The sequence below is a fragment of the Diabrotica undecimpunctata genome, chromosome 7, assembly GCF_040954645.1.
Source record: "Diabrotica undecimpunctata isolate CICGRU chromosome 7, icDiaUnde3, whole genome shotgun sequence".
Classification (NCBI taxonomy): Eukaryota; Metazoa; Arthropoda; class Insecta; order Coleoptera; family Chrysomelidae; genus Diabrotica; species Diabrotica undecimpunctata.
In genome coordinates, this window is record NC_092809.1 from 26,065,856 (window position 1) to 26,121,076 (window position 55,221).

At 32.3% G+C, this 55,221-nt stretch overlaps 3 protein-coding genes across 3 annotated transcripts; 2 read left to right on the top strand and 1 right to left on the bottom strand.

The window, feature by feature from the left end:
• Window positions 1-4,455: 4,455 nt before the first annotated feature.
• On the bottom strand, window positions 4,456-31,404 carry LOC140445099 (vacuolar protein sorting-associated protein 26B-like). Its single transcript, XM_072536917.1, has 8 exons — window positions 31,191-31,404; window positions 30,950-31,093; window positions 28,207-28,420; window positions 26,678-26,861; window positions 23,499-23,674; window positions 12,131-12,295; window positions 7,271-7,579; window positions 4,456-4,677 (listed from the first exon to the last, which is right to left on the bottom strand). The coding sequence occupies exons 1-7, from the start codon at window positions 31,191-31,193 to the stop codon at window positions 7,278-7,280; spliced, it is 1,188 nt and encodes a 395-aa protein (XP_072393018.1). The 5' UTR covers window positions 31,194-31,404; the 3' UTR covers window positions 4,456-4,677; window positions 7,271-7,277.
• Window positions 31,405-35,137: 3,733 nt separating this feature from the next.
• On the top strand, window positions 35,138-49,564 carry LOC140445100 (transmembrane protein 64). The gene is made up of 4 exons (XM_072536918.1): window positions 35,138-35,696; window positions 35,752-35,875; window positions 45,673-45,834; window positions 49,336-49,564. The coding sequence occupies exons 1-4, from the start codon at window positions 35,302-35,304 to the stop codon at window positions 49,453-49,455; spliced, it is 801 nt and encodes a 266-aa protein (XP_072393019.1). The 5' UTR covers window positions 35,138-35,301; the 3' UTR covers window positions 49,456-49,564.
• A 329-nt stretch (window positions 49,565-49,893) lies between these two features.
• On the top strand, window positions 49,894-52,474 carry LOC140446213 (uncharacterized). Its single transcript, XM_072538753.1, has 2 exons — window positions 49,894-50,064; window positions 50,196-52,474. The coding sequence occupies exon 2, from the start codon at window positions 50,199-50,201 to the stop codon at window positions 52,068-52,070; it is 1,872 nt and encodes a 623-aa protein (XP_072394854.1). The 5' UTR covers window positions 49,894-50,064; window positions 50,196-50,198; the 3' UTR covers window positions 52,071-52,474.
• Window positions 52,475-55,221: the final 2,747 nt, after the last annotated feature.

Consider the following 55,221-nt stretch of genomic DNA (forward strand, 5'->3'; position numbering starts at 1 on the left):
AATGAGTTGTCTTCTTCTTGATGTGCCTATCAGTGACGAATGTTGGCGATCATCATGGCAATCTTCACCTTATCTCCCACAGCGCGGAAAAGCTGCATATATGTTGTGTTGAACCAGGTTCTGAGGTTCTTCTTCCTAGACCCCGTTTTCCAAATATGGCTTGTAGAAGGGCATATCTGGATTCATTTCGCATAATGTGTCCAAAGTACTGTAACTTTCGAGATTTGATGGTGGTCAGTACCTCTCGGTTCTTCTTCATTCTTCTGAGGACCTCCTCATTGGTGACTCGGTCAGTCCACGGGATTTTAAGTATTTTCCTATATAGCCACATCTCAAATGCTTCCAATTTTCTGCATATATCTTCGTTCAAGGTCCACGATTCAACACCATAAAAAAGAACAGAGAAGACGTAGCATCGCAGCATTCTTACTTTTATACCAAGAGAGAGGTTTTGGCTCTTAAAGAAGGTCGCCATCCGTTTGAAGGTGGATCTAGCTTTTGAGGTGGAAATGAGTAGCAATGATAAATAAAAGATACTAAATTATTTGACATTACATAAACAAAATGGAATATTTTAAAAATGAAAAACTGTAACCCATTTTACTCATTGTATCTATGTAGTTTTCCAGTACTTAGTTTTCATAATTCGATATTACTTATATGTAATAGTAAAAAGTTTTTTTCATCATTTTCAAAGAAAACCTTTCGTTTTTACATCCGCAAAGTATGTTCGTTTGTGCGTTGTCGCCTATGCAATACTTAAGGACGATCTATCGATGGATTCATATATTGTTTTGTCTCATGAATCAAAATCTGAAAACGGCATTTTGATATCTCGAACCATCTTCGACATAACCGGCATCAAAATCAAAAATAGTGACGTCACAATCCTTCTAAATATATATTCGTTTCTGCTGACACAAATAAATGTTAAATCGAAATGTCGACTAAATAAATTTTATTTATTAATGTTAATGTAATGTTAAATGTATAAGTCTATCTACCCAATAATATATGTAGTAAGTATTTTCCCTAACATTTACACAAGATCTCTTTTATATCATTAATTATAATATTACTTATTTCAAAATATTGGTCTTAAAGTGTAAAATGTATAAAAACAACTTTCTATTTTTTGCCTTTTGATTAATACCACAATAAACTAATGATGTGTGAATGACAGTTTTCAAAAACTAATATTTAAGTATACTTCTTTGGAAGATAAATCATTGATTACTATTATTTTAACAGTAACCCTAAAAATTATAAATTAATTCATTTTAAATTCAGATGTTATATACTGCTAGAAACTTAATACAACCCTGTACGATTATATAAACATCAGGTTTCACGTGTTCTGTGCATCACTAATGTTTGTATTTTGAGAACGATTTCCAAAGTGGAAATTGAAACGTCAATAAACGTACTTTAATCTTTAATTGTGGCTTATTCCCATTTAAATAGAAATTACTTTAAAATGTCACAAGAAAATAGCTTCAGAACAATATGTATTTGGATATTAGCTGCACTTTTTTGTTATTTTCTTTGTTTAGCGGAATACATAAATCTTTCTATTTCATTTCATTTTCTTCATACGTCTCGAACGATCATCGAATCCAGAAATACTGTTTTTTTATATACAATTACAAATGTTAACAACGAAGTAACCACTTTCAGTGTAATTGATGTTTATTAAACGTTGTTTAACACATTGATCGCCACATCGGACATATATGGCCGACACCAATAGTGCGTATTAGGCCACGTCGCTCATATATGTCCGACACCACGATTTTTCTTGTATATCATATAGCGCCGCGTCGCTCATATTTGAGTGACACTATACATATTTTAGCATTAGGCATTACATGTGTGGCCTCCTACAAAGCAACTGTGGTTGGATTTCAGCTGAAATAAATTAATAAACAGAATTTACAGTAAAAACAAAAAATTTATTTTTTCATCCAAAATAAAATACAAAATAGTCAATTGGGTTTATAATTGACTCCAAAACATTCCAAACACATAAATGGTTGAGAGGTACAATCCGTGCAGTAAGTGTACTCTTTTTGCTTTGTTCTGGGCAACATATCGTCCTTCTTCTTTCATCTTGGCCTAACAAAAGACACATATTAGTCGAACTCTTTTGTTATTTTCATCCTTTTTTGTTTGTAAGAAATGCGTGTTTTTTATGTTAAGAGTCTTTGTTGGTTATATTTAAAAGATCTTGTACCAGTTGTTCCCTAAATAATCGTATTTTTGTGAGGTGGTTTATTTGAGTTTTATAGGCTGTAGGACTTTTAACAACCTTATAAATTAGAAATGCATTTACAATTGAAATTCCAATCAGGTATTCAAAGGCAAGCTTTCGATACCACTTAACGCCCTTGCGTAGTGTAGAAGCATAAGTCGATAATTGGTCGGACACATCAATTCCTGGTTTTCCCTTGTTTTACGATACCTCTATCTCCGGCTTTTTTTTTGTTTGTTTTTTACGACTCTTACTTTGCATACTGGTACTTGGATGAATGTTTCTCTCTTCTATATAATATAATAGTCTCCCGTTTTATACCGCTGTCGCGGCTTTGGGAGTATAGCAGGGTAGTCTGCTATATCTAGGGCCTACGGTATACAAGGAAGGTAACATGGCCAGTGCTACGCTTCAACCGTCTATTATTACCCCTGGTTTTACCCAAGGTACTCATTTTTATTCAGGCTGAGTCGACCTGGGGCCTATAGACATTTTTAAAATGTCTAGATGTTCTTGCCGGCGGTAGGATTCGAACTCCGGACCACCGGCTTGCGAGGCAAGCATCCTACCGCTTGCGCTACGCAGGCCCCTTCTCTCTTCTATTTGAGTTATATTTGGTGAGTGTTTTGTTCATAAAATTTTAACATCACGAGTGTCGTTCTATTTCATTACCACTATCCCATTTTCGTCTTCTCGTGCTATTGATTCACCTCTTTTTAATTTTGCAGACATAACATTTTGGGGTAAGTGTTTTCTCTTGCTTCTAACTGTTCCCACAGTGTGTGTACTTCTATCAAGAAGTGACAATGCTAAGTTATAACTGGTGTAGAAGTTGTCGATATATAATGTGCGGCCTTGATATAATAGATTTTCTTAAAGCTGAAGGCAAACTGCCTTACCCAATCCAACATTTTTGTCATAGTCATCAGATTTCCCAGCATAAATCTTAGTATTCCAAGTGTAATCATTGGTAGAACATAGTTTGAACACCTTTACATCATACCTATGAGCTTTGTTTGGTATATATTGACGGAATATTAGTCTACCACGCCAAGGAACTAATGTTTCGTCTATTACAAAGTCTTCTCCTGAAAATACATTGTTTGAAATTTTCTATACAAAATATCTACAAGAGGCTGTATTTTATTTAGATGATTTTGGGAACTACTATTCTCCGAAAAATGAATAAAACGAAGCAGCAACTCAAACCTGTTAGGAGACATTACTTTTGAAGCAACACTGTTTTGATAAATTTGTTTGGTTGACCAGTAAGATGCAATACTACCATATTTCACTAACCCCATCCAAATTAGAAGACCAAAAAATTGTCTTATTTCTTGATTATTTGTCGAAACCCATTGCTTCAAGCGACTCGATCGTGATATACGTGCTGTTTTCATTTGTGCTTCAGCATATTTATTTGTCTGATCGACTATAAAATTTATAACCTCATGGTCAATAAACAAACAAAATGTCTCGTAAGCCGGTATAATAAAGGAAAATCTTTGTGACGACCCTCGTACAAATTCCAATTGGGTGTATCTGGAACAGTGTTCAATTCTGGTTCTGTTACTTCTTGCGAATTGTCATTAGCGTCATCTTCACTTTCTTGATTTTCTTCAGCTTCAAGATCTTGCAGTATTGATTCCATGCTTTCTACAGATTCTTCTAAATCTAATTCATGATCGGATTCCCAATTTGGGTCGTTCAAAGAATCGTCTGAGTCGTAGTCTAAACATCTCACATCACTTTCTTCTAGTAATGCTCTTAATTCGTCTATTGACAATCCTTTACGCTTAGACATGATTTTTCTTTACGTACGATGTATTCACGACCGAATTCAACCTTGTACCGACATATAACTGCATCGTCGCGCATATACGGCTGACGTGGCCCTGAGCGATGAATCAATGCTCACAAGGCCACGTCGGACATATTTGAGCGACATATTTTTTAAGTAACATCAAGGGCTGTTTCAATCAATTTAGGGTTCTCTGAATGCGAAATCGCTAAAAGTAATGTCATAAAAACAAATACACGAAAATATACGCGTGGTCCCCAGAATTTTTTTTTAAATAGCTCTGGCAATCAATGTGTTAACTACTTTTTTACCTTCAAAGTTTTCAAACTATTATGTTATGCAGCCATGTTATTCCCATTTTAAGTTTATACACCAACAATGTAAATAACAATAAAACTCTATGTTCAGTAACTTTTTTTAATCAGCTAGATGAGAAATATACAATAAAATTAAAATATGTAAATTAATAATTTGCTTCATATACAGAGACAGTTCAATATAACTGTAATATTATAACAATTACTTTATTTACAGGATACGTGCACATTCTTCTCAACACTCTCGCCCTTGAACATAACCACTTCATTAACTCCAACAATACTACATCACATTTCATCCAGTCATACTGAAAAATAAAATTAATTAAATTTAAAATGGTTTATAGACTCACTAATAATAATTTATATATATATATATATATATATATATATATATATATATATATATATAAATATATATATATATATATATATATATATATATATATAATATATATATATATTTATATCATAGTTTACCAATGGGTTTTAAAAAAACTTGTTGCTTTTGCTGTTTCGATAAGGGTTTGGGATAAAAAGAGCCCCTTACCCTATTTCCTAAAAACCATTACAGTTTTTGTTTCCGTGGTTTTAATGTCAATTGTAAATTGTTTGTGTAGTGTTGTTACTGTCAGTGTATTGCAACGAACATAAGTTCTGTTGTGGAGGCAAGAATTGTGGCGGCGTATGAAAATGGCCACGGTCAGCGCGAAACGTTCGTGTAACTGTTGAGTGTGCAAAAAGAATGGCGGCGGTACGAAGAGACCGGTCTGCTTACCCGAAGACCTGGTTCTCGTCAAGGCTGAATTACAAAAGCTAGATATGACCGCTATGTCGTTTCTAGTGTTTGAGAAACCGAACGGTCACGACAGTTTCCCTTCGAAATCATCTGCAAGAAGTGAGAAATGTAAACCTAAGTCAATTGATAGGTAGGAGACGACTTCATGCTGCTGGTTTATCTTCTCGAACTGTAACTCGACCACAGCTTTCCCGTGAACAACGAATTGACAGGTTGAATTTTGCGCGAGAACACTTGGCTTGGAGAATACGGGATTGGAGTCATGTATTGTTTTCCAATGAATCGAGATTCTGTCTTACGGGCTCAGATAAACGTGTAAGAGTGTTGCCGAGCGATGGATCAATTATGGCATGGAAAGGCACATATCGTTTGACGCTCGCACAGAGTTGGTCTTTATCGAGAATGGGACATTGACTACGCATATGTACCTGACGTAGGTTCTATTAGACAATGCTTTACCGCTTATAGTTATTCTTGGACACGACGCAACAATTATGCATGTTATTGCACGGCTCCACACTGCTCTCATAGTTACTGAGTATCTTGACGAGGTTCAAATCACGCGATTTGTTTGACCTGCTCGCAGTCCAGATATCAATCCCATAAAACACGTTTAGGATGATATAAAGAGACATTTATGCAGTCATTTGCCGGTCCCCAGAAATTCAAGAGACCTTCGCGAGATATTGGTGCAGGAATGGAATAATCTTCCGTAGAATGTGATTCAAAGCATGCCTCGTCGCTTGCAAGCTGGTATCACTGCCAGAGTGTGGCAGTGATACCAGCCTGTATTTTTTTGTTAACTATGTCTTGGGATTATTAATTTTTATCGCTTCGAGTATGTATGAGTGTTTAAAAGACTCTTTTAGTAACAAATTTGTGTGGGGTTGGAATATACATTTTCTTTTAAACCACTTTATTCAAGTATTAATTATACATAATCTCTCTCAAAATTTTATTGGTTTTTAGTTAAAAGCGTTCTAAAGCATATTTTTTTTTTTCTCATGTTTTTAGTTCTCAGTTGCCAGTTATTATTTGTATCAATATGCATTCAGGCGTGCATATTTGTAGTTTAGTTCCGATTGAAATAGTAAGAGATTCTTATTTTTTTCGTTTATTTATAGAGTCCGACTGGCAATTCAATTGTTGCCGTTAGTATTCACACACAAACTTCTTCTGTCATGTCGCGGCCAACCGCCCTTATCATTATTTTGCTGAAGAGGCAAAGATATTGTATTTCTACATCTAGAGGGCCACCTGTTTTTTACCAAGTCTATGGCCCTATCTTTAAATGTCAACAAACTATTGTAAGTGAAATATTTTATAATGATAATGTTTTTTTTTGCTGTTAGGGACAGTAACTTATCATTTTTTGTTAAATTTTCTTTTAGTTTTTATTTGAGTATGTTACTAACATGTAACATTATAAAGTTAATTTTAGAACAATACAGAACAATGGTCAATGATATTCGTTCAGATTGTAGTCAAATATTCATTTGATTATGATTTTTTTGTTGAAATATTAAAGCTTTGATATAAGTAATTTCCGTTTTTTGATATAAGTTATTTATTATTTAAATTATATAAGTGACTTCAATCTGTTTTAAAGTATAAGATTATTGATGACAATATGTGCCATTATCAGTTTTTTATTAATATGCAAAATAATTATAAAGGCTTCCTTCAAAAAACTGTTTTTAAAAATGTTATCTTCTTTCGGCAATCTCTGCTAAGAAGATTGACTATCATCATGGCAAGTCTGATCCTGGAGGCTTTTGCAACAGTAACAGTTGAATAGAACTGCAAGCGAACTATTCCCAGAGGTTTCTCATCCAAGACATTTTTGGTTATACAATTTTCAAAATTTGTATAATGAACTTTTTTGAAAACGATTTCCGCGATGGAAATCGAAACGTCAAACATTTGTTGTGATTTTAATTACAATCAATAATTGTGGGTTAATCCCATATTTAAATTAGACATGGCACATGAAAGTAGTTTCAGAACCTTGATATTTATAACGTTTATATCTATAAATTATTATATATTTATAATTTTTTAATTAAAAATTTCTTGTAATAAACCGTGAATTTTCTACCTACATTTATATCACTCTAAATTATCATTTCCACTATCATTCTGGCCATCCCCAGCTTCCCGGGTCATATTTTGTATGAGATTTTCGGGGCTTTCTGTTGGTGATGAAACTCGTTGGTCAAAGGGATCTGACGAATCATTGAGCTTGTCATTGGATTGTGAACTAGGCGCCCGTAAAAAGTCCTCCTTTACCGTCTTTTTGTCGCTTTCGTCAGTCTGTTGCTGCTGTTGATACTGTTGAGCAGTGTTCTGAAGATTCTGGGTACCTGCCATTATGGCTGGACTCTGTAGGTTTGGCTTCCGCAATTTGTCACCTAAAAATAATACAGTTTAATGTACACCATGCTGAGGGATCGTTACGATGGTACTATAGTTATGAATAGATCCTTCTTGTAGAGTAACAAAAAATTACAACCAGATACGAACTGCATGCATGGGGGTTATATTTTAAATTACAGTTGATATACAGGATAAATTCTAATCAAGACCGCGAATGATTTCTATATTCAAAAAACAATTAATTTCTGTGTAAATAAAAGGAAGGAAAAGGGCTACTTCACTTGGTTGAAATACGGATTTTGAAAAGGATTCCAATTTTGGAGGCACCATAAATTTTCCGACATTATGTTTCTCTTTCTTTTATTTGTACGGTTACTTTTGTTATTGTTCTTCAGATTATCCTGTTGTGCAACCTTTTTGCCACATGTACACTGGGCCAGTTAGAAATCGTTTACTTCCTGGTATCTCGTCTGTAGTGCATTTTGAAATTAGATTCAAGAAGCCTAGGCTTTCGCGGCCGGTGTTTGATAATGGTATATTGTTTTCGGAGTTTATGGGAAGTGATCTAGAAATATTTCTGTATAAACAAGAATACATTTCTTAAACCTTAAGTTATATATAAAGTATATCGAAAACCAGTGCACACTGACCGTTACTTAAACAAGTGAAATTTGTACACCTAAACAAAAGAGTAATAAAAATCGTAACGGATCATGCAACCCATACATGCTAACCTGAATCTTTGAGGGACAAATAAAAACATATAGGAAAAGCGTTGTTCCAAAGGACTTCAAACGATCAATAAGAGCGAAAAAAGTTAACCGAATAACGAAAATCAAAAAGTAAATGTTTTTACCGTATATTAAAAATTTGAAGAATAGGATTGGCAAAGTATTAGCAAAACCTGACGAAGCTTTGTGTACATTGTAAATGTAAAAAGTAATGTATCGAACACAAGAGGAACTGTCGACTTGATCACTGCGAGAAATGAGCCTTGTATTTACAAATTCAAGTGACAGATGTTCATAATATTTAAATTTGTAGAAACACTACACAGGCGTCTCGCTGAACAAGATCTGCATCCTTACAAACGTAAATCATCGTAGAAGTAGATTAAAATTTGCCACACTTTAAGAGCACCTTGACTGAAATGTTCACGACTGGGAGCACGTGTTGTTCACTGATGAACCGAGGTATTGCTTATATAGCTCAGATAGACGTGTGAGAGTTATTCGACGGCCAAAAGAACGATACGCACAGTGCAACATACGACCTATTACTTTATTCAATGGAGGATCTGTAATGGTTTGGGGAGGAATATAGCTTACAGCGCGAACGGGCCTTGTTGCTTTACGAAGAGGTTCCTTAACAAGTGAAAGATATATTAGACATTTTGTCTAACCATGTAGTTCCATTTGCTCCTTACATAGAAAATAATTTTCTTTTATTGTATGATAACGCTCGACCACGTGTTGCACGTGGAGTCCGTGAGTATTTGGACGAGGCTGGAATACAAACCATGAACTGGCCATCCTGTATCCCTGATCTAAATACCATAGAGAATTTGTGGGATTTTTATTAAAATTAATAAAAATTAATAAAAATAGAAAATTTAAGAGATGACTCCATAAAATCATTATATCAAAAAAAGGTCCATAAAATCATTATATCAAAAAAGGCTAGAACAGAAAATACAAATGGAGAATATCGAAAATGAAAGCAATGTAGAGACTAGCTGGAGAAAACTTAAGAAAAATATTCTGGATGTTGCCCGAGAAACCCTTGGAACGAAAATAATAAACAAAAAGTGGTCAACGAAAACACCATGGTTTACATTAGAGGTTAAACAAAAATGTCACCAAAAAAAGAAAGCTTTCCTAAAATATAAGTCAGAAAAAACTAATGAATCATATGAAGAATATAAAAGAATAAGAACTGAAACTCATCAATTGGTAAGAAAAACAAAAACAGGGAATACTGGGAAAGATTCACAAAAGGACTAGAGATGGATTTATATGGACAACAGAAACAAGTATGGCGCTTCATAAGACAACAAAGCGAAATGAAAGAACTAGTTGAAATAGAACACATACAAGAGGATACATGGGTGGCCATCCTGACAGAAATGTTTAAAAAACAAAACGAAGAACCTTTACCAGAAACGCCAAATATAATAACTGAGAAAAAGACCGAAATCTCCCAAAACGATGTAAAAGAAGGAATAAACAAATAAAAAACAGAAAGTCACCAGGAGAAGATCAAATACCAAATGAACTCTTAAAATATGGAGATGATCACCTTGTACCAGAACTGCAACTTCTTATTAATAAAATAATCACCACGAACAGAATAACAGATGAATGGAGGAGAGCGATCATGGTGATGTTCTTCAAAAAAGGAGACAAGAAAGACCCCAATAATTATCGAGCAGTAAATCTATTAAATACAACACTCAAATTGACAACAAGAATAATAGCGACAAAAATAAACGAACGAATATCTCTGCAAGAGGAACAGCAAGGATTTCGAACAGGAAGATCATGCACGGATGCAGTTTTTGTAATAAGACAAATAAAAGAAAAGTCGCTGGAATACAACAAACCAGCATATATGTGTCTGATAGATTTGAAGAAAGCGTTTGATAGAGTAAGAATTCGGGACGCGATACATTTATTATATGAAAAGGGAATATCACTGGATTTAGTAAAAACCATTGAGAATATATATAAAGATAAGATATAGAGGAAATAAACGCGTGGACCAAAAGAAGAAAAATGGAATGGAATCAACACATCGAAAGAATGACAGAAAATAGAATAGTACGAATAGCAAGAGACAAATCGCCAAATGGAAGATCATTGGGACGACCGAGGAAAAGATGGTCAGACAACGTCAATTGAGGCTAAAAACCGAAGTAAAACTTGCATTAAGCCTATTTATAAAGTAGGAAGAAGAAGAATTCGTGGGATATTATCGATCGCCAACTCAGGAGCCGACAACCACCACCTGTCTCTCTTGACGACATAGAAGTTATGGTGAGAGAACTTTGGGATGCAATTGATTAAGACCAAATACGCCGCTTGATTTTAAGTATGCCTCGTCACTGTGAAGAAGTAATTAGATGTAGAGGTAGAAATACTAGTTATTAAGTGTTGTTAAAAATCATTAAAATCCAATCATCTGTTCAGAAGAAAAATAGCTTCAAACTTATGATACATTTAAGGTGCTGCGTCAATTTTGGGTAGTAGTATATTATTTATACTTCATTAATTCTTGTACATAAATATACCAAGATGGTATCCTGTGACTTCTTGAAATGTTTGATTATTTCGTTCATTACTATATTAAAAATGGTAGATTTAGAGTTCGGTTTATTGTAATTCATGTTTTGATATTGCTTTTTAAATGAACCTGCACCTAAAGATAGGTTCATTAAATTTGATTCCACTTTCCTCTGCGACATTCTTCTAAGATATTTTCTACTTAAGCTATCTTAGTAGATATTGTGTCGGCCGGTAATGCAGATCCAATGTTTATCCACAATGGCATCCGACCGGATGTGCCTGTCTCTCCCAATGAACCCACAATTGCTTATCTTGTTAAAATTTTAGTTTATTCTATAGCGATGACTTTTTCCTCTATACCTGAAAATTTAATTATTGATTTAATAGACAACCAGAGCGTTTGGTCATTGTTTATTGTAATTCATGTTTTGATATTGCTTTTTAAATAAACCTGCACCTAAAGATGGGTTCATTGAATTTGATTCCACTTTCCTCTTCGACATTCTTCTAAGATATTTTCTACTTAAGCTATCTTAGTAGATATTGTGTCGGCCGGTAATGCAAATCCAATGCTTATCGACAATGGCATCCGACCGGATGTGCCTGCCTCTCCCAATGAACCCACGATTGCTTATCTTGTTAAAATTTTAGTTTGTTCTATAGCGATGACTTTTCCTCTATACCTGAGAATTTAATTATTGATTTAATAGACAACCAGAGCGTTTGGGTTGTCATTAGATTTGTTGTTGCCCTTCTAATCTTTGTCATTTTTGTCTGAGATGTACTTTTAATATTGATTAGATTTTTTTGTTTGTTTTCTATTGCTTTCAGTTTTAATCTGATCTATTTCTATATTTCTTGAAAATATAAAACATTAAATTATCGTTGTTAGTTGTAGTTTTTCCATGCCCTTTTCTGTCCTCTCTTTAAATCAAACTGCATTGTTACTGTGAACTTTTTCCTGTATTTGAAAAGTAAATCAACAGATTTTAAATCAAAATTAAAGTGCTTATAAAATAAAAATTCAATTTTAACTCCTTCATTGAAATAGTGATGAGGTGAAAACACTAAAAAATATTATAACTGGTTAGACAGTAAAAAAATAAGAGATAAACAGAAATTTGAAATTTAAAGTAATAGAACTGTTCTACTGTGAAATTTTATGTAAGCAGGTGTAGATAAAAATTGGACGTGATTATTAAAATTAATATTGAATAAGTATTAAAATTAAAAAAAAGTAAAATTTAATGCTGTAGATAGAAGTTCAAATTTTGTTTTAAAATAATAATATAAATAACAAACCCTTCCGCCATAATGTAATTTCTTGTTGCTTGAAATATCTTCTATCTTCAGTATCCATTAATACTAAATTTAAAAAGTACCTGACAGAAAACTTTTTATTTATATCCCTCATCGTCGGAGTTAAATCATAACCTGCCAGAAATACACGTATTGGAATACTTTCACCTAGAAAAGAAAAATAATTTAAGGTTTAGCAAATATTAGTGTTTAAGAAATTAGCGGTTACTTCGTGGTACTACTTAGCGGAACTGAGTTTCTATAAGAAAATAATCTCTGGAAATTAAAAACAGTGCTGTGTTTAATGATATATTATTAAATATCAGTAAGTTTCCTCGTCTAGTGCCCGACAAGAAAAAGGAAAGAACAAAGTCTTTTTTTTTTGACATTTTGGTGGAAGGATCTTAAATGCAAATAAAAATTTTAAATTGCAACGCTACCCCTTTTCCACTAGATTCCATCTCCCAATAACACGCTAATAAACAAAAAATTCGGTAGTTTTTCGTTGTATAGTTTGAAAAACGACTCATTGTCGAAAATCGGTTTTGACACATTCATTATGTCGAGTAAATATTTAACTTTGATTTAGAATAATGTTATTTATGCTCTCCAACTGGTTATTATTACATTACGACGTATATATAAAAAATCATTGCTACGATTTTTAACTATGAAACTATTCCTTGTTCGATAATGTCGATAAAGATTATCCAAGTTTTGAAATCGTCGTGCTGAAAAGATGAGAAATCCTTAGAAATTTGTTACCCCCTTTACATCTTTTTGTCTTATGCGGCAGTGAGCAGGGAATCGAGCAGGGGAATTGGCAGCTTGAGTATGTAAATACGTCGCTCGCGCTGCCATTACTCATGCCACTGCCGCTGCCGTACGCTCCCTTCGTTGGCGGATTTTTTAACGGAAGTCAAAGGACTTGCAGTGCAAGCGACAGTGGCTGTTTACATGCTGCTTGTCGGTGCACGGACTAATTTGTTTATTGTTTGGTCAATTTTTCGTTAACTATGGTTGAGTGGAGCAATGACCAAGTGCTGAAGTTTTTAGAGGTATATGCTAGCGAGAGATTGTTGTGGGATTCTTCACATAAAGACCACAAAAAAGCACAATGTACCCGATGCGGTTTGTCCTTTAAATTTAAATTTTGTCCTTTAAAACGATATTAATTGCTTTACAAACTTCCTGCACAATCAGCAAAATTGCTGGTGATGATACTTTCTTACTTTAGTCTGTTTTTTATCATGGGCTCAATATTCGGAAGCAAAAATTCAAAATCTATGCATGGCATTCTGCAAAAGTTAAAATTTTTTCCAGATTCTTCACAAGGCAGTTCATTGAAAAAGTTTGTCATATTTCCTCTGTAAAAAAATCTTTGAAGCCATTTTCAGATTATTATCCAAGTAAAGGAAGAATATGCGTAGATACGAAGATATATGCGTAGGAACAAGATCCATAGACCAGGTAATGGCCTATAAATACCTAGGTCATGAGATTCGCATAGGAAAAGATAACCAAACCGTTGAGCTTCTCCGTCGTATAAGACTGACTTGGGCAGCCTTCGGCAAGCTGAACCATATTTTCAAATCGTCTGATATACCAATATGCCTTAAAAGAAAAACGTTTAATCAGTGTGTTTTGCCAGTGTTAACTTACGGTGCGGAAACGTTGTCCATGACAAGGAGAACAGTTCAAAAGATCCGTGTGTGTCAAAGGGCGATGGAGCGTGCTATGTTAGGCGTTTCACTACGAGACAAGATCCCAAATCGCCAGCTACGACAAAGAACAGGAGTGGCTGATGCAGTAGAGAGAGTAGCAACACTGAAATGGAACTGGGCAGGTCACGTGGCTCGAATGACAGATAATAGATGGACAAATCGGATACTGGAATGGAGACCAAGAGATGATGCCTACCGAAGCAGAGGTCGTCCACCAACACGTTGGACTGACGATCTAAAACGTTGTCATAGGAATTGGATGCAAGAGGCACAAGATCGAAATAGATAGAAAATTATCAGGGAGATCTATGTCCAGCAGTGGATAAGCGAAGATTGAATGATGATGATCCAAATAAAAGACTTTTCCGACATTGTTTTTTCTACCTCATTTGTTTTTAAAACTTTAAGATAATTTTGTAAACTTAAAACACAAAGAGCTGTCGCCGCAGTCGTCATTTCTATGCCCTCCATTGTTGATGGTAGACTGTTGCAGCACTGTCGTAGCTGTATGTAAACAGTCCCTTGCCTTAAATGCTGCTGTGGAATTATTTCATGACTGTATTTTACAAAACAGTCATAAAAAAAATATATGTAGTATCTGACATACCCCATAATATTTTCACGTATTACGATGCGAAAGTTTTAGTTTTTTATATATTTGTTCATCAGAATTATCTGAGCTCTCCGAATGCCATGGATCATCGATAGAATCATCATCGTCTTCAAATTCAAATTCACTTAAATTTTCAGCTATTATTTCGAGTTCCCTTGCTGAAAGCACTTTATTTTTTCTGTTAGACATAACTATTGAGATAGGTGCACGATAACTACTCTTCAGACTGCAATAAGTAACTGGTGTCAATTCAATTCAAACAAGACAAAACATACACTTGTCGAGGTCATTGATATTATTGTTGCCAAATTATTTCCCCAAATTTCGAACTAAAGTTAAAATGAAGTCGTCATAGCCAAGTCTACTGGAACATCCATATAAATGCACAGTTAACGCGCTTGGCTGATGAACACAGATTTTCAAACATTGGATATTAGTGTGTATCAGATATATACGAACGGGTTCATGTGAAGTTTTTTTGTGTATCTGATTTAATACATATACATAGGGTTTAAAGTGTTCAAGACATTATTATTTAAGTAAATAAGTGTAATCTAGTTATTAGGAAAAAACATAAAAGACAAATATAAGGTTATGTAAAATTAAAATAAAAACTAATGATAATAATAGAAGAAAAGGACAGATATAAATAAAAATACAAACAAAAACATTTAAAGTCAACAGATTGGGATAGTGGTGTTATGTATGGTTCTCATGTACGCATATACTTGGCAACGTTGCACTTGGTAAACGAAACCACAAGTGACAGCTGTGACATGACAACCAGACATTGACAACACACTTGGGTTAGGGACTACATGTGAACATTAATAATGCTAATTTATATATCCTTATAAAGCTTAATAAAACCTATCGTAAGTAGCTTTATGTTATATTATGTCCCACAGTCCTAAAGAGGCATACATTACAAGTGGGAGCATGCCTTAAACATGAAGACCTAGTCCGAAAATTTATGTTTGAAAAATTTGTAGGGCAAAGACAATGCAGAAGACAAAAAAACGCTTCCTTGACGACGTGAAAGCTGATCTACAGGTATTGGGAATAAGAAAGTGAAGAACACTGGCCCTGAATAGGGAACATTGGAAGGATCTTTTAAGGGAAGCAGAGGCTCATCTAGGGCTGTAGAGCTATAAAGAAAATGAACTTTTTATTTAAACGCAACTCGCAGTATAATCAAATACTAGGTTTATATAAACTTAAAAAGTAAAAAAAAAAATTACGTAACCCTAATAACAGAACTGATTGCAGCAGATCTTGTTTATATACCATAAAATCTAAAAAAAATCGATTATATATTTAGCTCAGCCTATTGCAATATAAATAATTACTAACAATTTCCCTTAAACCGCCCACCAATATGATTGGAAAGAATCTGACAACGTTACAACAAAATGTTAGATTACTTAATATTTATAACAAACCGGGGGCAATTTGAAGAATAATCACACTATAACCCAACATAAGATGGTTAAATAGTAGACTTTCGCATGAGACAAGCTCATGCGAAATATTACGTGGTCGTTTGACACAACATGAATCACATATAAATAAATATTTTATATCGCCCCCTTAGTGCAACAAGTAGATAACTCGAAATTCATAGTATTAAGATAATCCACTTTAAAGATTGAAAACGCAAAAAAATTACACTTGGTAAATAATCAAAAATGTTTATTATTCATATAGATATGTTGCATATCGAACTATAATTTTTTAATTTTGGAGACAATTAAGTTCTATGCCTTTACAGAATTTGATTAAAAACCTAAAATATTTAGTTGTTGCTGAAAATCTAGGCATAAAAAAAGGTATCCATTTTTAATCGTAAGCAATTAAACGCAAATCACCTACTAAATTCAAGTTTATCGGAATAAAAAATGAACAAAAGTAGTTTAAATAAAGTTAACACAACTCAAATGTCAATATCACTAATGTCACTCTCGGAAACGTCCATAGTATAAGGCCTTTGACGTTGGTCTCCTTGAAACGATAGACTTTCAAAAAATGTTTGATCCAGTGCTTTAATAATAAATAAATAGAAAAACCAGATTTAAAGCGAAAAAACATTGGTATTTGAAATAATTTTCAAGTACTAAAGAAGAACTTTTAATCCCTATCGATTATAAAGCCCTCCTCTAATTCCTACTGATTTGAAGTGCTACTGTTAGTCTCTGAAATCATCGACTAAAGGGATACTTTGTCCCCAAAGTACATAAATATAATTACATAACCTCACTTTATAAATTAAATTTGATTTTAGTTGTATCTAAAAATAATGTGCCGTACCTTCAACATTTTCGGATTGGTTATGAAGCATTTCCAAAATCTTCATTCCCCTTGACGTCATTTTTGCATCAATACTATTTAAAAACCCTCGTTGAAAGAATTTAGCAGCACAAAAATACACGTGTTGTTTCAAGTACACAACTAGATAACTAATAGCAATTAAGAAGGTGACAGCGAGTAACTCAGTAATGTTAGTGCTACAACTAGATATCTAAAGATGTCTAGTAATAGAAAGTACATTTTGGAAGTTATCTATTTTTGGCCACTCTTTAAATGTTTTGACTGCTCGTATAATATATATCTAGTTGTTGCATTAAAAAGAGCATGAAAAATAGGTCAGATTTAACTGGATAACTGAAAAGGCATAAATTTCGAGTTATCTACTTATTGCACTAAGGGGGCGATATGTAATAACAATTTTAGAATCTATGCCGCCAATTCTCATCAGTACTCAAAGCATGGGGGTTCAAATTAAGGGTTGCGCCTTAGATTTCTTATCACTGTTCCAGCTGAAATTACGGCGTTGCAAATATGCAAAAAGATTAATCTATACATCGATCCGAAACTTTGTGTATGAATGCCCTACTGTGTCAAATTGCCGAGAATGGGAAAGTTTTCCAAAAATAAAAAAATTTCTTTGCTCCTGGTATCAATACTTTTGTACGGCATTATGTCGCAGAACATTATTTTTGTATTACCTACCTAACTTATAATAAATGCTCTACAAATATGTTTGACAAAAGTCCTCTCCCTCCCAATGAGTGGTAAGGTTATCTTACCTGTGACTCACTTGTACCGATAAAAATTGACGGCATGCATAGTTTCTAAAGTTGTTGTTATTACATATTGTAGTATTGTTTTATGTGTTTTAATTCCGTATCAAAATGATAAGTAATTTTTAGAATTATATTTAGAAAATGTTTAACATAATATTAATCTTTCTAGTTTGAAATTTTAGAATTTATACTACCGCATAAATATGACAGATCTAGAAATACATACCGCTATTTTTAAATAAACATGTTGATATACGATTATATTGATTTTTAATTCTGCTTAGAATTATAGAAATATTTTGTATAAGCTACCAATCTATATTTTTATAATTTCAATTCAGGGTTTCATTAACAATTATTGTTGACTATTATAGTTTGTAAATATCCCAACTCATCAGTAATATTCTTTGACAGAATATTCTTTGTGTGTAGAGGTTTTCAAGTGTGCGTTTGTAAATGGACAAGGTATAAATCTTCAAAATCTGGTCTCTGCCAAAAATTTAGCAATTTTACCATTTTTTGTATAAATCACTTAAAGGAGCATCTCAATCAGATTGCAATGAGTAAACAGGTCTACGGGCTATTTTTGTTAAAGCTAAATTGTCCAACATCTAATTAGATTAAGATTTTATTCAACATTGCAGTAAATTCTAATAACTAAATTACCCCACTTTTAACGCATACAAAAAAGATAAGTATTTCAAAACGATATAGAAAGTTTTATTGGATGGTACCTTACATCCAATCTGTCTGTAATTTTACGCAAAACCTAATATTTAATATATGTACAAAATGTTCCATTAAAAAATAGCAAACCGCAAAGCGAGAAGTAAACATTTAAACGTCTGTATCAAACACAAAGTATAAATTTTTAGATTTCAAATACAATTAATACAAAGTTTATGTGAAATGCCCTGTATTTATCTGAGAGTGTAGAACTAAATGCATTTTAAATAATTGACAATTATGAGGCCATACTCAGTAACAAGCAATCTGTTCATTTAGTTCAATTTAAAACAATTTAATCAACATAATATGACGAGAATGTATTAGTGTCAGTCATCAATATTAATTTAAAATTTATCCAGTTAAAATGTTTAGATTTCTATGTAAATGAATAGGAGTGGTACAAACTGATAATAATGGTTAACGACTGCATTGAGATATTCACAGATCCTAAATATTTTATTCCATCACCTTCCATGGACTACAATTCTTTCATACACTATGGTTTAATATATGATATTAAATGAATGAGTGCATATAATCTCAAAAAATACAAGGTTGATAATAAAGACGTATATATACACTAGTGGCCAAAATTCTGGAAACTTTTCAAAAATTTTAGTTTTGTTATCAACATTCCTCTTTTCACAAGACTTATGTTATTTATAAGTTTATCTATAATTTTATTACATCGTTTTATGCTTCTACTTAATATTTAACATCTATTTTAAGAGGAAAAATCCTCTAAAAATTTAAAAATAAATAAAACAACAGCCGTTAGCTATTAGTAGATATATTTAAAAAAAATGGTACAATGATTATTATCAACAAAATTAGAATTTGGTAGGATAACCTTTGTTTTTTAGGACGGACTCAATTCTGCGAGGCATGGAGTTGACGAGACGAGCCAAATCTTCTGGTGTAATAACTCTAAACCAGTTTTGAATAATGGCTTCTATCAGTTCTCTCTTGTTGCTTGGGTTTCGGCGTGATACTAAGACTTTCAGCCTTGACCATAAATTTTCTATTGAATTTAGATCGGGACTATTTCTAGGCCAAGGCAGAACAGTAACATCATGGTTTAATACCGTTATATCACAATACGTATCACGTAATATAACAATACCGTTAATATCTTTTGCGGATCTGCGACGATCTTCAAAAGAAAGTCGGCATATTCTACGCACATCGTAGTGACTAAGTTTGGGTTTTCTGCCAGATCTTTTTGCTGATTTTGTCGTTCCACGTTTGTAAACTTTCATTACACCTGATTTTGTGGCGCCACCACCCAATTTGTTTGCTATTTCTTGATAAGTTTAACCTTCTTCTCGAAGGATAATTGCTTTGGCTCTCTTTCCTGGCGACCATTCAACACGTTTTGGGTTTCTGGTTACCATTTTTGTTGAATCGGCGCTGATGAATTCCTCTCCGACAATTAAACAACATCACCTTAGTAACAACTACCTGATGTCACTAATAAACACTGGAAGCCGCACGAAACTGTACTAAAGGCCACCTAACCGCTTCCAGTTGAGTTGTTGACTGACTAGCAAAACCCTGACGCAACACAGTATTGCCAATGTTGCCATTCACAATTCTCGGATTTTCGGCGTTTTGCTTGAATCTGGTTCCATATTTTATTAAATAATGATGTTAATAAAAAAAAGAGTAAGAAATACATAAAATATTATGCAGGAATATAAAACAATAAGATAAAAATGTAATTGTAATGGTAAACTGTATAAATCATGATCATGAGACGAGTCTTGCTAAAAAAACGATAATTTTTGTAAAGTTTCCAGAATTTTGGCCACTAGAGTATATATACAGTATACTCCCTCTATAACGAACACGGTTATTACGAGGTTTCGCTTATAACGAGATACATTAGATGTCCCGTGAAATTTCTATTGAACTATAACCGTCTATAGCGAGGCAAATTTGGGTATAACGAGAGAAAATAAGATCCAAAAACTTGTTTTTTACGTTTTTAGTCTGGTCGTGGCTATAAATAAATACCTTTTCAAACAGCCCCTCAATAAACTTAACTGCAGACTGCAATAAACTTCTTTACAATGAATAAATACAACTGTTTCACATCTTAAGAAAATATATGATAGAATGATACTGGACCATTTAAAGCAGTTAAAAATGACAGAGTTCTTAAAATTGCAGAAGCAATAGTTTATGTTATCCTTGAAAATACGATTTATACATTATGTAGTTGGAAAAAAATATAAGTACAGATTTTTTGTTTTAACGTATATCATTGATAATAAAAGTAAACAACTCTTTAATGTTTTAATATATTTCATTGACAATAAAAGTAAATAACTTTTTTTCAAAAACGCCATTCAAACAATATTTATTAGCATCTTATATTGCTCCGAATGGCTTCACTATAGGAAGTTAATGGTTTGAAAACTACAGATTCATATGTGTGCACAGTATTATGATTGTCTGATATAACGAGATCGGCTTATAACGAGGTAATTAGTCTGTCATTTCAGTTCTCGTTATAGAGGGAGTCTACTGTATATATGTATATATATATATATATATATATATATATATATATATATATATATATATATATATATATATCCGAGCACTATCCACATCAATGCTCAACATGTTGTCTACAATATGTTGACGATACATTCCGGGAAATACCCTAATGGGAAAATCATTAAAGAAAGGATGAAGGAACAGCTGCGGCCTTCACAAGAACAGTGTGGTTTCCGTGGAGCACGCTCATGTACTGTCAATATATTTTCAGATAGAAAAAACAATAGCGTTTAACGCTGAATTGCACAATGTATTCGAGGACCTCCGAAAGGCCAGGATTGTGTCCTAGTCAACAACCTGTTGAAAACAATGGAAACTCGCGGAAACAACTTTACGAATGACTTTACAGTGAATGTAAAATAAAAGTCGGAAAAAACTATTCAGAACCGTTTGAAGTCGCTTAAAGTCGATAAAGGACTTTGACAAGGATACTGCCTGTCACCAACCTTATTTAGACTATATAGATGAAACACGAAAAACTGGAACAAGAAATATGGACAGATGGAAGTAAAAATTGACGACAACTATATCCATAGCCATTTGTTTCCGATGCCATAGCCTTTATATAAGAAAAGACGAAGTACATGCTATTGGAAACACCGAGGGCCAGACGGAATAACCAACGAGCTTCTAAAACACGGAGGAGAAAGTATAACCCTAGAGATGACAAAACTTATACAAAAACTAATATTCCACTGCAACATACCAGACGCATGGAGAAACAGCATAATGATACCAATATTCAAGAAAGGAGATAAAAAAGAGCCCAACAATTATAGATGTAGAAATCTACTGAACACCGCACTTAAGCTTACCACAAAAGTCCTAACCAACAAAATCTATAAACTAACAACTTTATCAGATGAACAACAAGGATTCAGATCCGGAAGATCCTGCGTAGACGCCGTATTTGTACTAAGACAAATCCAATAAACCAGCATATCTATGTTTTATAGACCTGACAATGGCTTTCGATCGCATCCAAGTCGAAGACGTCTTATACCTATTGTATAAAAGAAACATACAAACCATCGAAAACATCTACTTCCATAATCGAATACAGGCAAAGATAAATGAAAAACTAACACAGTGTATACCAGTACAAAGCGGAGTCAGACAGGGTGACCCATTAAGCTCACTTCTCTTTAATATAATAATGGACGAAATAATAAAAGCAGTACGTAAAGGTCATGGTTACAGAATGGGGAACAAAGAAATCCAAATATTATGTTATGCAAACGACGCCGCATTAATATCCAGACAGAGAGAAGAAATACAACATGGTATTATCAGCAGAAAAAACCAAATGTATGACAACATCTAAAAACCCACTACGATGTAAAATCGAAATTGATGGGAAAATAATAAAGCAGGAAGCAAGGTTTAGATATCTGGGAATATATATAACTAGTTACGGCGATGTTGAAAAAGAAGTACGACAACAAAGCTTAAAAGCAAGTAAAGCGGCGGGATCTCTTAATGACACTATGAGATCTCATTAGACCTATATTAACATACACGGCGAAGACAAGACCTGACACATCTAAAACATGACGACTACTAGAAACAACAAAGATTAAAATATTCTGACGAATATCAGGGAAAAGTCTGTTGGATAAGGAGAGAAGCGAAAACATAAGAAGACATAAATGGATGGGTGACAAAACGAAAACAGAAGTGGAACGAACACATTAGTAGAATGGCACAAGCTAGGATAGTATGAATAGCACGAGATAAGTCACCAAATGGACGAAGAAGTATTAGCAGACCAAGAAAAAGATGGTGCGAAAAACAATTTTCAGGAGGCTAATATTGAAGAAGAAACAGGCTTTAATGCTTACATACAAGAAGGAAGAAGAAGAAGAAGGAACACCGCAGAAGACCTGGAGTTGAATAACAACTCAATAAAACAAACAAAAGAATATAAATACTTTAACGGGAGTAACTTTAACAAATACTTTAGCAAATACAGAATCAGATGAAACGGATATAATAAATAAAATAAAGAAATACAATAATATGACAATTATACTCGATTATATGGAGCGACGATATTACAAGCAAAACTAAACACCAAATCTTTAAAACAGTAGTGGAAACTTGCCCACTTATGGCTAAAAGACGTGTGTGATAAATATAATGGAAAATAGAATAAATGCAATGGAAATGATGTTTTGGCGAAGAAGCTGCAGATTAACACTAATGGACAGTGCAAAAAAAACGAATTAGGGAACTAATGAATGTGAAGGTGATACTAAACGACGAATAGAAAAAAGAAAATTACGTTGATACATATGTGAATGGTGGATGGGACAAGAATACCGATGGGAGCTTGAAAATGAAAAGCAAACAGAAGGAGCAAAAGGGGACGTTCTGGATTACAATGGAATAGACAAAAACAGAAATGGAAAAAAGAGACCTCACTGAAGAAGATATATATGACAAGGAGAAATAACGATTGGTATGTGGTAAATGTCAAACAGAATATACTGTGTAAAGCCACAGATAAGTAAGTAAGTTTCTTTAATTACGGTATAATTTCCGTTCAATATTGTACAATTGTTCAATTTCAAATAAATAATATTTAGTAGTTCACCTTTAATAAATAAAAATCAAAAATAAATCACATCATGCGATAAAGCTAAGTTACAACTCACCTCTAACAGGTGCTCCATCCATAATTTCATATTTAGCTATAGTTACATTTTCAGTATATGTATGTGGACCAGACCCTGTGGTTTCTTTCTTAATGATAGCGATTTCCATATGTTTTATTTTTATTCGAACCAATAGAAAATAAATTTTTCCAACGATAACATCTTTTAAATGGTATCTGTAAAGAATTTTAAGTTACAAAAATAAAAAAGTTTGTCGAATTTTCGTAATAAACACACACACACACACACACACACACACACACACAGACACACACAGACACACACATATATATATATATATATATATATATATATATATATATATATATATATATATATATATATCTATATATCTATATATCTATATATCTATATATCGGAAAAAGAATTTAAGGAAGGTTCGCATTTTGAACGGTAGGAAGTGAGAGAAACTTATTTAATACGATATAGCGATACTAATAGGAGGGGCCACAAAACCAATTCGTTTCATAGCCATGTTTCTGTAAGAGCAACGTTGCCAGGTCATCGAAGTCAGAAAATCGTATGTTGTTCAAATTATGGTATTTTATAGAAAGGATTATCGTACTTATATTCTATTGAACAACAAATTAATAAAGATAAATAAACAAACAAATATAATAAACAAACAAATTATTTAAAAGAAAAAACTTAAGTAAAAAAATTTTCATAACTCAGTTAATGTGAACTAAATTTTTTGCAGTTCATCATCAGCTTCTTTATTGTATAAATTGGTTGTATTAACAGTTTTACCCATTATTTCTGACAGTATAAATTCGACACAACCCTTTTTAAGATAAAGTGATTGGGATGAATGCATAATCCTATATAAAGTGTCTGTTACCAAGCGGTTTCTGTCCATTAAATTTACTTTTAAAAATTGTCTCTCACAACTTGCATTTGAATGAGGTACACAGACAATGCAAAGTCAATCAAATTAGCAAAGAGATGATTACCGTCAAAATGTTTTCTTTTTGACCCACTTTAAAGTAGAATTCATCCAGATTTTCGAATTATATTGGAATATCCTGGTATTGTTGAAGTTTCCTCCATTCGTCATTGATCTTTTGCATTGTAACATTGTACACTTTTATTTAGAAGGTGTATCTTGCCCATGACTGTATCTGCAAAAATTATTTCAATTCATCGTCAAAATTGTTAATATTTTGCGTCACTCTAATCCTTGATACATGTTGTTAGTGTTGACAACTTTTGTAATATCTTAAGGAACATTAGTTTGTATCACATACTGTGGGTCCATGTAAGAAAAAATGCATTTAATTCCACAAATTTTGGTACATTCAATTCCAAAAAATAGATAAAAAAGTTCCCTTTCTAATTCATCCATTAATTTTAATTTTATCCTGCTTACCTTGTGTTAACAGTTTAGGTTTGTAATTTTGATGTCTCTACTAAGTAGAATGCTAGTATCCACTTAGTAGATAAACTTTCTGTATCCATATATTCAAGGTGTCCAATTAAGTCGATATCATATGGGAACCCTTTTTTATTTTTAGTTTTATGAAAAAAAGATGTTCTTTATAAAAAAGTTCTGAAAATTTAAAACCTAGAATACAATCATCAGATATTAAATTTTTTCAGTCATATACGCGATTTGTCAAAAAATATTAATTTTATGCAAGAGTTATACTGCGTAAGTATATGACTGAAATAATTTTATACTTGATAATTGTATATTCTTCTAAATTCGCAAATTTTTAAGACAAGGAGACACATATTTTATCAATATACATTATTATACATGCTCAAAGATGAAACATTTACTACCCTGATATGATATCAGTTTTGACTAGTTTTTTGATATTGTAAAATATACCATTAAAGCCGTGATATGTATGCATTTCTGATATTATGATGTAATTTAATAAATTACATCTTTATAATTTTAAACCTCATAAATGTAAAATTAAATTTAAAATAAATTGTGTGGGCACATACCTTTTGTTTTATCATTATCATACACAATAACACTATTGTTTTTTATCATTAATTCAATCAGACAAAAATAAGGACAAAATTATGGTAGCACGAAGTTATTGAAAAACGTAGTGATGTTCATATTATAAGTTTTTAAATTATGGCGACTCATAGAATTCTTACTATTATATAATATTTATGAAAAAGTAGATTTAAGATTATTACTAAAAAATAATCACTTACTACCAAATACAGAATTTAAATGTGTTACCTGCCATTTGGACAAAGTGTATGATTAATATATTCCAAATAAAGATTTGATTATCAGTATCTAAGAGTACATTTATAATGTCAGTGTGCCAAAAGTACATCGAAGTACTAAGTATATATTACAAAAATGATTTTCATATCTACAGAGTGAACCTATTACCAGAGTGAACCAAACTTTTTCTAAATAGAATGCTCTACAATATGTTATTTAAAATTTGGATTAAGCTCATTTGATTCACTATTTTAATATTCTTAAGTAGTAATATTTTAGATAAAATTATGAATAACAAATGTATGTATAGTAAAAAAATCAAAGAGAGATGTGAAAGATGTGTTATTTTACATGAAGCTTGAAATTTCAGATGGTCATTATATCATAAAGAGTTCTTGTTTTGTTTAACAGTATTCACGTTTTTCTAAACCAACCACAGTCGAGATATAAGGATATGTGTTTTACTACAAAAGAACTTTGCAATTTTTGAGAAGAGTAGCAAAAATGTAAGGGGTCAAATTGATGATATTAAACATTATATTGAAATAGTTTGTCGAACCCAAAGAAGAAGAAATAAACACAGGATATGAAATATTAAACAGATATAAATTTTCTTTATGATATTTTGAAAGCAGTACAAAAACACAAACTTGATTCATAATGAAATAAATATTTCGTTGAAAAGAAAAATTAACTTCTATAGACAGATTTTGTTAAAAAAAAATATCTGTATCTGATGAACAAAAAACAAACTGCCAAGTTAATCTCAACAAGCTGTTTATGTCAAAGTTTGTCAGTTTTATGCCAGAAATTTCCAAGTAAAATATTACATCTCGTGATTTAAAAGTTGAATTAATTTTTTTTTCAGTTTGTGAACATACAAACAGTACAAAACAGTACTGATTGTAAACAGCTCAAAATAATGCTCTATACTAGGTTTAAATGTATAATTCTTACTTACTTTGATTTATTGTACTCAAATTCAATGTGGAGACAGTCTTCAATGCCCACTTCCATTTTAATGGAGTTATTCATTTCTGGATAGCTGGAGAGTGTATGAACAGCTATGTCAATTTCCTTCATTATATCAGCTAATCTTCTGATGATTGTCACTCTCAGAAAATATCTTAATCTCACATTAGTGCCTAAAACAGTGCTTAATTTCAGTCAAGTTTCATAGGTGTAATTTTGGTAAACATTCTCCAATGAACAGAATGATTCTGAGCGGTTATGAAATACACCTTGATTTATTACTTACTAAATGCTTGGAGAATGTTTGCAAACAAAGTGTAAAGTGACTCTTGTAATTTTTTCAATTTGCAATTTACTATCTTTCTATTTGTTACATGTACTGTTTTTTATTTATTGCTTGTATATTTTTTGGTTCAATGTATCATTTTGTAATATGTTATACATAATTGGGTGGCACCCTTTAATAAATAAATAATGAATAAGCAATATTCCATCAGCATAGCCAAATATATTACTGAAAATTGACTCAGAAGTTTAAACTGCATTAATAAAAATAAAAAATATAAATGATAAACTGATTTGTTTTAAAAATTTCTTCAGTTTGTATTCTTGAGTTTTGTATTATATTTCATTTTTCAACAGTTTAGTATGTTACAACACATATAATAGTTATTTATGTACCAAGGGTATTAAATAGATGTTTATCCCTAGAGGGTGACGATGTTACAAACCCGAGGGCCTCTGCCCCAAGGGTTTGTATGTCTCTTGAGGGCATATACATCTATTAATACCCGCGGTGCATAAAAACTTTTATGTCATACTAGTTCGTTATTGCATCTAAAAATAAATATGTTCTAAAAAATCAGAAAATTCAGATTTTTTTTTATTTTATTTTTATTTTGACAATATATTTACTAGTAAACATTCTATCGCACGTGTTATGTTGCCAGGCTACGGAAATCTTATTATCTTTTTGTTTGTATCTTTACACCCATGCAGGCCATAAAGTACACTTTATGCCCGTGCGGGCATAAAGTGCACTATTACGTAGTTGGTAACTAAGCAATAAAAACACAATAATAAACTAGTATGACATAAAATAAATTTGATAATAGATAAGATATCAGTTAACTTTGAATAAGTCTTTACTTAGAATTTGAAGAGAAAAGAACTCACAGGAGCAATTAAATAAAAATTAAAACCAGTTGAAAACGCATACACAAAAAATGGCATTTATAGGGAAAGGGAAATATGTTTCATAACATAAGTAGTATCCACTGCTAATTTATAATCATTCTAACTGATGTTGGATCAAATAACAGATATGAATGGTCTTATCAGGGTTTTTTATATTTGTCATTTGGTTTTTCTTGTATTGGTATCAGATCTTAGATATTTAATTAGTCAGTAAAATTGCATCAAATAATTTTATTTTGAAATAAAAATTAATGATATAAAAAACTAACAGAATTTAGTTTTTATTATTATAAACTGAAATATAATACACAGTATACTCACCTGTATAAACTTCAAAGGGTTTTTCTACATTACTAAATTCAAAAGGATAACTTGAATGTGCAATCATATCACCAGGTCTTGCAAGCTCTTTAACTAAAGATATGAATTCGTGATGATTTCCTCTATCATAGAACATTTCAATTTGACCAATAAATTCAATCTTAATGCCTTGATGTTCTAATTTAGTGCCTGGTTTCTTAAGACTAACATTCACCTGAAAAATAATGTTTATAATAATCATAAATTAAAACTGATGCCATGCCTCAGCATCTCCCCAGGCCTTCTTCTCCTTCTCCTTCCAGAAACTAGCAGATCAGTGATTCTTCATATTGATTGGGGCATGCCCAAACCATCTTAACCTATGCTCTTATTTTGGCATCAATTGGTGCAACCCCTACATTTCCCCAAATATACTCATTCTTAATTTTATAATTTTTTGTCACTCCACTCATCCATCTAAGCATCTCATTTCCGCTACATGCATTCATTATTCCTCTTTCTTTTAACTACACAACATTCAATTCTGTACATCATAGCTGGAACTATTGCAGTTTTCTAGAATTTTCCTTTCCGTTTCCATTCAATCCTTCTATCACACAATATATCACTCACTTCCTTTCATTTTATCATCTAAGGTTATCATTTTATTTGTAGTGGGTGGTAATTCTATCTTCAAACGAATATTCCAAATTCTATGTAAGTATTTGTCCTACAAAGTTTTAAACCTATTTCATTAAGAACTTATCTCCACTATTCCAGTTTTTTTTCTAAATCGTTTTCAGTATTTCCTATATACACCAGAGAATGTTACCCTGTAATTTCCTTGTTATCTGATCCAATAATAATGAGAACAAATAAGAACTAAGCATTGAGCTTTGATGCAATCATACTTTCACACTACTTATCCTTGTAAAAATATACTTATACTTGAAGGTTTAAAGATTATAAATCTTTTTGTATAATCGTAATTAATTTAGTAGTTTAAAAAAAAAAGAAATCCCAAAAATCACTAATTAACATATTTTTCCAACAAAAAATTGCAAATAACTCGAAAAGAAAGCATTTTTCGAAAAATTGTCAGATAGAAAAACTATTTATTTCGAAGAGATACTCCTAAAAAAATTTTACTCAACATTTGAACTTGAAAAAATATATAGAATCGAATAAAAACAGTTTAATATGGCAGAAATGCAAAAAAAAATTAGTAGGTATATTCTGTTTCTAAGCGTCTTTTTAGGGGTAAACTGCCCGTCTATATATTAGGCTATAAGTGTTCAAACTGGTGTGGGTGAAGGTTAAGAGAGACGCAGGAATAAACTTATAAAGTAGTATACTGTAGCTATACCTGAAGGCTACAAATAACCACATATGATGATGATGAAACAGCTGAAGTTTTCACATGAATAAAAAATGCTACTAAAAACATTGAACTTGTGGTTAATACATTAATACATAGAAAACTAAATATATGCTGGCATTGTCAAGAATTCAACAAGATACTACATGAAACCTTCAAAACACAGTAAGAATATTACAAAAGAAGAGAAATTTCTAGTAAAATAGCAAAGAAAGAATCAAATTTTTCCATCAAACCATCTATTATGGGTATAAAACCATATTGTACTTGATTTTCATATATAAAAAACAAGCCTATAATGCAAAAAAGTTAAGCACATATTTTAGTCGTTTAAATATCTAGGAATATCATGAAAGAAGAGAAATTTAAAGTAAAATAGAAACCAAATAAAACAAAGGATCTATTGTCTACAGAAATGTTTAACCTAACACACTCTAAATAAAAATTAGAAGACACAATGCGAATAAATGAAATAATGTTAAAAAAATGAACATACTACTAACGAAAAGTAGAATCACAAGAAAGATAAGAGACAATCTAAAGACCACTAATAAAGTCAAATTATATGCAAAGAAAAATGAAAATAAGAATTTACAAGATATTAATGAGCACTACTGTACATACAAATGTGAAACCTGAGTATTGAGAAAAGCTGAAATATATGTGTAGGAAAGATCTCAAAAAAATGTGAATATATGACAATGTAAATGTAACAAAACTTACAATTCACAAAGAGTACTAGTTGGTCAGCTAGGTGAATAAATATAATGAAAAATAAAGAATACCAAAATGAATCAAAAATCAGCATAGACGAGAAGACAAGAGAGACAGTAGCTCCCTTGTCTTCTGACTGACAAGTTTAAGAACTCAATGATGAACTAACTGTTTTCTTTCAGAAGATATTTGTTGTTATCACTGGTTGTACTGTGGCCAATTGGCTTACTGAAGGAATTGTGGAAGAAGAGTTGAAAACTAGAGCAATACTTTATACATAAACATAAATAACGATTAGAACAGAATAAAAGAAAATGGAGAGAAGTAATAAAGAAATGTAGGAAATAACTCTAAAATTTGAATTTTTAGTATACATATACGAAAATGCCATCAAGGCCTGCTGAGCTAAATAAATAACTGTTCTAGAAGTATCCCAGTCTCATACTTTTTTGTCAGACCAATTTTATTAGGTGATTGTCAACGTAATTTTTTTAATAACAAAGAATTTATTGTTATTCACAGTACCTACTTAATCACTAAAATATATGTATTCTTTAGATGATTCTGAAATTACTTATTTTTTTATTATTATAGGGGACCTACTTACTTAAATTTAATGAATTTCAAAACAAAGTAAACCTTGGGTATTTCTCAGTTTGAACAGAAACTTACCTTTCCTGATATTGTTTCACCATCATAATACAAATACAATCGTTCTTTCTTGCCATCTTCAGTTTTAACTTCTGCAGTTTTTCTATTATCTTGTCCATCTAATGTAACTTCTATTTCGGCTGATTGGCCAAATCCAAAAAAACTCTAAAATAAGGCATTATTTACAATTAAATAAAAACATTGAATAATCTCTGGTTACTAGCAAGAAATAACCTTAATGAAATACGCCTACTTTACTTACCATTATATTTCCGTAAAAAATATAATACCGCTATAATAACAATTTAATTTTTTTCAATATAATGTAAAAACAGCGTGGTTTTAATTAGACTAATCATCAAAGAAACTTCATTTCTAGATATTTTGAACAAATAGTAAACCTTCCAACAAGGATATTAAAAATTACTATTGAAAATGGCTGCCTTTACATCGAATCTGATTTACATCTAACCACATTCATACACTGTGAAGTTTGACGTCAGTTTTATAATAAAAGGAAAAAGAAGAAATATCATTAAGCGCAGAACATCAAGAATCATAACTGACTCCATAAAATCTTCTGTTTTTCAGTCATGTGAATCAGACAAGGAAAAAGGGAGAAAAGGTAACACTCATTTAAGAAACTTTCGCAAAGTTATGATTTAGAATAGCTTGCCTAGTGTATATTGGCCAAGCATATTGGCCTGAAAGCACCCAGATATTTCATTTCGTTCCCAGGTTTATATATGAGAACGAGGTTGGCAGCTTTTCATACCGTGGGGAATTTCTGTTTAGTAAAGAAACTGTCCATTATGTTTTTCACGTATTCAGCCTTTTCCTTCCGCAATAATGGTCTTTATTTTGTGCGGCATAATTTTGTCAGGTCCGGGTGCCTTCCTTGTCTTTAGTGTCTTTCCTGTATAAATCATCTCTTCCATTGGGAAGCTATTTGTTCAACCATTATTATTATTTTGAAGGTTTCCTCCTCTATTTACGGGAATGGTGCTTTCGCTAATTCTCTTTTTCGGCTGTTATATATCTTAAAGAAGGTGTTTCCTTTGAGTTCTCTTGCTGCAATCTAATATGAGTCTCTCCAAATGTTATTTTCCAGACTTTTGTCTAGTTTTTTCCAGCACCTTCTCTTTTCGTTGTTTATGAGATCTTTCTTTAAGGCTTTTAGTCTATTAGCCTCCTTTTATTTTATATTTCTCATTATAACTTCTATATTATAATAGGTACATGTCTATCTATGTCTATATATCTGTCCACCAATATGGGTTGGTATTCATTCTTCTTCCTTTTAGACAACAAATCTCGGCTATCTCCTGAATTTTTTCATATTTATTTTATTCACTGTAATTCTTCTTTTAATTTTTTCTTATCAATGAATTTGATTCATCTCCAATCCCTCAAGTTTTTATGTTTTCTCTTATTTTGTATGGGATATATTTATGATGTGTAAAGATTTCTTCCCCTTCTATAATATTTCAATCTTTTACTTTTCTTTTATACGAAATGCTACTTTCCATTATTTAATAAGACCAAACTCATAACTTGGATTACTTTAAACAGTGTGCCCCCTCTTATCTTTTTCTAGTGTTCCCCAAAGTATTAGCTTTGCGTTGCGGTGTCTTGGTTTTTGCTAACTTCTCTTTCCCTGCTATGTGGTTCGTTATAATGTCAACGGCGTTATGATATTCCCTCAAGGTAATGTTTGGGAAGATGTACGTCGCCACCAGTATGAAGATTCCAAGATCTAAAATGAGAAATCCCTCTTTACTTTGACATTCCTTTATCCCCCGTTCCTTATTTCTTACGAAGATCTCCCCAAATTCACCTGTAGTGCTACATCTTCCCTACATCTATATCCACCCAAATTCACCTGTAGTAATATCAGCCCGAAGTTAGAGAGTAGATGCTGTTTTACTTTCCCGCTAAAAGATAGGTCTACTTCAAAGATACGACCTTGACCACGCGAGCCATTATTATCTCCCCATCTCCTGGTACCTGGGAGAAATTGTATCCTAGATCCATTCTTCCACCTAATTACTAACGTTTCCCTTCCCATATCCTACTCTGATCTCGGGCAGCAGCAACATCAGTACCAAGATAAAGCGTAACGTAAATGATCCTGGATTGGTCTATTATTGAATACTAGTTTTTTTTAGACTGCTATGGAGAAAGCAAAGGAAACTACTCCATTACTCTTCCCTAGTGTAATCATCATGACAATTGAAATACAAGATAAGGCCCTCAGTCTCCAGCAGACTTTTGTTAGTCAGAGGGTACTAAGAATCGCCGGAACGAATTTAAACATGGGAACGTGGAACGTAAGAAGTCTTTTTTTAAGCAGGAAAATAACATAATTTAGATAAACAAATGGACAGCCTAAAAATCGATATTCTTGAAATTAGTGAAGTCAGATGGCCGGGTAATGGTAAATGCCCCACTGGCAATGCCCAAAAGCTATACTATTCTGGAAGCGACAATCAGCCGATCCATCCAAACCAAATCGAAATTTTGGTGGACAAAATTACCAATATATCAATCACCAGCTATATTCCTCAATCAAAAAGAATAATATTATGTTACAACTTCATTCCTCAAAAGTTAAAATGACTGTAGAACAAGTCTCTGCAGTATGCACCTACAGCTCAGAGTGAAGACAAGGATATCGAAGAATTTTACGGTCATATTGAACAAATATTAAAATATGTTTAAAAGTATAAAATGTTTATTATAATGGGTGATTTCAATGCCAACTTAGGCCAAGGGAAAAGTGAAGATTTTGTCGGCCGAAGGAAAAAAATGGTAATAACAAACACGTTATACAAACTTCCACCAAGAAAATTATGTACCTGGAAGTCGCCTCAGAATACAGAGGGTAGAATCGTGGGAAACCGGATAGACTATATAATGAAGTGAAGAAGATAGAAAAATTGTGTCAAATTCGCAAAGACGTATCCAGGTGCTGACATAGCTTTTGATCAAAAACCAGTTGTTGCTGAATTCAGGTTAAATCTAAAACAATCTAAATAGAACCAAAATAGGCACATCAAAGAAGAAAACAAAATATATCATTGAAAAAATGATAAATCAAGAAACTACTGCCAGCTACAACTGATTACAGAGAAGATCAGGTTGCAAACATCCAATATCCAATGGAAGAACTGAACAGACACTATAGTACAAATAAGTAAAAATGAACTCAATAAAAAGTGCCGGAAAAAGAAGAAAGACTGGATGACTGATGAAATACGTGAGTTATTGGAGAACAGACGGATCAATAAATTGTATATAAAACAAGATATGACAAGATACACAGAGAAATACAAAACTAAATAAGGGAATCAAAGGAAAATTGGTTAAATGAGAAATTATGTGCAATAGAAAATCTACAAGAACTACCATACATAAGGAGATTAGAAAAATCACCGGGAACTGCAGATGCAGGCACGGAAATAGATTAATTGGCGGTAACGGGCAGATAGCAAAAGACAACCGAACAAAAATACGTACAAGGAAAAAATATATAGTAGGTCTCTTTCAAGATGAAAGACTCGGTACAACAATATCAGAACAACCAGATAGCAGACCAATGATAATAAATGAAGATGTACTTACTATATGTGCTCAAGGATATGAAAAACAAAAAGACTCTTGGTCTTATATATATGTACTTATGAAACTTTTTACTACGGTCTATGAAACAGGAGAAATGCCGAATGATTGGATGACTTCTACTTTCCTTATAAGCTAAAGAATGTAAATATTATAAGCAATAAGTCTAACGAACTGTACACTAAAATAATTATTTTTAAAAATTAAACGGTATTTACAAAAAATTTGATCCTAAAACATAAGTTACACACAGTCCGAATTTCACAATGGAGTGGGAACTAAAGAGGCTTTATTATATTGATAAGACATAATATTGTCGCCGCAATAACCTCCACGTTTTCCATCGTTGCAAGTCAGCGAGTCGTTTGGTAAATGAGTATGAGGACTGAGTTTGAACATTAAATCTGGCGTCTGGTGTAAATCCGGCATTACATTTAAGTATAGGTAAATTAGGTGTTCTGTGTGATTCTGTGATTCTTCTTTCTTTTTTTGTTGGCTCGCATACTTGTGCACCTGCCAGTCAGTTTTGTCACCGAACAACGGTGTGCGGTGGTTTTGTGCTTCACCAAAACTTGTCAACAAGTAGATGTAGATGTCACTGTCAATACAAAAATTAATAAATGATCATTTCCATAGATAAATTAGGTTAGATTATAAGTAGTAGGAGGTAATTAGATTAGAAAACATACAGTAAATAAAATTATGCAGAATTTTATGTGACAAAAGATATGTCTTTTTAAAACAGTGTTATAATGAAGATAAATATCGATAGTAATGTAGACACCAAGAGAGAAAGATGTAAGGAGACACATAAAACTATATGTTTTTTATCACTTTGTCGCTTGTTGGCACTTTTTTGTACAATAGTTGTAATAATTTTGGTTCTTCTTCTGTGTAAAGCATATATAAGATTTGTTTTATTATGGCTTGAAAAGCAAAATGGTCTTCTTGTTTCTGCAACAATATGCTTCCTATTTATCATAGTTGCTCTACCAATTAGTATTGGATACATCGTCTTAGTTCTAGCGTCAGGTTATTTATTTGGAGTAGTTAAAGGGCTTCTACTAGTCGTGTTTGGGGCAAACTTTGGATTACTAATATCCCATAACATATTGAAAGTAGTAGGACATCATCATAGTATTTACAAGTAAGTCAATACATTATAATTTTAATATCTATTATAAGTAATTACTATCTTTAAGGTATACTCAAAATGATATGGCCACTGCTATATTGAGAGTAATTTCGGGACCATTGTGCTTTAAAATTGTATTTTGTTCAAGACTGACTCCCATCCCTTTTGGGTTACAAAATACTATATTTGCAGTAAGTACTTATACTTATGTATGGCTTATTTAAATAATAGTTATAAGGTTTAACCTTTATTAGTAATAATCATTCAATTCTTAAATTACATTATTTTAATTAGAGGCATCAGTAAGTGATAAGTTAAAGTTTTTCTGTAATTCTAATAAATGGTACATATAGTTTGAGCAAAATTATAACCATTGAATCAACATCAAAAATAGCAAAATTTTATTAAAACCTTCTTTTGGTGCCTATTTTCTCTGGATGTTGGCAATCAAAATGGAAATTTTGATTACAGCTACTTGAAATGTGTTAACATTTATCAGATTGAAACAAGTTCCTAGATGATGGATCCAGAGAATAGTACAGTAGACTCCCTCTATAACGAGAACTGAAATGACAGACTAATTACCTCGTTATAAGCCAATCTCGTTATATCAAACAATCATAATACTGTGCATACATATGAATCTGTAGTTTTCTAAACCATTAACTTCCTATAGTGAAGCCATTCGGAGCAATATAAGATGCTAATAAATATTGTTTGAATGGCGTTTTTGAAAAAAAGTTATTTACTTTTATTGTCAATGAAATATATTAAAACATAAAAGAGTTGTTTACTTTTATTATCAATGATATACGTTAAAACAAAAAAGCTGTACTTATATTTTTTTCCAACTACATAATGTATAAATCGTATTTTCAAGGATAACATAAACTATTGCTTCTGCAATTTTAAGAACTCTGTTATTTTTAACTGCTTTAAATGGTCCAGTATCATTCTATCATATATTTTCTAAAGATGTGAAACAGTTGTATTTATTCATTGTAAAGAAGTTTATTGCGGGCTGCAGTTAAGTTTATTGAGGGGCTGTTTGAAAAGGTATTTATTTATAGCCACGACCGGACTAAAAACGTAAAAAACACGTTTTTGGATCTTATTTTCTCTCGTTATAACCAAATTTGCCTCGCTATAGACGGTTATAGTTCAATAGAAATTTCACGGGACATCCAATGTATCCCGTTATAAGCGAAACCTCGTAATAACCGTGTTCGTTATAGAGGGAGTATACTGTATTACCAAATACTTTCAATAATCAATTGAAGTAAACATTATCTCATTATCTATTTTTATATTTGCAGTTTGATTAAAGTACCTATATGTTTTTAATAACTGTATGGTATGTGTTATCTATACCAATGTCTTTCTCAATTGATGATTGAATGATCACAATTATTCTCAACCTTAATACTCTCTAACATCGTGGATAGGGGCTTGATCTTGCCTTCTTACATATTTTAATAAGAGGACTAATTTAATGTGAAACTCTCTCTTAGAATACTCAATGTTAATAGCAGACAAACCTGTAATTATGACATTTTTAAAGTAATTTCATTGAACAAATTATGGAACAAATAAATCTATAACTTGTCTTCTTAATTTAGCTAATGCTTTACAATCAGAAATATATATCATCAGCTTCTCAAAACAATGTGTTAGAAGTTTTTCCTAAACAAATTTTCTTTATGCTACATTTCCCCAATGATTTTTCTTGTATAGGTGTATTAAATTAATAAATATTTATATTTATGTCTAATCTGTATTTATTATGTAAATTCCTAAAAAAAAATATGTTTAAATCTTTCATTTTAGAAACTTTGTTTTGCGCAAATTGATAAATTGGTAAATTATGTAAAATGGTTTACCAGTTAATCAATAAATAATTCAATTTTACCTTTTTTATATATGTTAAATATCGATGTGAACCATTTTATTCCTTTATCATCCATTAATTTGATAAATTCTGAATGAACCTGTTGCTCTGTCATTACTTCTATGTATGGCGTCTTTCACTTTATTAAGTATAAGTGGAAGACCTTCCCTCGGCGCCATCATTCGAGAGTGTTTTCTACATATTTTCTCGACATGTCTATTTTATGTTTTATAGTTATGTATTATAAATATTGATTTATAAAACCGAACACCAAAGAATGTTACAACGACTGTACAATTGTCTTCATGATCTTTACTCTTAAGGTTTTTCTTAGAGTTATTTATTTGAATATATGAGATATATTTTAGAATATTTGAGAAAGTAGACTCAAGTAGGGTTTAGAAGAGCCATGGGTATCAGAGAGGCATTTGGTATTAATGTTTTGGTGCAAGGGTGTTTGGATATGAATCAAGATCTAAATGCAATATGTATGCTTTGAATGAGGTTGATCAACTGTTTAATATTCCCAATACTGACATACAGATGTGAATCTTGGACACTATGACAAGCATAAAAGAGAAAGATATACGCCACTGAAATGTTCTGTTGGAGAAAAATTATACGAATTCTGTGGACTGACTAGAGGACAAGTAATTCAATAATAACAATTACAATACTTTGGACATGTTATTAGAGCAGATACAGAAAGACATATTATCCAAGGAAAGGTAGAAGGCCAAATGAGTTAAAAGAAATGACCAGAGATAGAGATCTTTGGAGACAGACAATACACGACATCCCAATGACCACTATACTCTTCCTGGGGGTCAAGAGAGATGTATGCTTTATATACTTTGAAATAGCAATTGATAAAGTCCAACACCACAAACTCATACAGATACTCACAGACATGAACATTAACTCCGGGATATAAGAATCATACTGAATCTTTATTGAAAGCAGACAGCAAAAATGATGATCTCTTTGAGGAAGCAGTAATTTTTTTTTGTGACGTCTGGCAAAGCTGTATTCTTCCCCCCCCCCCTGTAATTCATACAGTGACTCAATATTTTGCGAATCTTTGAACGATTGTAATAATCTTGCGGATTTAGAAACACTTGTAGACAGATTAAACTGTTCATGTTGTAACGATTAACTACCTATCAGAAACGGTGAAAAGCCAGAGTGTAATAATTAGCTGGAAGTTGGGAGCCAATGTCTAACAATATAACTACCCCCTGAAAGTTGGGAGCCAATTATTTTCGTTCCGTCTAGCTCAGTCTCTCAGGTCTGAGAACATCTTATCTTAATTGCAAATCTGAAAAATAAAAATGACTGGGACAAATAAAACAGGATATTAACTAATCATATTTATTGCACATTAAAAAAAATAAAATGAAGTTTTAATATTAAATAAAAACAGACCAAATCTTGCATATAGCTTTACACAAATTTGAAATTGATACTTATGGCTTCATGTAGTTGATAGCATAACTTGTTGAAGGTTCCAATTTATTTAGCCTTGTGAAACCTTGTGTTAGCGACTGCATACGTTTTAAAAATTTCCTTACCATTTTTTTGAAAGGATATAACTGATGGCAAGGATAGTTAAATGACTATAATTATTATTAAAATAAATTAGTTAAATTGATTTAAATAAAGATCCTACATGCCTATATATATGTATATATATATATATATATATATATATATATATTTATTTAAAAGATTAAAAGATGGAAATAAAGCATGGCATTAGGATATGTATAAGACAGATATATATAAAAAAAAATCAACTACAAATATGAAATAGAATTTGTACTCACCCCAGAGAAGAGATTTAATATATAATTGAATTTATGCACTAAGATATCAGCTTAAGTAGATGAAAAATGTTATTTAAAAACAAGTTCCCCTTTCTATTGAATCGAAAACTGACATGACAGAACGGATTTGGAAATGACAAATATATTGTGTCCCTTGAAGTGGGGCATAGCCATTATATATATATATATATATATATATATATATATATATATATATATATATATATATATATATATATATATATATATATATCGCATAGAATATAATGGAGTAGATATGGGGTCTGAATATGGGGAATATAATCGAAAAAAGCGAAAATTTAAATAGGATAAAGAATATTTGGTTGATAGAAGAGTTGAGTGCCAATTTTTAGAAGAAAAATAATAAAACTAAAGAGAAAATTACCAGAGGCGGTTTCTTAATTGGTTCACTTGTGCAGTGAACACCCAATAAAATTTTATTAAAATAGAGTTTTTTTGAAATCTTATAAATATTATAGTATCATTAAAACAGTTTTTTTAACCTCATAAATATCAGATTATAAAACAAAACGCAAATAGTTTTGAAGATCGACTTTTTATAAAAAAGAATGGACCACCTCGGCAGGAGATTAACTTGGTACAAGAATGTTCCATAAGAAACAAAAAATTTAAACGTTGTTTTAAAGTTAAACAATACAGAAAAACTTCGTGGTTGTGCGGGTGCGATAAACTACATTCTTTGTTTTTTCCATGAATGAAACTATTTCTTCAGAGTGGGCAAAAATGAGTGTTCGGGATTTATCTCACTTATCAACAAAAATTAAAAAACACGGCTCTTCCCAAATTCATTTAAAAAATGAATTCCAACTCTCGCATATTATTAATATAGCTGTTCGCCAATTATTAGATTCTGGCTATCGAAAACCAATAAAAGACTTTAACGACCAAGTTAAAAAAATCATTCATCAAAAAATCATCATTTTCAAAGGCGGGACATTTTGTCCCGCCTTATCGATTGTGTAAAATTTTTTGGCGCATTCGAAATAGCTTTGCGGGGACATGACGAGCCATCAGAAAGTTTAAATCCAAGAATATACAGGGGCCTCATTGATTTTGTATCAGAAATCAATATGGCTATGAAACAATATTTGCAGAGAAATAATGTTTTTAAAGGTACTTCAAAATCATTTCAAAAGGACGTATTATATGCTATTGTAGCTGTTTGCCAGGAAGAGATTAAAGAACAGGTTTCAGAGGCACGGTTTGTATCCTTTCAGTGTGATGAAACTACTGATGTTTCTACCCATCAGTAACTTGATATTATTTTAGGATATGAGCGGAATGGCCAAATTTGCGAACTTTTTTTGAAATTTTTAAAACCTGTTTCACATCGTGCCAGTGACATAGCCACAGAAATTAGAAAAGAGTTAGAACTGCTTAATATTTCCGTAAATCAGCTAATTGGTCAAAGGTGGCGTCCAAAGTATTATAAGAAAAGATTTTCCATACGCATTTTATGTACATTCTTATGCACATCAATTTACATACATTTTCGCCATTTTTTCAAGGTCAGCAAAAAAGAACTAGCATGCTAGACGACATGTGAGTAACTCACAACATCCGAGTATAAAATTCACAATGGAAGTAGAAAATAATCGGTCCCTTCCCTTTCTCGATGTGTTACTCACAACATCCGAGTATAAAATTCACAATGGAAGTAGAAAATAATCGGTCCCTTCCCTTTCTCGATGTGTTAGTCACCTCCAAGCCCAATGGCCGATTGGGTCACTCTGTTTATAGAAAAAAGACTCACACGAATCGTTACCTACATGCTTCATCACACCACCATCCTGCCCAAAAGAATTCTGTGATCAACTCTCTCATCCATCGGGCCATTTCGATTTCTGAACCTGACAACCTTAGAGAAGAACTTGGCCATCTGCAAAAAACCCTTGTCGCCAACGGTTACTCCAAGTAGACAATTCAAAATATTACACACCGACATCTACATCCCCCTTTACACCCTAGGACGACAAATTCAGAATCTTCGGGCAATACTCGTGTGGCTTTTCTTCCGTATATTCGAAGTGTCACTGATAGGATTGGCAAAATTCTTCGCAAGGAAGGTATCAGGACTACTTTTCGACCACCCAAGAAAATCTCACAATATCTACCCTCTCCTAAGGACCCATTACCGCCCCTATCTTCCTGTGGTGTCTATTCTATTCCTTGTTCATGTGGACAAGTGTATATTGGCGAAACTGGTCGTTCCGTCAAAACTCGGATTCAAGAGCATCAAAGATGCATTCGATCAGGTCTTTTCTCCCATTCTGCAGTTGCAGAACACTGCCAAGAAACCGGTCATTCCATATTGTTCGAAAAAACCCATATTATTTCTAAGAACCCCTTCTTTTATTCCAGGAAAATCCGCGAATCTCTAGAGATCCGAAAAAATCCACATAATATCAATCGAGAGGAAGGATACTACTTGTCTCCCATCTGGAATCTCAGTCTAGAGCCGCCGTCCGGTCCCGCTACCACGATGCAGCCACATGATTGGTCACCGCGACTATAAATAGAGCGGTAGCGGAGTAATCGTCGGATTCACTCCCCGCCTCTCGACGCGTTAGTGTTCTGAGCTGTTGGACGTGAATCCCTGTCCTGGCATTTGGTTTCCACCTCTGGCTGCGTTAAGTAGTTGAGTTACTGTGACCAAATGCCCATCTTGGTAGTTAGTATTCGCCTCTGGTTGCGTTGAGTAACTGAGTTACCGTTGCTAACTACCCATCTTCCTGTCCTTTGTTTTCTTTTTCTTTTTTTGTTCTCCTGAAGAAGCTACATACAATTGTAGCGAAACGTCGAGATGAACCCACTTTTGGGTCACTCACAAATGACACGGTCCAAACCCGGAAGACGAATAAACTATAATTCTGACTCTGACCGTGGAAGCCTACGATTTCATTTGAATGTAAGTTTCATTTATTGACTTACATTTTTCGCTCAAATAATGCTCCACTGTGAAATCCTTTTTAAAGAATTTCAATCTCGGTCTTTGGACGCCGTTAAAATGAACGGATTTTTAAACAGTTTTGACAAAGCCATTTGTCCACTAAATTAAATCGTCCACCTTCACTACTGCAGAAGCGCCATCAGTCAGTATCATATTTTGGACAAACAAAAGAAGTGTGTGATATCCTGATTAATCAGGCAAAGAGGTTTCATTTTATGGAAAATCTTTTGCAAAAATAGTTTCTTACCGATGATTTTGATACCGTTATGCGAACCTATAACTTTTTTCAGAAATAAAAACTTAAAAGTGAATTGTGTGTTATTTATGGCAGAAACGATTTGTACCATGCGGGAATCTTACAACTTCTTATCTATAGAAACCTGACCGAATGTTTTAGTGAAACTGTCATGCTTAAAAATTATTCTTTATAATTCCAATGACCAGAGTCGAAAGTGAACGTTGTTTTTCTGCGTTGCAAACGTTTTGCGAACGGATTAAATCTTTACTGAGAAATATAATGCAGCTAAATTCACTTGCTATGTTAATCATAGAAAAGGAGTTGATTTTCACAATTGCAGACTTTAATGCTTGTGTTATCGATGTTTTTGCAAAAGACAAAAATGGAAGAATGGACTTTTTGTATAAATAAACTCAATAATTGAATACAAAAAGACCCAGACATTTTTATATTATTTTTATAGTTTAAATTTTGCTTCTAAGTCGCATTGATTTAATGTATTGCATATGGCAATAAAACATCTCATATTTCTTTTGTTTTATTTAATATAATTGCTTCACCGTTTCTATAATTACATTCTCTTGAACACCCTTTTTAAATTACCACGAGCCGCCACTGCAAATTAACAAATTAATAAAATCCAAAGAAATTGAAATAAAATAATGATTTAAAGAAAAATAACAAACATGTGACGAATATAATGTTACAATGTATAATCTTTTATATCTAAAGGTCATTCACTATCCGCCTCCTGTGACCTCATTGGTAGCCTGCAGCCTCAACGTTAATACATTAATAGTTGTTAATTTGCGATTTATTTCAATATAAAAACTGATAAATTCCCCTTGCTCTAGAACACACTATGGATAAGTTTTGTCTCATCGTCTATTTGATAGTTTTCAGATTAACTTCGCGACTTTTTGAACATTCTGTTGTCCAATTTTACATTTATTTCGGGATTCCCTCTTATTGTCATATACTTTTTAAAAAACTGGGTTGAAAATTCTTTATGCTGCTGAGTTTTTAGGACATCTTAGGGATTATCACTTGTCTGTAATATACATTAGCATATTAATTAAAATACTGGTCCTGTTCCCTCTACATAGATATAGAATAGTACAGGAAATAAAATACATTGTACAAATGCAAGTAGCACTTCTTGTTATTTCCATTTATTGAGTTGATTGTGAGTTTTTGAGCAGTGGCTTTATCGATTGATTCCAATATATATTTCGAATAAAAAGGAACAGACAGTTAAGATTTGATTTAACGTACAGGGCGCCTGCGCATCCGCTTATACGTATTTCGGCCTAATAGGTCTCATCAGAACGGCTTTCGCAGTCGTTCTAGCCAGAGAAGTTTTATCTTATTGTTGACATTCTGTTTTCGAGCCGGACCACAGGACAAACACCTAGTTAGTTCGAGGATTAAAAGGTACTTAATAGAACATCACGTTACTACATACGGATGTTAAGGAATTTTATCGAAATTCGAAAACACCTGATTAATACCTTTAATCTATTTAATCACTATAAGTTTAATCGATTTTATGGTGTCGTAAGATTTACGATTACGATACCTTTTTATTATTAAATAAACGTAAACCTAATATTAATTAACAAACGGGAGGTTTTTCATAGAAAACTTATACAAACTTTTTAAAAATCTTAAAAAACATTTAAAATTACCACTGGTAAAAGTGATTTGCATGAACATTAAGGTAACTTATAATTAAAATAAAGTCCGCTTATTTTTTTTGTAATGCAAAAAGTAACAAACTCACCTTCGCCAAAACCACTCTGGTTGAAACTAATCGTTGTTTCATAAAAAAGATACAGAAAAATGCTAAAATACAAAACAACAGTTTTTTCATTGAATATTATAATTTTATTTCTATTTTTCTTTTTGTTAATTTTTTTTTTATTTTTATAGACTAAAAATTAAATGAGATATGATTGTTTAAAGGTTATATTCGCATGCGTTTAGCACCTTCAAGCCCTTTCAGCGCAACCCCTTTTTAAAACGAAGGGCTTGCAACAAATTTAATAAGAAAATAAGAACTTTAAGAGTAATTCCGAAAATAATGTCTTTACTTTAAACTCGGATTTTTTCAAAACTAAACCAAAGGGTGGTTTTTTCGGGGGTGAGTTTGTTACTTTCTGCGCCACAAAAGAGATAAGCGGACTTTATTTTAGTTATAACTTACCTTAATTTTCATGCAATTCACTATTACCAGCGGTCATTGTAAAGGTTTTTGTAAGATCTGTAAAAAAGTTTGTATAGGTGTTCCATGAAAAATTTACCGTTTTCCGGATATTCAACATGATAGTTTGGATTTTTGTTTTCGATGAACAAAAGTCATAACTTTTAATTTAAGGTATTAAGTTTACGGTAATAATCAAAAACGAATCTCTTTGTTTTATAAGCTTCATTTTATATCCAAATAATTTTCTCGATAATATCTAAATTTTTTAGTTATTCGCGAAAAACCGTTTAAAAACATGCTTTTTTGACGTGCAATTTGTAAACTTTCAGTCACGAATATCCAAAAATATTGACTTTTCGAAAAAACTACAAAGAATATTTTTTTCTTAAAATTCACTATTCAAGCGACTACCATGTTTTTTTTATAAACTTTTTCCACCCCCGAGTTGGGATGGTAACCATCCCAGAAAAAAGGCACACATTGTCATAGGGTAGATTTTGACCTTTGAGCTATTTTCTACCTACTGTCAAATGTCAAGTAAATCCATGCATATAAAAAGAATTCTGAGCAGAAAACCGTCATATCTTGCACTATTTATATTTGTCCGCGTTGTTTGTTAGTTTGCGATGGAATGGAACGTTTACGCAATAATGGACAATTAGGAAATGCTTTGTTGTTTCAGCCCGTCTTAAAGAAACTTTTTTTATTGTAATTCCAATAATTTATATTTGGAAAAAAGTTTATTAAATATAGGTGTTTGGTGTTACATTAATTTCAAATTTTTTGTTTAAAAACCAGTAATTTTAAACTATATTTTTATTGACAGATTATTTTTTAGTTAAGTAATGTAAGTGCCAGAGTTTACCATATAGCATCTCTACTTGGACTATTTCCTGCTCAATTTGTTGCAGTTTATGTAGGATCAACCTTAAGATCCATGCAAGATGTGTTAGAAAATAGACATATATCTTCTAGTACATATGCGTTTGCAACTATTCAGGTAAGATGATATATTAGACACATACGTATTTTAAATTCCAATGATAAAAAGGCAAAAAAATCAATTTTTTACATTCTTTGCCATTTACATATTCTGAAACAATATTTAATAAGGCCTGATTAAACAGATATTGTGAGAATATCATACAGAAAAAATAGATTAACGAAAAAAGGAGAAAACTATATACAACACAGAATACGGAGCAACTAACTTCTAAGAAGTCAGCATAGAAGAATTAGTTAAAAAAATCACAAAGGTAGTGTAACGGTTTTTCTGGAACCTGCTTCCAGAAAAATCGTTTGCCCGCTTAAATAAACCTTCTTTAGTGGACTAAATTTTATTGACATTTTCAAAAATACTTAGTGTTCACAAATTATCGTTTAGAATAATCACGGAAAATCACCCTTTAAAACGTTCCCTGTCAAAATTGAATTTCAGTTGATTCTAACCCACTTCTACTAACCTCTAAACTGCTAACTTGATATACTTTTATGTCATTTCTGGAATTTACGCCAGTATTCTTTTAGATATTTCTAGGCAGACTAATAGTTTTTCGGATAAATTTCCGCGGTCAGATGAATCAAAATTACTTAGTTCTCGGGAAGAACCGCGTTGAGAATTTATTACTCTATTGAGTATTGAGTATACTATTGAGTAATAAATTCTCAACGCGGTTCTTCCCGAGAACTAAGTAATTTTCATATATATATATATATATATATATATATATATTTATATGCATATTAGGCATTATATGGATAGTATGACGAGAGATGGGTGTTTAGTAGCTAGAAAACTGGAATATATAATTCAAGAAATTAACATATAAGGTTAACATTTTGCAAAATTTCATAGTATACCCATTTACGAATATAAGTATTACGTGTTAACATAAAACGTTAAGTATTAGATCGCTTTAATGTACCATATATTCCCTTCTTTATTGACTTTTGATCTGCGTTCTACCTAAAACAGACATTCCAAACAAAATGAAAAAAATAATTATACTAGGAAAATAGAGAATTTCCTATTTAATATCGACTTCGACTATCTAACTTATATAATGGTACGAAGATACGACCTCTTTCAGCCTCACAAATGTCTAAATGCCATCTCAAAATTTGTTAATCATCAGTCTGATTCTTTTTTAATTAAAGTAGTAAACTATAATATATAATTGTAAATAGTAAAAAAAATCGATTGGAATAACTCATAAATTAATCTCGAATCTAAAGAAACACACTTACCGTATGAAATGGCTGGTTAGCATCTAGAAAGTCAGCTGAGCGACGCAAACATTGATCGACGGATGATGTCTTCGACATCTTCATGGTAAATGTTAGCGTCACGAATTCTTGATTGGGTTTGCTTGGTCCGTAGGGAGGAATTCCTATTTACTTAGCGAGATCATGTAGAGTTATCTTCTGGCAATATTTAGAACCACAAAGGCAAATTTAAATGAATTTAAAAAAATGAAATAGCTAATTAAAATATACCTACAACTAAATAAGGCCCTATAATAAAATATTAAGAATATTAAAAATAAAATATTTAAGTAAGCACTAAATACTTTTCCAAACATTCTCCCCCTCTAAAAACGAATGTTTTTAAGAACAACTAAAATTGTAAGTAAAAGGAATGAACAATAAAACATAAATAAAATAAAGAATGAAGTAGGAGCAAAGAATATTTATTAACAACTAGGCGGTGGGCGTGTTTTGACCACCGAACGTTGTAGGATGTCATCTTAACCTGTCTTCAGACTAATAGCGCGTACAATACCGTCAGTGCCGCAATGCAACTCAGTGATTTCTGGCTAAATGATGGCGAAGAGGGGCTGTTCTTAATTTTTTTATGGGAACAAGAGAAACTTTAGTGAGAGCCGGGGTAGGACTATTCCATTTGGAACGCTCTTGAAGATAATAAATGTTCCCTTTAGACCTCCTCTTCTCCTCGTATCATTTGGATTAGTTGCCAACGATTCAGACGGTTAATATTTAAGGCGCTTAGATCTGGATCTGGTCTTCTAAGAATAACATCCTGATTTCGTACCCTACTTGAACAACAGATCTTAAATGCTTTCAGTTTGTTAGGGATATCTTATGTTAAGGACCACATCTCCATACTATAAAATGTTTTAAATGTAACTGCTAAACAGTAGACTTCGTAGGCACGTTACTCAAGTCGTCCAGAGACAAAAATGCCACTGAACCTCTAAAAAATATACGAACAAGCTGAGTTTTGCAAACTAAATATGCAAAAAATTTTACCACTTCGGAGAAACGGAAAAATCGATGGATCTGAGATAATTTTGAACAAAACTGTTAATTGGCACATTTGTGTAAAATGAACTGTTCTCTCTCTGAAACAACGCCTGATGCGACCGACGATTTTGAATTTCATAAAAGTACGAAATCTTCTTCTTCTACTTCTTGGAGATCTTTCGATCTGTTTAATTCTGAAGCTGCCTCTGGTTAATTTCCTGGGAGGTAGATTGCCAACTATCTCTCCCTCTTTTAGGTGGTCTTCCGGGAGGTCTTGACCCGGGCGGGTTGTTTTCTAGGGCGATTTTTGGGAGTCTATTCTCATCCATTCCTCTTACATGATTGTACCACATCCTCTTACGCTGCCTTCCCCATCTTACAATACCACTAACTTACATCTGAGCGGATCTTTTGCTATTGTCATACATTTAGTTTTGTTGGTAGAAATGGTCATATTTAGTTGGCGGCTTATTTGAAAGAACTGAAAGAGCTATCTCTGAAGATCATCTTCTGATTCGGCAATAATTGCTGCATCATCTGCGTAACACACCATACCAATTCTTTTGTTGCCCATTCTGTATCCGAGATTCAGAGAAGTTACTTCGTTTATAATTCTGTCCATGAATAGGTTAAACAAGAAGGGGCTAAAACTGTCGCCTTGTCTAATTCCTCCCGGTGTTGGAATATTTTCAGTGAATTGGCCTCCTGCTCTAACTTTGATTATATTGTTGTTATTTAGGTTATGGACTATCTTTGTTATGTTGGTCGGTGTTTTATTTTTTATTAATATATTTAGAATGTCTCCCAGGCGAACCCTGTCGAACGCCTTCGAAGAGTTTAAAAGTACAATTATTTAGGTACTCCTTTTAATGATAAAGCTGACAGTTTCTTGGAACAAAACATCCGATTTGAAAAATTCCGAAGCACATTTATGAAAATGAAAAAGATTTTGTAGTCAAGATCTCAGCTTAGAACTCAAAATACGGATTACGAGATGTTAGGTTTTGTCAGTGCTGTACTGCAACATGGAATCATGTATACTAAAGAAGAACAATGTGTAATGTTTTAATGTGTAGAAAATTTCTTGAAAACGAAATCGTTTTATAATAAACGTCATATACTAATCGGCAATGACAACTTTTCTAGCTTCAACGCTAATTATTTTTACATGCATAGCTATAGTTTTTTTACAAATTCTGTTTTATGTTTTTGAATTTATATATGTTCGTTATTTCAGTTGATATTGGGAGCATCTTTGATGGTATTTATTGGAACGAAAGCCAGAAAAGAACTACTGAAAGCCATTGCTGAAGCCGAAAGTAACTCTTCCACTACGTTGGGGTATTCATTGGTGTGATATTTATTTTATTTTTGTTATGAGTTTTTAAACGAGACCAAATATTTTTGTGTTGACATATAACTAGATCTGTTTTATTTACAATAAAGGTATTTTTATACTTCGGTAATATATGTTTTTAATATATTTTGACCCTATCATTGTCGTCGGATCTAAAAAAAAATGTTTTTTCTAGTCATTCTATTTTTGAGCATATACGATAGAAAGTGTACTAGGCAAATTACTACTTGGTGATTTGCCATTTACTTCAGATACTATTTTGATTGTAGCGTGAATTGAACACACATCATTTGGTACCATCACACTCACCTATCAACTACCGATGTCTTATAAATTACTTAATAAATACAAATAAAAGACTAACAATAAGTAAATGCCGCATCTAAATTTACATTAACTCGGCACCAGTGTGGTGGGGTATGACATACTCCAGTGATTTTAAAATTAGCGCCAATATTTTTATCGGTAAATTAGCGTGACAGGCATTTCAGTACCTTTCGTTAAAACCTTGAAGGAGGTCTCGCAGTTGTTGATTTACTTTAGAAGTGAACGCACGCATCGCTGTTTTGATCCAAACGTCGTTGGGGTATCATATACCCCACCACACAGGTAAGTTAATATATTTATGGTAGTATTATTTGAGTTGGGCATTCACATTTTTATATAATTTCCGTTGAAAGTATTTATTTTTAATGAAAATGTAAAATTTTAGACATAAATTATTTAGGTTTTTGTTCTAGATTATGGCTTATCGATATGAACGGGAGCAGGCGAGGCTTCAAGCTTTATGGGACGATTCTCAAGACGATGATGTTGTAATTGGATCTGCAAGCGAGAACGAATCCGACAATGAAGACAACAGTAGCCACAACTCTCACAGCGAGGAAGATGCTATTGATTTAGAACAGTCGGTGGCTGATATAGAAATCGAAAATAAACTTTTGGGGCAAGGACAGGAGAGTCAAAAGAAACATTACGTAGGTAAGGACGGCACTAAATGGTCTTCAACATGCTTTCCTATAAATGTAAGAACACGCTCAGTAAATATCATTACGCATTTACCAGGTGTAAAACGAAATGCAAAAATGGCGAAAACTCCCTTAGAATGTTTTAATTTACTTTTTACACCTAGTATGACGGATGATGGCGTAACTTGGACTAATATAAAAATAAGAAGGAAGTCCACTTGCTACGATGAAAACCATCAGTATGCAGTTCGCAAAACCAATGCAACTGAAATAAGAGCATTGTTTGGACTATTGTACTTGGCTGGGATGTTCAAGTCTGCTCGGCTTTATTTAAAAGATCTTTGGTCTGATGGAACCGGAATAAGCTTATTTAGAGAGACGATGTCTTTACAACGATTTATTTTTTTACAGTCTTGTCTACGTTTTGACAATATAGAAAATCGAGAAGAAAGAAAAAAACTTGATAAAATGACTGCAATTAGAGCAATTTTCGAAAAAATTGTGCAAAATAGCCAAGACGTCTATACGCCAAGCGAATACCTTACTATTGATGAAAAGCTGGAGGCATTTAGAGGCCGCTGTGGTTTTCGCCAGTATATGCCGAAAAAGCCTGCACGATACGGATTAAAGATATTCGCTCTCGTTGATGCAAAATCATATTATGTTTTGAATTTAGAACTATACGTGGGATTGCAGCCAGAGGGACCCTTCCAATTGAGCAATAAACCTAGAGACGTAGTTCTGCGACTTGTAACTCCGATATCTGGAACCAAACGAAATTGGGACGTAACCGTAACATTCGATAATTGGTTCACAAGTTATGAGCTGATGCTGAAGCTTTTAAAAGATCATCAACTGACGTCTACTGGAACTGTAAGAAAAAACAAAAGGCAAATACCTGAAAGTTTTATAACATCTAGGAACAGGCCAGTATATTCCTCAAAATTCGGATTTCAAGAGAGTATAACGTTAGTTTCACATGTACCAAAAAAAGGAAAAGTAGTTCTTCTAATATCAACTTTACATCGTCATCATCATCACGGGCTCGACAACCCTTTTTGGGTCTTGGCCTGTTCCAGGATTCTTCTCCATTCTGATCTGTTTCGTGCTTTTTTTCTCCAGTTTTTTATTTTTAAGGTTGTTATATCATTTTCTATTTGTTCTAAGTATCTCAGTTTCGGTCTTCCTCTTGTTCTTTTTCCTACTGGCATCTGTTTGAATATTTTGTTTGGTATTTCGCCTTCTTCCATTCTTTCTACATGTCTTATCCAACGCAGCCATCCTATTTTAATGAATGTTATAATATCCGGATCCTGGTATATTTTGTATAGTTCACATGTACCAAAAAAAGGAAAAGTAGTTCTTCTAATATCAACTTTACATCACACTCCTGATATTGACGATAATACTGGCGAAAGTAAGAAACCAGAAATAATTTCTTTTTATAACGCTACAAAATGTGGGGTAGATGTGGTAGATGAATTGTCGGCTTCATACGATGTTTCACGTAATAGCAAAAGGTGGCCCATTACAATTTTTTATACGATACTCAACTGTGCAGGTATAAATGCTAGAGTAATTTATCAACAAAATACTGGCGATTTTCAGTCAAAACGAAGGAAATTTTTGAAATTATTAGCAATATAGTTACTAACAGAATACAAACAAATTCGGTCTACCAACTTAAGGCTTCCGCGAAATTTACAAGTCCATCCTGAAGGAACTGTAACAAATGATGAAGTGCAATCAGGTAAACGAATGAAAGTAGCCAAAAGATGTAATGTTTGCCCGAGAAAAAATGACAGAAAGACCTATTATAATTGTGTGATTTCTAAAAAAGCTATATGTTTAGAGCATTTAGTGGTGCATTGTGATTCTTGCTATTTAGCTAAAAACAATTAAAATGTATTCTGTATGTTATGGTTTTTTAAAAATTCATTTATTTTTACTAGTTCTCTGATCTTTTTTTATAATCGACAAAAAATGAGTGTAACGTTTTTTTATGCTGTAAAATGAGACTTTTTTGGAATATTCAAGTATTTAGTTTGCAATTTGTTATTAAACACTAGTTCCTTTTGATTTAAGTTTGTTATATGGTGAAATATAAATCACAATATAAATTTTCTAAAAATGTGTTATTTTTATTTCAATTTTTTTTTATTTTGGGTATCAGATACCCCACCACACAGGTTTTTACATTTTAGTCTACCACACGGCGCCGGGTTAATTTATAGTAAAAAACATAATATGTACATATTACAAAAAAATAAGTATATTAATAAGGTCCATTAGTTTAGCTCGGGCATATTTTGACAGATTCATAGTCGGAAACCTACAACACAAAAATTCCTACTTCTCAGTATTAATAGCTCAAATATTGCAGACTTCTTTCATTAAAAAAAGAAGAAATATTCTAAACAGTGGAAGTGTATACTAAACCCATAAAATTTTCCCTGTATATTTAAAATATAATATTTGAATTGTTACAGTTTAACATATTGTAGGAAATATTTGTATTATTCGCATTGTTTATTTTATTTAATATAGTTTTATTGTTTAATTATTTTTAATTAGTTAGTTTTCCATTTGTTCCATCAACTAATGCGTTGGTAAGTTTTTCTTTAACAAATATGATAAAATGTTCTTTAAAAGTTAATATTTTTAGATGAGTAAGGATGCTGTCAAATTACAAGGTAATGAAACTGCACAAAGGTTTATTCAAAATGCTCACCATTTTTTAAAATTATTTGCCGAATGAAAACTTTGTTGAGTTAAGTTGATCATTAAAATGTATTCATCGAATTAGATGTTAGGAATTACAGATATTCTTAATAACAAAAATATTTCAGTTAACATAAAAGTGTCTGAAAGTCTCAGAAAAAAGTGTGCATAAATATAAAGTTGGGCCTAGTAAATTCGCTTAGAAATTTATCGCATTTATAAAGAGAGTAAGTTTCTATTACATATAAAAAAGTTAGGCTAATTTAGTTTATATCGTTAAGTTGCGCCAAATGTAGGCAACCAACTTAAAGTTTTTGGTAGTTTGAGTTTTTTGAGAATAGTTTCAATAAGCAGTGGCGGGTCCAGAAATTTTTATCAGGGGGGTCATGGGTCTTGAGGGTGATTTTGATACAGGATTTAAATTTTTGCACCTTTCAATAGCTGATCCCCAGAAAGATTTTATCGGGGGGGGGGGTGTCATGGGTCTTGGGGGTGATTTTGATATAGAATTTAGATTTTTGCACCTTTACGATTGATATGATTTGTGCCTCATGTAAGGGAACCATTTTCTCAATAATTATTTTAAGCCATATATTAAACAAATGAGAAGTTATTAAAACCCAAATACCGTACGGGTGCAAAGAAATGTACAACATTAAGGGATCTTAAACTAAAAAAAAAAATAATTTAAGCCCACATACTCTATGACAGTAAAATCAAGTGTACAAGACTATTAAACCAAAAGAAGGTTATTAAAATATAAATACTGAAAAATCAAGGACTGTCAATTTAAACTAGTTATTTTAAAGACAATTAATTTAAACCCACCTATCCTATAGCTACAAAATCAAGAACAAACCAAGGATAAATAAGTATAAGTTAAGTAATTTAAATGCAATAACTCAATGTAAGTGTAAAAATTAATGAATGTATTTAACATTCCTAATAAACTCGGATATCCGATATTAATTTGTAAAAACTTTCATTTATTGGAAGTGGAGTGGAAACATGGACTCTCGGAATTACAAGTATGGGGCGTATAGAAGCCTTTGAAATGTGTGTTTTTCGAAGAATGCTGAAGATTTCGTGGACAGAGCACGTGACCAATAACGAGGTGGGAAGAATGAGGACTGAGAGAGAACTCCTAAATATTGTAAACAACAGAAAAACGAGTTATCTAGGACATATTTACAGAGAAGAAAAATATAACTTTCTACGACTCATAATGGAAGGGAAAGTAGAAGGAAAAAGAGGTCCAGGAAGAAAAAAATGCTCCTGACTGAAGAATGTAAGAGACTGGACAGGCATGGACACACATTCGATACTAAGAACAGCTCAAGATAGAGAGCAATTTGCTGTAGTTATAGCCACCCTTCCGTAATGAAGAAGAAACCTTAACAATAAGTGTAAACAGCATTTTATTTAAATTGATTTATTCAACAAAAAACATAATATAATTAAGAAATAGTTATTTCTACAATTAGGCATATTAGGCTATAAGTGAGTGAAATATTTTTTTACTCGGTATTGTAATTTTTCTCACGAATTGTCAGCAACAGCCGGCAACGAGTGCTAAATAAAATTTCAGTCATTAAAAATACTATAAGGATAAGATAAGTAAATATTATATAATTTTATAAAAATGTATTCTTTCCTCCTATCCAATTTAGCAAATCGCTCTATGATTGCATCAACATCTAGAGAAATTTCAGGATGCACATTGATGAGTGCTAAACCAATTAACCTTTCCGCAGAAGTTCTATTTCTAAGCCAAGTCTTTAGACGCTTAAGCTTAGAACGCTCTGTTGTTGCTGCACTGACTGACAGTGTAATTAATATTTGCAGAAATATTCTGGTATTTGGATACATATGAATATCGCAGTTCTTTAATACTTCTAAAATACAATCAGGAAGTTTTCCATTATTTTGCACGACTCTTTTCCACTTTTGAATCCACAGTGAAAACTCTTGTTCTACTGTGGAATATGCACTAAGTAGTCGGTCCAATAATATCCTGGAAGGTGTCAACAATTTTTTTAATGCAACTTTATCTTCTGGTGTGTTATCAGTTTTAGGT

Excerpts from the sequence above, each read along its gene's own strand:
- LOC140445099 (XM_072536917.1), bottom strand. Across the intron at positions 26,862-28,206 it reads ACCCTTTGAAGTTTATACAG|GCACTAATGTGAGATTAAGA; the intron begins GTGAGTATACTG and ends GCACTGTTTTAG. Across the intron at positions 12,296-23,498 it reads GGATGGAGCACCTGTTAGAG|GTGAAAGTATTCCAATACGT; the intron begins GTGAGTTGTAAC and ends TTTCTTTTCTAG.
- LOC140445100 (XM_072536918.1), top strand. The coding sequence starts at position 35,302 with ATGAAGATAAATATCGATAGTAATGTAGACACCAAGAGAGAAAGATGT. Across the intron at positions 35,697-35,751 it reads CATCATCATAGTATTTACAA|GTATACTCAAAATGATATGG; the intron begins GTAAGTCAATAC and ends ACTATCTTTAAG. Across the intron at positions 45,835-49,335 it reads ATGCGTTTGCAACTATTCAG|TTGATATTGGGAGCATCTTT; the intron begins GTAAGATGATAT and ends TCGTTATTTCAG.
- LOC140446213 (XM_072538753.1), top strand. The coding sequence starts at position 50,199 with ATGGCTTATCGATATGAACGGGAGCAGGCGAGGCTTCAAGCTTTATGG.